Source organism: Triticum aestivum, chromosome 2D (assembly GCF_018294505.1).
Source record: "Triticum aestivum cultivar Chinese Spring chromosome 2D, IWGSC CS RefSeq v2.1, whole genome shotgun sequence".
In the NCBI taxonomy this organism is placed as follows: Eukaryota; Viridiplantae; Streptophyta; class Magnoliopsida; order Poales; family Poaceae; genus Triticum; species Triticum aestivum.
In genome coordinates, this window is record NC_057799.1 from 548963804 (window position 1) to 549035892 (window position 72089).

Sequence of the window (72089 nt, forward strand, 5' to 3'; positions counted from 1 at the left end):
AGGGTATGCTGTATATTGTTTGTTCTATACTCGTGGACTCTGCAGTTTGCTCCATTAGTGATAGTTACCAATACCTTTTTACGTCTTGCAGATATCAAAAACTTGGAAGCAGAGGTCCAGGGGTTGGAAGAGCTTTCCAAACAGCTATTCCTTGAGATATATGAACTACGTCAAGCTAAGGTATTTTTGTTGCTCATTTGACCAGTGTGTTAAGATCAATAAGATCAACAACCAAATAGTGGGACGTATCCTGTTGATTTACGAAATCTTGTGGTGTTCAATCCTACAAATACCTGGGAGTTATGATTATTACTTTTTTGTTGTGTTGGCTATTCATCAATAATATGGTGACACATGTGTGAGAACTGGTACTCTTCTCACATTACTAAGATACCAGACAGCATCGTAAATGTTATAAATTGTGTTGTATATAACTTACTCAAGTCCATTGCTTTTTTGGCTTGTAGATGAGTTTCCTTTGTGTTTTCTCTTCTAAATTTAGTGTCTTCCTTTATGCTGTGTATATTGGCCTCTGATAACTGGCTTTGCACCTTATCTTTGTTTGGAAGTATTAGCATAGATTTATTCAAATTGATTCTAGCGAGACATTTTTTAATCTCTTATCTCATTTCGCAGCAGTGGTTATTATTATTAGAATAAAGTATCTAAATTTCTGCACACAATTCTTCAATTACTTTGCAGATAGCTGCTGCTTATTCCCGAACCTGGAGAGGACATTTTCAGAATCTGCTAGGCTATGCCTTGTCAGTATATTGTGTTTATAAGATGCTCAAGGTATTTCTTCAAAATGCATTATGTTGTTTTGCTCTATGCGTCTCCCTGGTTCATGTATCAACATGTAAATATGAAATTTTGCAGAGCTAGAGTAACAAAAGTATGTAAAAAATCCGTTTCACAAAATGTATAAAGATTTCACCATTTGGCTGCTCTCAAACTGATGCAACATTATTTTGTGAGGATGTTTTTTTCCCACACTCATTGGTAAACGATCTTAATTTTATTTTCATGATTCTTTTTGCAGGCCTTGCAGAGTGTAGTCTTTAAAGCGGTACAGACCTCTCCATGAATTCATGACCTAGAATTGGTTACTCTCCATTTCTGATTCTCACCGCTTACCTACATTCTGTATTTCCTATCAGGCTGGCTCTGTTGATCCGGTAACCATGACGATTACCATTTTCTTGAGGCATTTTGATATTGGTATCGATGTCACGCTATTATCACAGGTAGGTATTCTGTAGCTAAAATAATCTTAGAATGAATTCTGCACTTCATCAGAATAACAGTTAATGTGGATTTGACCTAAATGAATTGTTTGGCATCATTTGACCCTTGCTGGAAACTCTTATATCTATTGTACTATATCTTGATACTCTCTCTGGGTCACAATGTCGAATATAGGTTATGTGTTGCTATATATTCTCCCTGCCTATTTGTTCATTCTGACTTACATATGTCCCGCATTTGCGTTGTGCTTGCAGTACATATCTTTGTTGTTCATCGGGATGTTGGTTGGCATATCTATTCGAGGTTTCTTGGCAAATGTTATGAAGGTGAACATTCTGTTTGGTTGCTACTTTTCATTTTGTACATAATTTGGACTTGTCGTCTCTGATCCATAATGTCATGACTGGTCGAAAAGTGCTACTCTGTAAACATCTTATACATTTGTTTACATGTAAGACGTTTTAGCAGTTTAATTTAAATCGCCAAAACGCCTTACATTTGTTTACAGAGGGAGTACTAAACTGAAATAAATGCATTTCAACAGCTTGTAAAGTACTCCATTTATAAGTAGACTTCCAGCTGCTATTGTAGTTTTCCTTGTTATTGAGCATTCAAACGTGACTGTATCTCATTTTCTATGCAGTTCTTCTTTGCTTTTTCTAGAGTTGGGACCGGCTCAACAACAAATGTCGTCCTTTTCTTATCTGAGATCATGGGCATGTATTTCATATCTTCTATTCTTCTGATAAGGAAAAGCCTGGCAAATGAGTACAGGTATTCTTCTAGTGCTTGAGAGTACCCTTCCTGTATACTGTCCTCAACGGTGGATCCAGGCCCCAGGCTGCCCGGGCCATGGCCTGGGGTGTGAGGCTCAACCCCTTCGTGGACCGTAGCAATCACTGTATGTATGGTGCTACAGTGCACGGAGGCGGCCCGGGGCCTGGCCCAGTCGCCTGGGGCTCGGCCCGTTCCTGGCATCGCCACTGACTGTCCTGGCCTTATTTGTTTTATTATTATTTGACTCAACTTGCTACTTTGAATTTAAGTATGCAACTCGTTTTGTTCTCTATTCGTATTAATAACTTCAGTTGCCGAGCCATAGACAATGTTATGGGCTCAATTGACCCTTCCACTCTTTTTGCACAAATGTTATCAACTATATCATTTAAAAAACAAAACATGGTAGTATATACGAAGATGCTGAAGATATTTGTTCAACTGAATATATTAATGGGATGACTATGGATTAAGTTACAACACTTTCAGTTCAAGACAAGTTACCTTTTTATTTCAGTCTTTCCACTCCCACCGGTACTGCGTGTAGCATGACGAGTGTATAGTGAGTAAAGTGTACCAATACAACAAACACATGTGACCTAGCCATTCCAATATGAACGTCTCAGTTGACCTCACAGCTGATCTGACTATTTAATGAATAATACAGATTCAACATGGAGTATGATCCTTTGAACTTCACTTTATGCTAATATGCTTTAGCAAAACCGTTAAAATTTATGTCGTGATCCCATTCCATTTGAGAAAATTGATGTTTGTTCATGCGCGTTTGCTCAGGGTGATCATCACAGATGTTTTGGGCGGTGACATTCAGTTTGACTTCTACCACCGCTGGTTTGATGCAATATTCGTGGCGAGCGCGTTCTTGTCCTTGCTTTTGATTTCAGCCCAGTACACCTCCCGGCAAGCAGACAAGCATCCAATTGATTGACGCGTCTTGTCCCACTTGTGCATAGTGTTCTTTTTAACCACCATCTGTCCAAGGTATGTGGTTACACTTCTCACTGTATCAATTGAATGTGCCTGACTTTTGTTGATGTTTTTCCGCCGTTTTGGTCAGGTTGACACATTCTTTAAAATCAGTTCACAAAAGGGGGTTGTTTCTTAGGAGACCTCTACACACATTGTTACGGAAATTATAGTGGTACATCAGTTAACTCGAAGGCGACTGTTCGCTTGAAAGTTTGTTCGCAAGTTGGCGTTGAATCATCATTAACAGCTCCTCCATAGTTTTCAAGCCATCAGTGCTGGCCCTGCAGTAGTCAGAAAAGTGTTGCGTGGTGATGCTGCAACAGGGCAGGTTGCAATGCTTTTGTCAAGACAAGCGAGGAAGCCGCCCTCTTAGGAATGGCGAAGGATGGTGTAATATGGCTTTGGAATAGCGTGTTAGCATCGTCTGCAGTTGATGTACCTTCCACAATTCTTTGAGCTGTCGTGCTGTATTTGCCACAACTTTAAAAAGAAAAGATTACCAGTATTCATGTGATCATTAATCTCTTCCGAAGTACTCCCATATAGGAGCGTTTAGATCACTAAAAAAGTGATCTAAACGCGCTTATATTTCTTTAGGGGGGAGTACTACCTCTGTAAACTAATATAAGACCTTTTTAAGATGGGAGTATAAGTCATTAGCCATCTGCGTGCTGCATCTGCATGTACTTATAATCTTTTTGCAAGAAGAAAAATATTCTTTGATGTCTTGCATCTCAACCCACACGGTTCTGTGGTCTCGTTTAAAGATTGAAATGCTGAAGAAATAGTCCACCCGTTCTTCGTGGCGCCTTATTAAAAACATCTGGGCGCAACAGTAACTTTTTTGTACTATCGCTGCATCCAGTTTCAACTTACAGTAGCACGTCAAACTGAATACAGACGACCGAGTACCGTATGCGCATGGCCATCGTATGTACAGTTGTACACCGCCCTTTTAGCGCGCCACCCGCCCAGACACAGAGAGGTAGCACTATAGCGCAGCAGGGCAAAAGATGGCTGGACGCTGCCACGCACTAGTGCGCCCGTGGATGCGTACACATCTCCACGCTGCATTGCTGCCCGTGCCCTGCCGCGGGAGCTGCGACCGATGGATGTGTCCGGCGGGCCTTGTCACAACTCGCACACACGCACAGCGGCACAAGCCAAGGCCAAGCACGCGCGTCCAACACGAACGTACTGCGAGTGAGAAAAGACAAATCTGTCACGCACTGCACGGCGCTGCGCTGCGCTGAGGATCGTGGTGTGTTAATTTGTGTGGATCATCAGGTCCATCGGGGTGGGCGTGTCTGTCTGTCTCGTGTGCTGCAGCCGGTTCCACTTTCACGCATGCATGCATGCATGCATGCATGCATGCATGCATGAAGCCGTGAACTCACGACCGATCGGTCCTGTAGCCCGTGTCTGCGCAAGTGCGTCTCACCGCAGCGATAGCAGAAGCACGCCTAGTATTGTATACGTGCCTGGCTACGGTACCTTTGCTTTGGCAGCAGGAGCACTGCAGCGGCGCCTGTGCCAAAGCGAGAGATCGAGCCAGTCAGCAAAGCGAGCCAGCGACACAGGTGCTGAGGTGCCTGCGCTTGCATTGCATTGCATTGCATGCAACGACTTTCGTTGCAGGGGCCGGGGCCGTGTCCGTGTGCTCCAGCTGGCACGAGGGAGGGACGGTCAATGCAATGCAAGTGCAACGCATGCCGCCCGTACGTGGTCGTGCAGGAGAGGAGCAGGAGCAGGAGGCAGCCAGCCCCCTCGGAATGGCGAGACCGGCCTGACGCCCGTCCGGCCGGGTCGACGCCATTGCCATGCACGCGGCGAGAGAACCGACCCTGGGTCTGAGCCTGAGTCGAGCGAGCTAGGCATCGATCAGGTGTCTCTCGTTTCAGAGGCCGGGCTGTTCATTAACAGGGGCCTAAAGGCTGCATGCACCTGTATGCACGTACGTACGCCGGTACGCGCCGTGCATGTGCATGTGCGGCCAACAGGACGGCGCCGGCGCGCACGCGTCGAGCCGTCGCGATCGGCCGCTCGATCTCCAGTGGTGCAGCTAGCTAGCTAGCGTGGATCAGTGTGTATCACCAGCCGACCTGAGCATTGCAAAAAAAAAAAGGGTCAATCCGTCGACACAGACATGCAGTGTACCTGTGTACGTGCACACACAAGCGGGGCATGCATTAATGCATATATGGTGGACACAAGGTCAATCCGTCGATGCAGTGTACCGTGTACGTGCGTACGTACTCACACGAGCGAGGCATGCATATATGCATGGAAACCCGTACCGTACCTGGACGGTTCGAGCGTGAGGAGACGTCGGCGTCGCTCCCTGTCTCCCGTGCGCGCGCGCGCGTCACCCGGCGTGCTCGGGGACTAATCCCGGGAGCGCCGCGTGCACGCTTGGGAACACGATCGCCGGACTGGACCGGACAAGGGCGCGGCGCTGCTTTTGTTTTGCGTTGGCACCGCTGCACGCCCTTTCACTTCGTGGACGTCCGTCTCGAATCAGTCACTAGTTCGGCGGCGACTGAGCTTGGGGCCTGATGGCTGATCGAGGTGGCCATGGAGAGACGGGCACGGACACGGACTCGACTGCGCTCGACTGGACCGGACTCGAGTGGCCTTTTCCCAAAGGCTGCTCACATACTAGTCACATGGCCCATCCTTCCTCACCGGGCTCGGTGCATCGTGCCAATGCTAGCTAGCTGCCGCGCGCCTTTCCTCAAAGATTTGCTCGCTTTGGCGTCGGGAAAACCTCGATTTGTCCGCTCCCAGTCCACCAACACGCCTCGCCTCTGGCCTCTGGCCTCACTCTACCCCGTCTGGTCGTTTTCCCCGTTCTCTCCCTTTGGCCGCGCGCGGGAACCGATCGAGAGAGTAACTGCATGCACATCGCCGTGGATGAATCAGCTGGCGAATGGCGGTATGCCATACTAGCTTGCAGCTGCACTGAACGTGTCCTACTGTATTGGGAGAGACCCAAAGAGAGAGAGAGAGAGAGAGAGACCGGATGGGCACAGAGCTCGGCACAGTGGGCTAATGGCCTAGCAAGCACCTAGGGCGCGCTCCGCTCCCGGTAGCCCCTGCTCCATCAAAAGTTGCGACGGCACGCATGCAGCAGGCACCGCAGTGCAAAGGTGGTGGATCGATGGAGCGTACGTACCCTTCGGCTTTGCATCATCCATCTACCTATATCTCCCGTCCGCACTGGCTTGGTAGGGGACGTGAACTCGACGTGGAGGCCGGCCCGACACGATCCGAAAACTCGATCGGGGGAGGGAAAAGGAGAGCCCGAGGCCGGGCTTAAGGCTGCGCGGGCCGTACGTGCCGCCACTGACTGACCGTCCGACGTGCCAGCTGATTTGCCACTTTGACCGCGACCGCACCACCCGCCCAATGCAGCGCAGCAACGGGCATCAAAATGAGGGACGATCCAATGCTGGTGCTTCGTTCCACCCTGCTGATCCGTGGCTGGCCGGGCCGGGAAAGAGATCGAGGCCGCCACTTGTGCGGAATGAACTCGTCAAAGGCCCGGCTCGGCCTCGGCGCTGGCAGGGGAGGGAATCTGCTTTCGCATGCGCGATGTGATGCCCGGCCATTGGGATCCAAAAACATTTCCGTTCGATCGGGACTTGTGTGAAAATTGTGATCCATGGTCGCTTGCATTCTCCTCTTTAGCCAATCATACCAGTACTACCACAAAGGAATTGAAATGCACTCGTATGTATATAGCGAAACGTATTCGTCGCCGTCACGAGGAGCCTTGTGCCTGCGTGGAACCGTGGCGAAACGTGCCGGAAGACAGGCGATCGATCGAGTCCCTTAGCTTGTCCCCATGGCGATGTACTACGAGAGCTCCTTTTTTTTCCACCACCCCAAGGAACTACTATTCAATCACTTTGCTCTTTATCTTTTGCACTGTCCCAGCTAGCGTTACCGAGTAGTATGCTAGCTTTCCCGGCCGGCCTACGCTTTCTCAAGAAACTATGCAGATCGATATCGCTGGAGCCCTCCCTCCCCCCTATCGTTTATTTTCAACTTTCAGCTTTGAATCGAAGAGAGAAGAAACGCCATTTTTAGCATATTTTATGTTTTTTATTTCCTCTTTCCCGTTGGTCATTGGTCAAGCACCGGCCACTGTGCTGTTATATCTACAGCAGTACTGCACCTATCCTCGGCTACAGTGTACGTAAGACTGCACCGGGCTGCATGCGCCGAACGAACAAGAATCCAAACAATATCACGCGTACGGCCAAACCGTCATAAAGAAGTGGTAGAGAAAGGGTAAAAAAAGAGAGAGAGAGAGATGAGAACCGCCAAATGTGGTTAAGAAATGTTGGCAAACAAAGTTGCATGCGCGGGCATGGAACGGCCATGAATCAAAGGCAGAAAAGGGGTAAAACAAAATATGAAATCAGCCAACTGTGGTTAGGCTAAACTTTGGAAAACAAAAACCGCACACCTAGCATGATACCGTCAAAATAAAAGAGAGAAAAGGTAAAAGGAGAGACGGCAAATATGGAATTTTGGGAGACAGAGACACAAAACCATCATGAATACTACATCTGTATCAAAATATAAGACGTTTTTACAGTTCGGTTTGAACTACAAAAACACCTTATATTTTGATACAAACGAGCAATAAATAGAAGGCAAAAAAGTGAGGAAATTTGGTTTCTTTTGTGATGAAACCCACTGTGGTTAAGATTTCTTGTGAAAACTCATCACATACATACGCAAGGTACAACCATAAAGTAAACGCAGAGAAAAGGTCAAATAAAAATGATGAAAACAGACACATACATGCATATGGAATGTTGAATGGATTATTGAGTAAATCGCGACTAACATATTTGTTGAGGGGACATATCATGTATGATTATTTAGTAAAACAAATAAATAGGTGAGCATGCACTGTTGGGGGGGCCATCGAGGAGACGACTCTTATAAATGAGAAATTTATATCGATCCAGTTCCCTACATAGTAGTACCACCTAAACTACAATTTTCCATTGTACAAACTAGAGTCAACGGATTTTGTCGAATTGTACGGACGTTGTGTGTTGATGGACGTCGTTAGGTGGACCATGCCAGAGCATTTTAATAAAATCGAAAGCAAAATATGGGCTATCGAGACATTCACTTGTAACTTATTAATCCCGATATATCCAATATCCGCATGTGCACGTGCGTTTGCCCATACATAGTACTTCCTCCGTTCCTAAATATAAGTTTTTGTAGAGATCCCACTAGATGAACTACATACGGTGCAAAATGAATGAATCTACACTTAAAATGCATCTATATACATCCGTATGTGGTTTATAGTGAAAACTCTACAAAGACTTATATTTAGAAACGGAGGGAGTAGTTTCTAAACGACAAACAAGAACAATTCCAAAGCGAGCAAATATATTTGTTGAGGTGGACTAACGTGGTTGGGTGGAGTATGCCGGGTTATTTTAATAAAACAAAAATGTTGACGTACATTCTCAGGTGGACTATCGATACTACTCCCTCCGTTTCAGTTTACAAGTCCTGCGCGTATACCTAGGTTGCCAATTTTATCATCCTAATATAAACTATATAATAAAAAAAATATAGTTTGAAAATAGAACATCTGAAGTTTATATTGGTATATTTTTTGTAATATATGACTTGTATTAGGTGAAGGAAATATGCCCTAGAGGCAATAATAAAGTTATTATTTATTTCCTTATATCATGACAAATGTTTATTATTCATGCTAGAATTGTATTAACTGGAAACTTGATACATGTGTGAATACATAGACAAACAGAGTGTCACTAGTATGCCTCTACTTGACTAGCTCGTTGATCAAAGATGGTTATGTTTCCTAGCCATAGACATGAGTTGTCATTTGATTAACGGGATCACATCATTAGGAGAATGATGTGATTGACTTGACCCATTCCGTTATCTTAGCACTTGATCGTTTAGTATGTTGCTGTTGCTTTCTTCATGACTTATACATGTTCCTATGACTATGAGATTATGCAACTCCCGTTTACCGGAGGAACACTTTGTGTGCTACAAAACGTCACAATGTAACTGGGTGATTATAAAGGTGCTCTACAGGTTTCTCCAAAGGTACTTGTTGGGTTGGCGTATTTCGAGATTAGGATTTGTCACTCCGATTGTCGGAGAGGTATCTCTGGGCCCACTCGGTAATGCACATCACTATAAAGCCTTGCAAGCATTGTAACTAATGAGTTAGTTGCGGGATGATGTATTACGGAACGAGTAAAGAGACTTGCCGGTAACGAGATTGAACTAGGTATCGAGATACCGACGATCGAATCTCGGGCAAGTAACATACCGATGACAAAGGGAACAACGTATGTTGTTATGCGGTCTGACCGATAAAGATCTTCGTAGAATATGTGGGAGCCAATATGAGCATCCAGGTTCCGCTATTGGTTATTGACCGGAGAGGTGTCTCGGTCATGTCTACATAGTTCTCGAACCCGTAGGGTCCGCACGCTTAACGTTACGATGACGGTTATATTATGAGTTTATGTGTTTTGATGTACCGAAGGAATTCGGAGTCCCGGATGAGATCGGGGACATGACGAGGAGTCTCGAAATGGCCGAGAGGTAAAGATCGATATATTGGACGACTATATTCGGACTTCGGAAAGGTTCCGAGTGATTCGGGTATTTTTGGAGTACCGGAGAGTTACGGGAATTCGTATTGGGCCTTAATGGGCCATACGGGAAAGGAGAGAAAGGCCCCAAAGGGTGGCCGCACCCCTCCCCATGGACTAGTCCGAATTGGACTAGGGAAGGGGGGCGCCCCCTTCCTTCTTTCTCCTTCTCCCTTCCCTTTTCCTACTCCAACAAGGAAAGGAGGAGTCCTACTCCCCCCTTGGCGCGCCCTCCTCCTAGGCCGGCTGCCTTCCCCCTTGCTTCTTTATATACGGGGGCAGGGGGGCACCCCAGAGACACAACAATTGATCATTGATCTCTTAGCCGTGTGCGGTGCCCCCCTCCACCATATTACATCTCGATAATATCGTAGTGGTGCTTAGGCGAAGCCCTGCGTCGGTAGAACATCATCATTGTCACCACGCCGTCGTGCTGACGAAACTCTCCCTCAACACTCGGCTGGATCGGAGTTCGAGGGACGTCATCGAGCTGAACGTGTGCTGAACTCGGAGGTGTCGTGCGTTCGGTACTTGATCGGTCGGATCGTGAAGACGTACGACTACATCAACCGCGTTGTATTAACGCTTCCGCTATCGGTCTACGAGGATACGTAGACAACACTCTCCCCTCTCGTTGCTATGCATCACCATGATCTTGCGTGTGCATAGGAATTTTTTTGAAATTATTACGTTCCCCAACAGTGGCATCCGAGCCTGGTTTTATGCGTTGATGTTATATGCACGAGTAGAACACAAGTGAGTTGTGGGCGATATAAGTCATACTGCTTACTAGCATGTCATACTTTGGTTCGGCGGTATTGTGAGATGAAGCGGCCCGGACCGACATTACGCGTACGCTTACGCGAGACTGGTTTCACCGTTGCGAGCACTCGATGCTTAAAGGTGACTGGCGGGTGTCTGTCTCTCTCACTTTAGTTGAACCGAGTGTGGCTACGCCCGGTCCTGGCGAAGGTTAAAACAGCACCAACTTGACAAACTATCGTTGTGGTTTTGATGCGTAGGTAAGAACGGTTCTTGCTAAGCCCGTAGCAGCCACGTAAAACTTGCAACAACAAAGTAGAGGACGTCTAACTTGTTTTTGCAGGGCATGTTGTGATGTGATATGGTCAAGACATGATGCTATATTTTATTGTATGAGATGATCATGTTTTGTAACCGAGTTATCGGCAACTGGCAGGAGCCATATGGTTGTCGCTTTATTGTATGAAATGCAATCGCCATGTAATTGTTTTACTTTATCACTAAGCGATAGCGATAGTCGTAAAAGCAATAGTTGGCGAGACGACAACGATGCTACGATGGAGATCAAGGTGTCGCGCCGGTGACGATGGTGATCATGACGGTGCTTCGGAGATGGAGATCACAAGCACAAGATGATGATGGCCATATCATATCACTTATATTGATTGCATGTGATGTTTATCTTTTATGCATCTTATCTTACTTTGATTGACGGTAAAACTATAAGATGATCTCTCACTAAAATTTCAAGATAAAAGTGTTCTCCCTGAGTATGCACCGTTGCGAAAGTTCTTCGTGCTGAGACACCACGTGATGATCGGGTGTGATAGGCTCTACGTTCAAATACAACGGGTGCAAAACAGTTGCACACGCAGAATACTCAGGTTAAACTTGACGAGCCTAGCATATGCAGATATGGCCTCGGAACACTGAGACCGAAAGGTCGAGCGTGAATCATATAGTAGATATGATCAGCATAGTGATGTTCACCATTGAAAGCTACTCCATTTCACGTGATGATCGGTTATGGTTTAGTTGATATGGATCACGTGATCACTTAGAGGATTAGAGGGATGTCTATCTAAGTGGGAGTTCTTAAGTAATATGATTAATTGAACTTAAAATTATCATGAACTTAGTCCTGATAGTATTTTGCAAATTATGTTGTAGATCAATAGCTCGCGTTGTTGCTTCCCTGTGTTTATTTTTGATATGTTCCTAGAGAAAAATTATGTTGAAAGATGTTAGTAGCAAAGATGCGGATTGCATCCGTGATCTGAGGATTATCCTCATTGCTGCACAGAAGAATTATGTCCTTGATGCACCGCTAGGTGACAGACCTATTGCAGGAGCAGATGCAGACGTTATGAACGTTTGGCTAGCTCAATATGATGACTACTTGATAGTTTAGTGCACCATGCTTAACGACCTAGAATCGGGACTTCAAAGACGTTTTGAACGTCATGGACCATATGAGATGTTCCAGGAGTTGAATTTAATATTTCAAGCAAATACCCGAGTTGAGAGATATGAAGTCTCCAACAAGTTCTATAGCTAAAAGATGGAGGAGAATAGCTCAAGCAGTGAGCATGTGCCCAGATTGTCTGGGTACTACAATCGCTTGAATCAAGTGGGAGTTAATCTTCCAGATAAAATAGTGATTGACAGAATTCTCTAGTCACCATCACCAAGTTAGTAGAACTTCGTGATGAACTATAGTATGCAAGGGATGACGAAAGTAATTCCCGAGCTCTTCGTGATGCTGAAATCGACGAAGGTAGAAATCAACAAAAAACATCAAATGTTGATGGTTGACGAGACCACTAGTTTTAAGAAAAGGGCAAAGGGAAGAAGGGAAACTTCAAGAAGAACGGCAAGCAAGTTGCTGCTCAAGTGAAGAAGCCTAAGTCTGGTCCTAAGCCTGAGACTAAGTGCTTCTACTGCAAAGGGACTGGTCACTGGAAGCGGAACTACCCCAACTATTTGGTGGATCAGAAGGATGGCAAAGTGAACAAAGGTATATTGGATATACATGTTATTGATGTGTACTTTACTAGTGTTTATAGCAACCCCTCGGTATTTGATACTGGTTCAGTTGCTAAGAGTAGTAACTCGAAACGGGAGTTGCAGAATAAACAGAGACTAGTAAAAGGCGAGGTGACGATGTGTGTTGGAAGTAGTTCCAAGATTGATATGATCATCATCGCACACTCCCTATACTTTCGGGATTAGTGATGAAACTAAATAAGTGTTATTTGGTGTTTGCGTTGAGCATGAATATGATTTGATCATGTTTGTTGCAATACGGTTATTCATTTAAATTAGAGAATAATTGTTGTTCTGTTTACATGAATAAAACCTTCTATGGTCATACACCCAATAAAATGGTTTGTTGGATCTCGATCGTAGCGATACACATATTCATAATAATGAAGCCAAAAGATGCAAAGTTAATAATGATAGTGCAACTTATTTGTGGCACTGCCGTTTAGGTCATATTGGTGTAAAGCGCATGAAGAAACTCCATACTGATGAGATTTTGGAATCACTTGATTATGAATCACTTGATGCTTGCGAACCGTGCCTCATGGGCAAGATGACTAAAACGCCGTTCTCCGGAACTATGAAGAGAGCAACAGATTTGTTGGAAATCATACATACAGATGTATGTGGTCTGATGAATATTAAGGCTCGTAGCAGGTATCATTATTTTCTGACCTTCACAGATGATTTGAGCAGATATGAGTATATCTACTTAATGAAACAGAAGTCTGAAACATTTGAAAAGTTCATATAATTTCAGAGTGAAGCGGAAAATCATCGTAACAAGAAAATAAAGTTTCTACGATCTGATCGTGGAGAAGAGTATTTGAGTTACGAGTTTGGCCTTCAGTTAAAACAATGTGAAATAGTTTTCACTACTCACGCCACCTGGAATACCACGGTGTAATGGTATGTCCGAACATCGTAACCGTACTTTATTAGATATGGTGCGATATATGATGTCTCTTACCGATCTACCACTATCGTTTTGGGGTTATGCATTAGAGACAGCTGCATTCACGTTAAATAGGGTACCATCTAAATCCGTTGAGACGACATCTTATGAACTGTGGTTTGGCAAGAAACCAAAGTTGTCGTTTCTTAAAGTTTGGGGTTACGATGCTTATGTGAAAAAGTTTCATCCTGATAAGCTCAAACCCAAATCGGAGAAATGTGTCTTCATAGGATACCCAAAGGAGACAGTTGGGTACACCTTCTATCACAGATCCGAAGGCAAGACATTCGTTGCTAAGTATGGATCCTTTCTAGAGAAGGAGTTTCTCTTGAAAGAAGTGAGTGGGAGGAAAGTAGAACTTGATGAGGTAACTGTACCTGCTCCCTTATTGGAAAGTAGTTCATCACAGAAATCTGTTCCTGTGACTCCTACACCAATTAGTGAGGAAGTTAATGATGATGATCATGTAACTTCAGATCAAGTTACTACCAAACTTCGTAGGTAAACCAGAGTGAGATCCACACCAGAGTGGTACGGTAATCCTGTTCTGGAGGTTATGTTACTAGACCATGACGAACCTACGAACTATGAAGAAGCGATGGTGAGCCCAGATTCCGTAAAATGGCTTGAGGCCATGAAATTTGAGATGGGATCCATGTATGAGAACAAAGTATGGACTTTGGTTGACTTGCCCGATGATCGGCAAGCCATAGAAAATAAATGGATATTCAAGAGGAAGACGGACGCTGATAGTAGTGTTACTATCTACAAAGCTAGAATTGTCGCAAAAAAAGGTTTTCGACAAGTTCAAGGTGTTGACTACGATGAGAGTTTCTCACTCGTATCTATGCTTAAGTCTGTCTGAATCATGTTAGCAATTACCACATTTTATGAAATATGGCAAATGGATAAACAAAACTGCATTCCTTAATGGATTTATTAAAGAAGAGTTGTATGTGATGCAACCAGAAGGTTTTGTCAATCCTAAAAGTGCTAACAAAATATGCAAGCTCCAGCGATCCATCTATGGACTGGTGCAAGCATCTCGGAGTTGGAATATACGCTTTGATAAGTTGATCAAAGGATATAGTTTTATACAGACTTGCGGTGAAGCCTGTATTTACAAGAGAGTGAGTGGGAGCACTACAGCATTTCTGATAAGTATATGTGAATGACATATTGTTGATCGAAAATAATGTAGAATTATTCTGCAAAGCATAAAGGAGTGTTTGAAAGGAGTTTTTCAAAGAAAGACCTCGGTGAAGCTGCTTACATATTGAGCATGAAGATCTATAGAGATAGATCAAGACGCTTGATAAGTTTTTTCAATGAGTACATACCTTAACAATATTTTGAAGTAGTTCAAAATAGAACAGTCAAAGAAAGAGTTCTTGCCTGTGTTACAAGGTGTGAAATTGAGTAAGACTCAAAGCCCGACCACGGTAGAAGATAGAATGAGAATGAAAGTCATTCCCTATGCCTTGGCCATAGGTTCTATAAAGTATGCCATGCTGTGTACCAGATCTATTGTATACCCTACACTGATTTTGGCAAGGGAGTACAATAGTGATCTAGGAGTAGATCACTGGACAGCGGTCAAAATTATCCTTAGTGGAATAAGGATATGTTTCTCGATTATGGAAGTGACAAAAGGTTCGTCGTAAAGGGTTACGTCGATGCAAGTTTTGACACTAATCTAGATGACTCTAAGTCTCGGTCTAGATACATATTGAAAAAGACTTATATTTAGAAACAGAGGAAGTACTTCATATCCTGATCTTTCCAGAGAGAAAAAAATGTAAAAAAGAAGAAGCTTGATTACTAATCTTGCATCAACAACAGCATACACACTGTCGATAGACAAAAAATGTAAAAAAGAAGAAGCTTGATTACTAATCTTGCATCAACAACAACATACACAGTGTCAATAGTGTTGGGAGTCCTGAGCAATTAGCTAGAGTAGCTCCGTGCAGAGCATTTTAGACATAGAAATTTACAAAATACTTACGGATCTGAATGTGACAGAACCGTTGACTAAAATTATCTCACAAGCAAAACATGATCACACCTTAGTACTCTTTGGGTGTTAATCACATAAGCGATGTGAACTAGATTACTGACTCTAGTCAACCCTTTGGGTGTTGGTCACATGACGATGTGAACTATGGGTGTTAATCACATGGTGATGTGAACTATTGATGTTAAATCACATGGCGATGTGAACTAGATTATTGACTCTAGTGCAAGTGGGAGACTGAAGGAAATATGCCCTAGAGGCAATAATAAAGTTATTATTTATTTCCTTATATCATGATAAATGTTTATTATTCATGCTAGAATTGTATTAACCGGAAACTTGATACATGTGTGAATACATAGACAAACAGAGTGTCACTAGTATGCCTCTACTTGACTAGCTCGTTGATCAAAGATGGTTATGTTTCCTAGCCATAGACATGAGTTGTCATTTGATTAACGGGATCACATCATTAGGAGAATGATGTGATTGACTTGACCCATTCCGTTAGCTTAGCACTCGATCGTTTAGTATGTTGCTATTGCTTTCTTCATGACTTATACATGTTCCTATGACTATGAGATTATGCAACTCCCGTTTACCGGAGGAACACTTTGTGTGCTACCAAACGTCACAACATAACTGGGTGATTATAAAGGTGCTCTACAGGTGTCTCCAAAGGTACTTGTTGGGTTGGCGTATTTCGAGATTAGGATTTGTCACTCCGATTGTCGGAGAGGTATCTCTGGGCCCACTCGGTAATGCACATCACTATAAAGCCTTGCAAGCATTGTAACTAATGAGTTAGTTGCGGGATGATGTATTACGGAACGAGTAAAGAGACTTGCCGGTAACGAGATTGAACTAGGTATCGAGATACCGACGATCGAATCTCGGGCAAGTAACATACCGATGACAAAGGGAACAACGTATGTTGTTATGCGGTCTGACCGATAAAGATCTTCGTAGAATATGTGGGAGCCAATATGAGCATCCAGGTTCCGCTATTGGTTATTGACCGGAGAGGTGTCTCGGTCATGTCTACATAGTTCTCGAACCCGTAGGGTCCGCACGCTTAACGTTACGATGACGGTTATATTATGAGTTTATGTGTTTTGATGTATCGAAGGAGTTCGGAGTCCCGGATAAGATCGGGGACATGACGAGGAGTCTCGAAATGGCCGAGACGTAAAGATCGATATATTGGACGACTATATTCGGACTTCGGAAAGGTTCCGAGTGATTCGGGTATTTTTCGGAGTACCGGAGAGTTACGGGAATTCGTATTGGGCCTTAATGGGCCATACGGGAAAGGAGAGAAAGGCCCCAAAGGGTGGCCGCACCCCTCCCCATGGACTAGTCCGAATTGGACTAGGGAAGGGGGGCGCCCCCTTCCTTCTTTCTCCTTCTCCCTTCCCTTTTCCTACTCCAACAAGGAAAGGAGGAGTCTTACTCCCGGTGGGAGTAGGACTCCCCCCTTGGCGCACCCTCCTCCTAGGCCGGCCGCCTCCCCCTTGCTCCTTTATATACGGGGGCGGGGGGCACCCTAGAGACACAACAATTGATCATTGATCTCTTAGCCGTGTGCGGTGCCCCCCTCCACCATATTACACCTCGATAATATCGTAGTGGTGCTTAGGCGAAGCCCTGCGTCGGTAGAACATCATCATTGTCACCACGCCGTCGTGCTGACGAAACTCTCCCTCAACACTCGGCTGGATCGGAGTTCGAGGGACGTCATCGAGCTGAACGTGTGCTGAACTCGGAGGTGCCGTGCGTTCGGTACTTGATCGGTCGGATCGTGAAGACGTACGACTACATCAACCGCGTTGTATTAACGCTTCCGCTATCGGTCTACGAGGGTACGTGGACAACACTCTCCCCTCTCGTTGCTATGCATCACCATGATCTTGCGTGTGCGTAGGATTTTTTTTGAAATTACTACGTTCCCCAACATTAGGTTGGTCAAATTGACGACCTAGGAATACGCGCACGCCCTGTAAACTGAGAGAGAGGGAGTATCACAGTCTCATGAGCTTAGATAAATCCAATGCCCGTTTATGTGCATCCATATGTATATAGTAGCCAGGGACGAAGCTAGAAAAAATGGGCACTGGTGTCAACCGCTGCCCACGCTAAGGCTCTAGTAGAAATTATAGTGATGCAACAACATAGATAATGGCCGAGAGCGATATAAAGAGCAACAATATGCAACGAGCTGGTGATATTATTATTACATAAAAAATCATACTGAGTAGCGAGTATTGGCTGAACGAAGTCATAAAGTAACACTTCTTTACATATTCCAAAAATAATAGGCAAAAAGATGACTTTGGAACGTTTCACTTGTAACTTTCTGGAAAGGATGAACAAAAAACATATTATATTCACAACAATAGTAAGAAACAATTAATGCAGAAAATAAGTATCATTAAGGAAAAAATAAAGTGATATGAGACTCACATTTTATAACTTCCCTTCTCTATCTTTCATCTTCTTAAATAGATCAATCACATCATCATTCGTTATTGTAGAAAATATGTCTTTCTCCACATAGCAAATCAGGCAATCACTCATGAACTCATCACCCATTTTGTTCCGCAAAACACTCTTGACGATATTCATTGCTGAAAAGCATCTCTCCACTGACGCTATGGCAACTGGCAAAATTAGCACCACAACTTTTAACAGCTACATTGTGAAAGCTATTAACTTCACCCTCATGAGTATCTAGTCTTTGTTTCTTATTCCAACAAGAGAAGCCTTTAACAACAAATGCATCATTACCACCTTGGTCGTCGATGCAATCTCTAAATAGATAGCAACACACGCAAAATGCCTTATGCACCTTATCACTATACTCTAGCCAATGGTAGTCTTTAAACCATTTTGGATTATATCTCTGTTCAGCTCCTGCGATGGTTTTCTGAGGATATTTAAAGCCTTCTTGTGGTCTGTAAGGTCCTCTATTTAAATATATTCTTCTAATCTCATCTTGCTTCTTAGGATTCTTTGTTTACTGCCCTATTCTTTTTCGATCAGCTGGATCATGAGGAAGTGCATCTAAGTTAATTTCTGCCGGAGGCGGAGGAGTAGTACCAATATTTGAAGCAAGATCTTGTCTTGGTCTAACAGGCCTTGAAGTCCCTGCCACATTACTATCTAGTGCTTGTCGTTTCCCTTTCAACAAAAATTTATCCATATCCTCCTGGTTCTCGGCAAATCAAAGAAAAGAAATTTCTTAGCCAATAGCCATCATGAAATCAAAGCACGTGTAGAATTGTAGACAATCTAGAGACCGAGAGAGAGGGGGCATATTAATTACCTGGGATGGGAAGAGCCAACACTTGCAAATTAAAGATTATGCACCGGTGGACGGTCGGCCGATGTCAACATTCACCCGATGAAACGGCGTCGAGTTCGCCGTCGTTCGTCGCCGATTCCCTGCGGCGGCTGCGGAATTAGGGATCGAGATGAGGAGGCGAAGAGACGAGGACGTGTGTCTGTTCGCGTATAGGTACAGGCGTACAGCAGATCGATTAATTGATACATAGAGACGTGCGTACGCATTGGGCCTGGCCTTGTGTCATTGTTTGCTGCCACAGGATGTTGCTTTTTTAGAACTTAATGGATCTTATGGGCTAAGGCTTTAGGGATTAGCTGCTCTGCTGCTGGGCTGGGGTCAATGGAATTTTTGGGCTGGGGTCAACCGCATTTTTGTTAATACATATTAGCTGAAAGGCCAGAAGGCACTAGTGTCAATTGACACCAGTGGCTACATGGGAGCTCCGTCCCTGATAGTAGCACCAAAATTACCATATCTGACATTTTTTATTAAAAGAGATAAAAGGTTTTCGGGTAAGGGAATTTCAATTTACTTAGTATTGACGTATGCATGTCCATTCCTACATGGTTGTATTAAGACCGAACCTGTAGCAGAAGACGGGGCGGTTGAATTGGGGCGACACTATCAGCCGCCCCAAATTTTGTCGATTTTTTCTAACACCGCCGTTCCGTAGACTATGTGACCATTTTTTGTAAAACAAAACAATAAAACAAGGGTTGAGAATTCGATTTTTTTAGCGTGAAGAAAACGATGTTGTGTGGACCGTGTAGATAGTCAGCAAAAACACTGAATTTGGATATGGGTGTGGCTAGATCTCAGTCGAATAAGACTTAACCAATTCTTAATCAAGTGACACAACATGTAAAAAGGAAGAAAGAAAAATTAAAAAAAAAATTGTACGTATCTTTACATAAGATCTCACGAATATAGTATTGACTGGAACTTGGTTAAGTCTCAGCTAACTGAGATTTACCAAGCCCGTTTGGATATATCCAAATAGGCCGGTGCTAGGCGTAAACCGGTTGATGGCAGGGACTTTTACACCACCTTGCCAGCCGTCCGATCTGCCTACTAGTGGCCGTTGGATTACACCTCGCGCAGGGAAGCTTTCAACGCAGCGCTATCACACCTCGCGCAGTGCTCCAAGCCTCCAATGTAGCATCGACGCGGCCGGCCAGCTCCATTGCAGCCCCGGTGCAGCTCCAACGCGGCACCGACGCTCCGGCGAAGCTCCATTCCAACTCCGGTCGAGCTCCACTGCAGCCCCGGCCAAGCTCCAAAGCAGCACTGACGCTCCGGCGAGCTCCATTGCAGCCCGGGCGCAGCTCCAAAGCAGCACCGACGGCCCACGCAGCACTGGCGCGTCCGGCGAACCTCCATTTCAACTCCGGCGGGGCTTCAATGTAGCCCTGGCGCGTCCGGCGAAGCTCCATTGCAACTTCGGCGAGGCTTCATTGCAGCGACGACGATGCTCCCGGCTGCCTGGCGTTGCTCCATTGCAACACCGGCAGAGTTCCAATGCAATGCAGCGGCGGTGGCGCCGGTGGTGACGGTCTCCGGCGATGTTTCATTGCAGCCCCGACGGTGACGGTCTCCGGTGAGGTTTCGTTACAGCCCCGACGGTCTCCAGCGATCCTCCATTGGAGCAGCTCGCAGCCCGGGAAGGCACATCGGTACCCCTCGCAGCAAGGGTGTTGTTGAAAAAACCGGCGAGCCACCACGTCGCTCGCTTGAAGCACGGACGGAGCACCAACGCACCAAGGCGTATACGGCCGTCGGGATGCCGACACAGCAACTTTCTCCAAGACTGTCGCGCTGCGTTGCAACCTTGTGCTCCCGCGGTGGAGCTGCAATGGAGGGCTCGGCACCGGCTGCCCTGTGCTCCCATGCAGCACTCGCGCGGCGGCCGGTGGCTGGCCTTGTCATGGTGGTGAACGAGAGCGGCCGGTGGCTGCCTTGTTATTGTGGAGAACGAGAGGGACTGAGGAAGGAGAGTCGAGTGGATAAGCTGGGAATGGATGGCTCGCGTTGTTTTCAGAAGAGGATAGAGACGCGCTGAGCCACTGGGGCACGTGGCAGCCGAGGGAGGAGGTCGACGCGAGCGAAGAAATCAGCCGGATGAAACGAATCGTTTTCCATCCAAATATCACGATCGCATTGCACGGAACAAAAATGGAACCTTTGAGGACGAGGATAGCTACTGCGGGCAGAGGGTCTGTCGCGCGGGACCCACAGGCAGTGGGCGACCGCACGGCCAGTCCCGGATCGGACGGCCGAAGCCTGACGGGCCCCGCCGCCCATGCCTCAGGCCTAGATTTCGGCGGAGAATGGCGGATCGACCGGGGCGCGTGCAACGATCGGACGGTCGAGACGAGAGCGACACGAGCTGCATTCCTTCCTCCATCCTCTGTCTTGTTGGAGCCGCAGCCACTCTGGTCTTCCCCATCGCTTCTTCTGTGAAAGGAATCTCCCCGCCCCATACTCCATAGCCCCCTCGCCGTTTTCCTCTTCCAGCCTCGTTTCGGCGCCTATACTATACCTTCCAGAAGGGAAGGCTACGCCGCTGCATGCCTGCCTGCATCCTCGCAAATAAAAACTCTCAAAGCTAGCCGAACCCTACTCCTCTGTCCCGTACTGCCTTTCATCTCCCTTCCTTCCCCTTTGAGACTTCACTCCACCCTGAGCACCTTCCAGCACGGCCGCCTCACTCCTGCCCGATCTTCCAGCGCGGGTCTTCGGCAAGGGCTCTGCCGCCGTTCCTTGCCGTACAGTTACCGACGACGGTGGTGCACTGTTTACACGGCGGGAAAACTCGCCACGGAGGCGCGGCCGGGAACGGCGGCGGTATCAGCCGGGCGGGGAAGCCGTCAGTTGCATGTAAGTACCCCATCCCACCGGTCAGTGTGGTTGGCCACCGTCCTTCTGTACTTCCTCGTCCTCTAACCACTCTGGCATAGGACCAGCATCACCATTAATTAGTGGCAGTACCCTCCTCGTCACGCCGGCCGGCAAGAGGCGGAGAAGGTGCGCACTCAATCGAAACGCCCGGCACTGACGCCCCGCGTTCGTGTCGCTTGCCATTCCCCGTCCATTTATTCTTCCTCCTCTCTGCTTTCGTGTCGTGTCGATCGTTAAGCTTTGTCTAACCGTGCCCAGCTTGCATCGCGTGTTTTGCTCCCCGTCCCGTTCTTCACAAGTCAAACCCCCAACAGCTGTTTTCAGTTTTGATTAACACCAAAACCGTACGTATACGCTCTTGATTACGCAGTCCTCCATTGTCAGCTCATGTCACGTCATCCGCCTGTATATTTCCCCCCTAGAAAAATAGATACTTTCCCAGATTTTCCGGATCTTTTTCTTTACATGACATTGATTTTCAGATCATTTTTCGACGCCAAGATACACCGCACACTGTTTACCCGACGGGTAGGTCAGCCAAGGGGCCGGCCAGGAGCAGCGGCGATATCTACCGGGCAGGAAGCCGTCAGTTGCCTTCTGTAACTGTAAGTATCATCATCTCACCGGCGGGTCAATGTGGTTGGTCACCGTCCTCCTCCTTTCTTTGTGTTCCTCTCGCTACTCTAGCTATCACCATTAATCAGTGAGCTCACCCGTAAACATCAACCCATTAATGGCTTGTTTAAGGTTGGTTGGGAAGGCCGAGCGGCTAGCCACACACGCCACCTGGCCTAGATTTGTGAAGTGTTCCTAGCAAAGCGAAAGATTTTGTTCAAAATTAAAGAGGATCAGCGGGGTGGCTCCCGCGGCGCAGACACTCGATGGCTGCTCGCTTTTGGTGCCGGCCCCGGCGCCTGAAGGGGTAGTAAAAAAGATAAAGAATGTCCAGGCAATACGTTGATCTCGGGGGCCATACTACACGCACATGCAGAGGTAGACTGTAGCTCTGCTCAGCGCCTCGTGCGTCGAGCTAAGCTGATGCTGCCGCTGCTGTCTTGTGTCGAGTCTTTCTTCCCCATGCTCCTCTGTCCTGGCCGGCGTCGGACAGCGCGCTCATCTGAATTTAAACATCGAGTAGTAGACTACGAGCGTAGTACTACTCTACGTAGAGTGGCAGCGGGCAGGCAGGAGGACGTAGACATGAGAAGCTTCGCCGCGCGTCGTTTACGCTAGCTGCATGTGCATGCGTATTTGCATTTGTTTCCTTATGCATGTGACGTACCCCATGTCATGGGTGCGGTGCTCTCCGGGTCTGACCTGACCAGGCAGATCAGAGGTCGAACGTTGAAGATTTGTTGCATCTGGGTGCGTGACTCTGCACCCTGCATGCGCGGTTGGAGCTCCGGCTCCGTCCATGTCTTGTTACGTACCTTGTCTTTATAGTGTTTTCTGCAGCCTGGTCTGCTGCTGGTGCGTGCATGCATGGACGCTGCAAGCAAATCGACATGGGTTAATTGTATTCCATTCCTTATAGTATTAGCAGAGCACTGTAGCGGCTTCACCGGAGTACTGTTCTTCTTGCTGGTCTGCCCCGGTTAGGCGCCGGTGCGAGCTCTATTGCGGCCATAGTTAATTTGCACAGTTGAGTTGCATGTGTCGCCGCCTAATTCATCTAGATCGCTGTGCGGGGGCGTTGACACGGGTACGTAGCTAATATAACCACGGTCGTCGGCGTCGCACGCACGTGCGGGCCGGGACGTGTCGTCGTCGAACAGTGATGTCCGTGTCCGCGTAGTGACTAGTGACTGAGCAGTAGTATGACGTTGAAATGACGCCTGCGGGGATTGTTACAGACTTACAGTACGCTACTGTGCGGTACAAATACGTTCTTCTAGATGGACTGGTAGAGTATACGATACTGTGGCATTAAAGTTGTAGCACCCTGCAACGTCGTCTACAGTACTATACAGTACAATTAATGTTGACCTGCCTGCAGATCGCAATGTTTGACCCTCTCACATCTTGTGGATATATACATTTGGTCGTATGCACGCGTACAATCTTTTGTACTAGTACGTACTACTAGTTTTAATTTGCACCGTCCCGGTCAACGTAGTACTATGCCAGTACCGCTCTTGAGATAGATACGATCGACGTTATTAATGATGAATGCACCACTATATATACACTGCTCTATTCTGTTCTACAGGCGGTGCAGCGAGAAGTGATTATCCCGTGTTGTTGAGCGTTGGAGGAGGGCAGCGGAGGAGGAGGAGGAAGCGAAGATGCTGGCCTGCATCGCGTGCTCCGCGAAGGAAGGCGGGGAGGACGGCTCCCGTGCTGCGGCCACGCCGGCGGTCAGGTCTCTCACCTCACAGGTACACGTACCATCTGTCTCTCCCCAATGACTACTGTACCACGGTGCGTGCCACTCTACTGGACCGAGTGTACCACTGTTTTTTTTAAGGACACACCTGCCAGTACCAGCTCTTCTTTATCTGTCTCTCTCCCTGTGCACACTGCACAGTGTATATGCAATGCTTGTGTTGTCTCATTTTCTGTCAGCGTGAGTAGGAGAGAGAGAGAGGGATCGACCGAAGGATGCAGTTGATAGACAGTGAGGGGAAGAACCGGGAATGCCAGAGTCTATACTTATTACAGCACAGTGGGGCACAGTCAGCCTAGGAATTGCCCAAGCAAGGCATGCCGAATTAAAACCTCCTCTGCGCTGCACAGTTGGTTATAGGGCTAGGCGCGCGCATGCAGGGATAGCCGCTGCGTTTTGGCAAAAGATGCCAAGCCCCGGGGTTGTTGATCGATGTAGTAGTAGATGCGGACAAAGTAGATCAGCTAGCTTATCTGTCTATACGTAGGCGGTTGAGCCCTGGCCCTGCTGGCTGCATGCTCCCGCTGGCAATTTTTTGGCACTTGCTCAGTTATAGGAGTGGAGTAGTTCCGCCACCCCACGCAAAGGCGATCAATTGGCGTGACCGATCGTCCTCTTCCTAGCCTCTGCATCGTTGTTTCGGTCCCTGGTTCATTGCATCTCCTTGTTGCTTTCTGTTCTGCAGCACATATGCCATATTTGTGTCATGCACATAGAGCAGTAGAGGATAATGGATGAGCGAAACGAGTAATAGTAGTTAGACCCATAATAAGGATCGATGGGCCAGCTAGCCAGAGGCTTCTTTTATCTGAAAAATGTAGTTCTTCAGACTTTGGCACGGTGACATGCCTGTTAATTAGCTGCTAGGTAGGAGTAGGCCGCGTCTAATTATGATGGAACCATGGATGGATGCATGACTGGTCGACGCAAAAGCAGTGCATCCCGCGTGAATGACAGTGGTTCCATCGACCGCTTTCTTTAGCACCACGTACGTACGTACCGAGAGTACGTTGCTGGCTAGCTAGCTCCATTCCGTTCCATTCCTCGGGAAAAAGCTAGGTCGGTCAAGGGAGGACACGATGCGCACTGATGAGTAGACGTGGTGGGAGAGAAGGCCGCCGGCCACCTTTCCTTTGCTTGGATCCCCATCCCCATCCCCCTACCACCTTTGGAACGCTTTGCTTGCCGGTTCCCCATGGCCATGGGTCCGTCGTCGACGACATTCTTTCACTTTCTCTCAAACTCACCACCGCCCATTCGCCCGTCCGTCCCCTTTGCCGTGGAAATAAAGGTCTAGCAGTAGTAGTAGAAGCCCATGGGTAGCGTGGACACGCTCCGCACCACGACGACAGTGCCTGCGTTCATGTGCTGCCGTGTGTGATGGACCCGGCAACCTGCATCACGTTTTGCCGGTACGTGGAAAGCCATGCCTCGGCTTTGTTTCCCCTCGTCTTCGAATAAAGCCGGCCCGCTGGTCCCGCCCTTTAGGGCCCCAGGGGCTACGGCGGCGGCTCGGCCCGCCCTTTAGGGCCCAGGCTGGGCCTCCCCTCCCGTTGGGGCTGGGCTGGCCTAGGCCACGCCAAGACGGGGCCTGCTTTTGAAGTACGCACGCAACGCATAATGCATGCATGCGGCGGGATCATACGCCGCCTTTGGAGACGGCATGCATGCATCACTGCGTGGTTCCTTGCTTCAGACAAAAGGATAATAATGATTTCACTGTTGTCAATCCAGCGTGATCACTAGCTCGCTGTATGTATGTACTTTGATGTGAACGTAGCGTGGTCCTTTGTACTAGCAGTAGTAATCTGTGCTCCACATATAGCCTTGCCATACATATATACCCACTTTTCTTTGATGTGAACTTGTTCGTTAGTCAGTCAGTCACTCAAAGTCACTTCAGCACTCATCAAGCATATCCTTTCTTTGGCCATCCATGATCCTTATAAAATTCGTGCATATGCACTTCTGTTGGTACTGACTAACCATGCATTGTGTGGTAGCTACTTATGCTAATTCGAGTCATGGCTGATGTTACATTGCACTCATGACTCATGAGCGGTTAATGACTAAGTGAAGTGAGTGGTGTGTGGCTAACTCGTTTCGTTCCTGCGTACGTGCGTACGGTGCAATGTGTTGTCTTCAGCTCAAGGACATGGTGCTCAAGTTCTCCGGCTCCAGCAAGCACTACAAGGGGGCGGCCGCCGGGAGCCCCTCTTTCAGAAGCTACCGACGCCCCTACCCGGGCTTCGTCGACGACACTACCTTCACGCCGACGGGCAGGCCTGCGAGCGACGCCTGCGCGTACACAAGGACTAGTGCGGCAGCCGCGAACGGGAGCGCGCGGGCTGCCTCGTCGGCAACGTGGGACATGACCGGGCGCGGATGGCCGGGCGTGGACGAGCAGGACGGCGGCGAGATCGTCGCGGCTGGGGGGGACGCCGCCGTGCCCAGGGAGTGGACGGCGCAGGTGGAGCCCGGCGTGCAGATCACCTTCGTCACGCTCCCCGGCGGCGGCAACGACCTCAAGCGCATCCGCTTCAGGTATTCATCGCATATCAATTGCACATTTGCATTGTTCAGCTAGCTTTTGATCAACTGACGTGTCCAGCACATGCATGTTGAAGTGTTGAACTGATTAACTCGTGTGACCTGTGCTGCGTACGTAGCCGTGAGATGTTTAACAAGTGGGAGGCGCAGCGGTGGTGGGGAGAGAACTACGACCGCATCGTGGAGCTGTACAACGTGCAGACGTTCAGCGGCCGGCAGCAGGGGGCCTCCACTCCGACGTCCTCCGTCGACGACTCGCTTCTGGTCGGTGCACGCATTGTTGCACGTAAAACATTTCGTTCACGTGAACCCATTCATCCATGACATACTGATCGAACTGGTTGGGTGCAATGCTTTGCTTGCAGAGAGATTCGTCCTATTCCCGGGGCGGCTCCACGAGGGACAGCCCGGTAGTCATGATGCCGCCGCCGCCGCCGTCATCCTCGTCGAGCAAAGACCCGATGTCCCGGAGCGTGTCGTGCAAGGCGATGATGCCGCCGCCGTCGGGGCCTTACGGGGCGGGGCCATCCACCAGGGCGGCGTACTACCCGTCCGCGGCGGCCGTGCCGGACCCGTCCGACCACGTGTGGGCGCACCACTTCAACATGCTCAACTCCGCGGCGGCCGGCGGGCATTCCTCCTACGACCCGTCGCGCGCCACCACCTCCTCCCGCGACGAGGCCTCCGTGTCCATCAGCAACGTCAGCGACATGGAGGCGACGGAGTGGATCGAGCAGGACGAGCCCGGCGTGTGCCTCACCATCCGCGAGCTCGGCGACGGCACCCGCGAGCTCCGCCGCGTCCGGTTCAGGTATATATGCCTACCACCGATGATCCACGAACTTGCTAACCTTTCCCCGTTGATCGGTGCACATTCATACACGCTTGATCAGCCCGATCTCATGCATATTCTTGTAACTATTTTTTCAGCCGGGAGAGGTTTGGCGAGGACCGGGCGAAGGTGTGGTGGGAGCAGAACAGAGACAGAATACAGGCGCAGTATCTGTAGTTGATCTGGTTAAGCTAGCGGTGTTGGAGATAGATTAAGGGAGATAATGGTGAAAAGAGTGTGAAGAAGGGATAACCGGATAGGTGGAAGCAAACTAGTGGTGACCGTGGTGCTCGGCTTGGTGAAATATGGAGGTTGCGTTTGAATTTCAATGTGCTCCTCTGCTTTCTGTAGACTTTAGACATGTATAAACCTGATATGCTCGCCTGTCTTTGGCTTAGTTTACCTTTTCTAAGGCACCAATGTGGTTCATTCGTTGGTTTGATTTAATGTTATGTTTTTGCGTTTCTTGGTGGGATTTGGTCAGGAAGTACTGAATCTGTGAATTTATGCGTGTGGATGTTGGCATGTTTGGGGAAAGTTCATAGAAATGCATGGCCAAGGAGAGGCTGATCGATGTGGGATGCTTATTGGCAGGGAAAGTACAAATAGTATCGCTCACATATATGATGAATATAAATTTGAACACATTCATGGAATTCAGAGTTTCATATACACTCGAACAATATGATGAATATAAAACTAGAAATGTCACGGGACAGGATTTTTGGAATATGGACACACCGGAACCCACTTCATAAAACTTAGCAAACGATGTATTTCTATGTTTTGTAAGTTCCCCCAAAAAATATCATCCATATAAACCTGATATGCTTGCATGTCTTTGGCTTAGCTTACCTTTTCTCAGGGATCAATGTGGTTCATTCGTTAGTTTGGTTTAATTTTGTTTTTTGCGTTTCTTGGTGGGATTTGGTCAGGACTCACGAAGCACTGAATTTGTGAACGGATTTGCTACTTTACAGTCGACTGTTTTACAATCTGTTGTCATTCAAATCTATGTTCGTCCGTTATCGTGCGGAGATTCACGCTTGGAGGTGTGATTTTCAGGCTGGTTTTCTGTTTGTCGGGTGCAGTTTTTGTTTCTGCCCCAGCCTGTTAGCGTTACGGCCGCCCCGGTCCTTGACCGCCTGTTTTTTCCCCTTTTGAATTTTCTCTGTGTCTTTTCCCCATTTCATTCGGCGGCGCTGTTTCAATAAGACAGAGAGGAGAGAGAGCGAGAGAGAGCAAGAGGCGCTCGAGCGGCGGAGGAGCCGAGTCGATTCCCGTGGTTCATGTCGATTCCGAGATCCCCTGCCACTCGAGCTTGATTTCACCTCCTTTTCTCTTTGTTCCTCGGCTGCCCCGGTTGGTTGTCCCCCCCCCCCCCCCCCCCCCCCGCGGTGTGACCTAGGTTTCTCCTCCGTTTTCTGCTTGTGTAGCTTCGAGATCCATGTATGTTCTGGTGTTGGATTGATGGATGGTGTATGTTGTTGCCCGTGCTTGGTGTAGATTTATGTGCTCTTGTAGATTTCCCCATGGCTCCCGATGTGTTTGCGTAAGATCTATGAAATCGATGTTGTTAAGGAATAGAGAGGGAGATTGGTGTAATGCGATGGGTGTTGTATTGAGCCTCTCAGACTGTTTATATAGAGTACAAGGCTTGGAGGGAGAGAAGCCTCTCCTAGAGATAAGACAGGAGATGACAAATCATAGTCTACATTATACAGAGATATGCATATATACTCTAACCCCTCATGCAGTCGTAGTGGTAGTGTCGTAGACAAGAGCATCGCGGACGGTTAGACTGGAGAGAATAGTCACTACTGCAAGATGGTCCAAACGCGACAGTCAAATCAGAGACCCTTCGACGAAACTGTGTGCGATGCATCAATCACAAACGGCGATGTAATAAAACCGTCAAGAAAGATGTAAAACGTTTCCGATGGCGTCGACATCAAACACGGTTCATATTCGATGTGCGTGTGCGATGAGTGGCAAACGTTTAATCCAGAAGAACCGTTTGCGATGATGAAGAACAACAGAAACGGGCAGATAGACGAGGGTGTGTGCGATATACGACATACTAGGATGAACTGTGTGTGATTAGGCAACACAATGGAAATGGTTCAACTGAACAAGATGTGTGTGATACGCGGGAAACAGGTCCGTAATCAGAAATATGTGCGAAGACCAATAATAACACAGACGATTGCTGCTAATAAGCCGTGTGATTTACTCTGTCTTCAGAAGAATAACATGTGTATATATATAACTAAAATAAACATCCAATTACATGAGTGACTATACAGATCTTTCGCACACACCTCAATAAACAATTGCATGCATTCTGTAGTAGGAGAAACGATCGTCTAGTCATCTACTTCTTGTGACGCTCCCGCCACTGCTCCGTGGCTCAATCCCTCGTTTGGGGCATGAAGAAGACACTTCCTCATGTCAACGATCCGCCTGTACATCTCGTAGCTTGTGTACGCGTCCTTGGCCGCGTACTTGACGTGTTGTTCATCCAGTCTCATGCCAAACACTGTGCCAGGCGTTCTTGTCCTTCTTACTCCCATCCTTCATCTTCATGTAGTAGGGGTCGATGATGACCGAGGCGAGGTCAACCAGGGAATTCAGTTTGTTGTTGTCGCTGCCCTAGACCTTGTAGTGGTCCTGGATGTTGACAAGATTCCGGCATTTCAAGCCTGAAACCTTGAGCGCTTTTAGATCGTTGGTGGTGTCCACCGTAGCGAAATTGTAGTCGGAGTTGTTGATAAACCTGGAGAAACGCTCGCAAGGCCTTTGGCCAGGTGGTAGTGGTAGAAGAGGACGTCATGTCGCACGCACAACTGGACGAAGACAACCATCTGATCGTGCCCGGCACGGCCAATGGTGTACTCGAGGTCGAAGCCGAACACTTGGTACTTGTCCTCGGCAAGGAAGTGCTCCATAGTTTGGATGGAGCTCTCCACCGACACCGGATCATTCGTGTACACCACCGAGAGGGCCGTCCCCCTCACGAGGGTGTCCACTACGTGATGCGTGGTGAACTGCCAGCCATTGTCGTCGTCGGCCGCTGGGAGCGCCATTGGTGCCACGGAGATCGCCATTGGAACCGCTGGATGTCTTCTCTGTATGTGTCGTCATGGGTGTGCTTATTGTGTCGTGTGACGCGAGAGATGAAGGTAAATGGCCACAGGAATAAATGGGGGCCAGGCGGCCTGGATTCTCGGCGCGTCCGCATGGCAGTTTGCAGCAGCGGGTAACTGCATTGTCGCGCCGCGCCCGGCGCAACCGCATGCACATGAACGTGCGTGATCGTGCACCGGCCCCAAACACGGCCAGCGTGCGTGGAGTGACGAGGGCAGAGCACCCGGAGGGACGCGAGAGCAGAGCACGCGCGGCGGGACGCGAGCAGAGCGCGCCGTGGCCGCATCAACCGCAAGCGACCACACGCATAGAGCAGTTGAACACGCAGGAAATGGTCGCCTAAAAGCCGCCCGACACTTGCGTCGCTGCGTAGAGAGCGGCCGTGTGCTACTACCTCTGTCTTGGTCTATAGTCCCCTTTATATTCTGTGCCATACTTTGCCCTCAAATTTAACCAAAAAAATATTAATGCATGTTATAAAAATTATATAATTGGAAACTATGTTCAAATACGAATCCAACTATATAATGTTTGGGAACATGCATTCGTATTTTATTAGTTAAATCCTACTTATAAACCAGGACGGGGGTATAGCAGGTAATTAAATTGCAAATGTTTTTTATTAACCGTATGTGTATGTGGCCTTTCGTCCTCCTCTCGCACGTCTTGTCAGCCAGTTGCCGCAGTAGGCTTACAACGCAAGCTTGCGCAGCGCGCGGGGGCATTCTTTTGGCCAAACGGTGGCGCCAATGAATCGCCGGTGAGCCCGTTCCCACGCAACCTCGCAGGTTCCTGCGCAAGCTTCCCGCTCGACTCGGTGAAATCCCCCAGAATCCCAATACTTACCGGCCTGCTATATAAGCCTCACGGCCGGCGAGTCCTGCGTCGCATTTTCCCCTCCCTCCCTGTATCTTATCTCGCCTGCTTCTCCCACAATCGCCAATGGCACCGGTCCATCGTCGTCGCTCAGCCACTCCGCCGTCATCAGAGGACAACTCCAGCTGGGAGGCTACTGTTGGGGAACGCAGTAATTTCAAAAAAATTCCTACGATCATGCAAGATCTATCTAGGAGATGCATAGCAACGAGAGGGGAGAGTGTGTCCACGTACCCTCGTAGACCGAAAGCGGAAGCGTTTAATAACACGGTTGATGTAGTCGAATGTCTTCGCGATCCAACCGATCCAAGCACCGAACGTAAGGCACCTCCGCGTTCAGCACACGTTCAGCTCGATGACGTCCCTCGTACTCTTAATCCAGTTGAGGCCGAGGGAGAGTTCCGTCAGCACGACGGCGTGGCGACGGTGATGATGATGTTACCGGCGTAGGGCTTCGCCTAAGCACTACGGCGGTATGATCGAGGTGTGTAACTGTGGGGGGGGGGGCACCGCACACGGCTAAAAGATCAACTTGTGTGTTGTAGGGTACCCCCTGCCCCTGTATATAAAGGAGGGAGGGGGAGGCTGACCCTCCTAGGGTGCGCCAGGAGAAGAGAGTCCTACTAGGACTCCAAGTCCTAGTAGGATTCCACTTGGTGGAAAGGGGGAAGAAGGAAGGAGAGGGAGAAGGGAAGGAAAGGGGGGCGCCGCCCCCTCTCCCCTAGTCCAATTCGGACCCAAGGGGGGAGGGCAGCCCCTTGTGGCCCTTCTCTCTCCCCACTAAGGCCCATGGTGGCCCATTAGTTCCCCCAGGGGGTTCCGATAACCCTCCGGCACTCCGATAATGAAGGAAATATGCCCTAGAGGCAATAATAAAGTTATTATTTATTTCCTTATATCATGATAAATGTTTATTATTCATGCTAGAATTGTATTAACCGGAAACTTAGTACATGTGTGAATACATAGACAAAAATAGAGTGGCCCTAGTATGCCTCTACTTGACTAGTTCGTTTATCAAAGATGGTCATGTTTCCTAACCATAGACATGTGTTGTCATTTGATGAACGGGATCACATCATTAGGAGAATGGGTTGATGGACAAGACCCATCCGTTAGCTTAGCACTATGATCATTTAGTTTATTGCTATTGCTTTCTTCATGACTTATACATGTTCCTATGACTATGAGATTATGCAACTCCACAATACCGGAGGAACACTTAGTGTGCTATCAAACGTCACAACGTAACTGGGTAATTATAAAGATGCTCTATAGGTGTCTCCGATGGTGTTTGTTGGGTTGGCATAGATCGATATTAGGATTTGTCACTCCATGTTTCGGAGAGGTATCTCTGGGCCCTCTCGGTAATGCACATCACTATAAGCCTTGCAAGCAATATGACTAATGAGTTAGTCACGGGATGATGCATTACGGAACGAGTAAAGAGACTTGACGGCAACGATATTGAACTAGGTATGATGATACCGACGATCGAATCTCGGGCAAGTAACATACCGGTGACAAAGGGAACAACGTATGTTGTTATGCGGTTTGACCGATAAAGATCTCCGTAGAATATGTAGGATCCAATATGAGCATCTAGGTTCCGCTATTAGTTATTTACCGGAGATGAGTCTCGGTCATGTCTACATAGTTCTCGAACCCGTAGGGTCCACACGCTTAACGTTCGATGACGATCGGTATTATGAGTTTATGTGTTTTGATGTACCGAAAGTTGTTCGGAGTCTCGGATGAGATCACGGACATGACGAGGAGTCTCGAAATGGCTGAGACATAAAGAATGACATATTGGACGATGTTATTCGGACACCGGATGAGTTCCGGGGGTCACTGGCTAAATATCGGAGTGCCGGAAGGGTTATCGGAACCACCGGAGAAGTAATGGGCCTTATCGGGCCTAGGGGGGGAGAGAGCGAGGAGCAGCCAAGGGCTGGCCGCGCGCCCCCCATGGGCCTAGTCCGAATTGGACTAGGGGGAGGGGCGGCGCCCCCTCCTTCCTTCTTCTCCTAGTTGGACTAGGAAAGGGGGGAACCTACTCCTAGTAGGAGTAGGATTCCCCCCCTAGGCGCGCCCTATGAGGGTCGGCCAGCCTCCCCCTTGCTCCTTTATATACGGGGGCAGGGGGGCACCCCATAGATACACAAGTTGATCTTTTAGCCTTGTGCGGTGCCCTCCTCCATAGTTACACACCTCGGTCATATTGTCGTAGTGCTTAGGCGAAGCCCTGCGCCGGTAACTTCATCATCACCGTCACCACGCTGTCGTGCTGACGAAACTCTCCCTCGGCCTCAGCTGGATCTAGAGTTCGAGGGGCGTCACCGAGCTGAACGTGTGCAGATCGCGGAGGTGCCGTGCGTTCGGTACTTGATCTGTTGGATCGCGAAGACGTTTGACTACATCAACCGCGTTACTTAACGCTTCCGCTTTCGGTCTATGAGGGTACGTGGACACACTCTCCCCGCTCGTTGCTATGCATCACCTAGATAGATCTTGCATGATCATAGGAATTTTTTTGAAATACTGCGTTCCCCAACAGTGGCATCCGAGCCAGGTCTATGCGTAGATGTTATATGCACGAGTAGAACACAAAGAGTTGTGGGCGATAATAGTCATACTGCTTACCAGCATGTCATACTTTGATTCGGCGGTATTGTTGGATGAAGCGGCCCAAACCGACATTACATGACCGCGTTCATGAGACTGGTTCTACCGATGTGCTTCGCACACAGGTGGCTAGTGGGTTTCTGTTTCTCCAGCTTTAGTTGAAGGTTAAAATAGCACACTTGACGAAAAATCGTTGTGGTTTTGATGTGTAGGTAAGAACGGTTCTTGCTAGGCTCGCAGCAGCCATGTAAAACTTGCAACAACAAAGTAGAGGACATCTAACTTGTTTTTGCAGGGCATGTTGTGATGTGATATGGTCAAGAGTGATGATATATAAATTGGTGTATGAGATGATCATGTTTTGTAACAGAGTTATCGGCAACTGGCAGGAGCCATATGGTTGTCGCTTTATTGTATGTAATGCAATCGCCATGTAATTGTTTTTACTTTATCACTAAGCGGTAGCGATAGTCGTACAAACAATAGTTGGCGAGACGACAACGATGCTACGATGGAGACCAAGGTGTCGCGTCGGTGACGATGGAGATCATGTTGATGCTTCGGTGATGGATATCATGAGCACAAGATGATGATGGCCATATCATGTCACATATTTTTGTTGCATGTGATGTTTATCCTTTATGCATCTTATTTTGCTTAGTTCGGCGGTAGCATTATAAGATGATCTCTCACTAAATTTCAAGGTATAAGTGTTCTCCCTGAGTATGCACCGTTGCTACAGTTCGTCGTGCCGAGACACCATGTGATGATCGGGTGTGATAAGCTCTACGTTCACATACAACGGGTGCAAGCCAGTTTTGCACACGCAGAATACTCGGGTTAAACTTGACGAGCCTAGCATATGCAGATATGGCCTCGGAACACTGAGACCGAAAGGTCGAGCGTGAATCATATAGTAGATATGATCAACATAGTGATGTTCACCATTGAAAACTACTCCATCTCACGTGATGATCGGACATGGTTTAGTTGATTTGGTTCACATGATCACTTAGATGATTAGTGGGATGTCTATCTAAGTGGGAGTTCTTAAGTAATATGGTTAATTGAACTTTAATTTATCATGAACTTAGTCCTGGTAGTATTAGCATATCTATGTTGTAGATCAATAGCTCGCGATGTAGCTCCCCGTTTATTTTTTTATATGTTCCTAGAGAAATATAAGTTGAAATATGATAGTAGCAATGATGCGGATTTGGTCCGTGATCTGAGGATTTTTCTCATTGCTGCACAGAAGAATTATGTCCATGATGCACCGCTAGGTGACAGACCTATTGCAGGAGTATATGCAGACGTTATGAACGTTTGGCAAGCTCAATATGATGACTCTTGATAGTTTAGTGCACCATGCTTTACGACTTGAAATCGGGACTTCAAAAATGTTTTGAACGCCATGGAGCATATAAGATGTTCCAAGAGTTGAAATTAGTATTTCAGACTCATGCCAGTGTCGAGAGGTATGAGACCTAAGACAGTACTTTGCCTACAAGATGGAGGAGAATAGCTCAACCAGTGAGCATGTGCTCAGATTGTCTGGGTACTACAATCGCTTGAATCAAGTGGGAGTTAATCTTCCAGATAATATAGTGATTGATAGTGTTCTCTAGTCACTATCACCAAGCTGCCAGAACTTCGTGATGAACTATAATATGCAAGGGATGACGAAAACGATTCCCGAGCTCTTCGCGATGCTGAAATCGGCGAAGGTAGAAATCAAGAAAAAGCATCAAGTGTTGATGGTTGACAAGACCACTAGTTTCAAGTAAAAGGGCAAAGGAAAATAAAGGGAACTTCAAGAAGAATGGCAAGCAAGTTGCCACTCCCATGAAGAAACCCAAAGCTAGACCCAAGCCTGAAACTGAGTGCTTCTACTTCAAAGGATATGGTCACTGGAAGTGGAACTGCCCTAGATACTTGGTGGATAAGAAGGATGGCAAAGTGAACAAAGCTATATTTGATATACATGTTATTGATGTGTACTTTACTAGTGTTTATAGCAACCCCTCGGTATTTGATACTGGTTCAGTTGCTAAGGAGTAGTAACACAAAAACATGAGTTGCAAGATAAAACAGAGACTAGTTAAGGACGAGGTGACGATGTGTATTGGAAATGATTCCAAGGTTGATAAGATCACCATCGCACACTCCTTTTACCTTCGGGATTAGTGTTGAACCTAAAATAAATGTTATTTGGTGTTTGCGTTGAGCATGAATATGATTAGATCATGTTTATTGCAATACGGTTATTCATTTAAGTCAAAGAATAATTGTTGTTCTGTTTACATGAATAAAACCTTCTATGGTCATTGATGACCCACAAGTGTAGGGGATCTGTCATAGTCCTTTCGATAAGCAAGAGTGTCGAACCCAACAAGGAGCAGAAGGAAATGACAAGCGGTTTTCAGTAAGGTATTCTCTGCAAGCACTGAAATTATCGGTAACAGATAGTTTTGTGACAAGGTAATTTGTAACGAGTAACAAGTAACAAGTGTAAACAAAGTGCAACAAGGTGGCCCAATCCTTTTTGTAGCAAAGGACAAGCCTGGACAAATTCTTATATGAAGGAAAACGCTCCCGAGGACACATGGGAATTATCGTCAAGCTAGTTTTCATCACGCTCATATGATTCGCGTTCGGTACTTTGATAATTTGATATGTGGGTGGACCGGTGCTTGGGTGCTGTCCTTACTTGGACAAGCATCCCGCTTATGATTAACTCCTATTGCAAGCATCCGCAACTACAAAAGAAGTATTAAGGTAAACCTAACCATAGGATGAAACATATGGATCCAAATCAGCCCCTTACGAAGCAACGCATAAACTAGGGTGTAAGCTTCTGTCACTCTAGCAACCCATCATCTACTTATTCCTTCCCAATGCCTTCCTCTAGGCCCAAACAATGGTGAAGTGTCATGTAGTCGACGTTCACATAACACCACTAGAGGAGAGACAACATACATCTCATCAGAATATCGAACGAATAGCAAACTCACATGACTACTTATAGCAAGACTTCTCCCATGTCCTCAGGAACAAACGTAACTACTCACAAATCATATTCATGTTCATAATCAGAGGGGTATTAATATGCATAATGGATCTGAACATATGATCTTCCACCAAATAAACCAACTAGCATCAACTACAAGGAGTAATCAACACTACTAGCAACCCACACGTACCAATCTGAGGCTTTGGGACAAAGATTGGATACAAGAGATGAACTAGGGTTTGAGAGGAGATGGTGCTGGTGAAGATGTTGATGGAGATTGACCCCCCTCCCGATGAGAGGATCGTTGGTGACGACAATGGCGATGATTTCCCCCTCCCAGAAGGAAGTTTCACCGGCAGAACAGCTCTGCCGGAGCCCTAGATTGGTTCCGCCTCGTGGCGGCGGAGTTTCTTCCCGAAAGCTTGCTTATGATTTTTTCTCGGACGAAAGACTTCATATAGCAGAAGATGGGCACCGGAGGCCCGCCAGGGGGCCCACGAGGCAGGGGCGCGCCCAGCGGGGTAGGGCGCGCCCCCCACCCTCGTGGCCAGGGTGTGGGCCCCCTCTGGTATTTTCTTCGCTCAGTATTTTTTATAAATTCCAAAAATGACTTCCGTGAAGTTTCAGGACTTTTGGAGTTGTGTAGAATAGGTCTCTAATATTTGCTCCTTTTCCAGCCCAGAATTCCAGCTGCCGGCATTCTCCCTCTTCATGTAAACCTTGCAAAATAAGAGAGAATAGGCATAATTATTATGAGATAATGTGTAATAACAGCCCACAATGCAATAAATATCGACATAAAAGCATGATGCAAAATGGACGTATCAACTCCCCCAAGCTTAGACCTCGCTTGTCCTCAAGCGGAAGCCGATAACGATAAATATGTCCACATGTTCAGAGATAGAGGTGTCGATAAAATAAAATACGGACATGAGGGCATCATGATCATTCTTATAACAGCAACATATATGGATATTGTCATATTATTTCTTATGCTCTAGTAATAATCTATTCACAACGTCAAGTATTAATCAGAAACTTCATTGAGAACCAACAAACTGTAATCTCAGTCATTGAAGCAATTGCAATTTATTATAACATCGAAAAGAGTATATGTAAGAGCTTTTCTGCAAGTCCACATACTCAACTATCATTTAGTCTTTCACAATTGCTAACACTCACGCCAATACTTATGGGTATGGAGTTTTAATCGGACACAGAGAAAGATAGGGGCTTATAGTTTCGCGTCCCAACCTTTTACCTCGAGGGTAATGTCAACAATAGTAATTCATGCTAACTTACATCCAATTGGATATATATATCAAGATCTTTCCAACACAATGTGCTTGCCAAAGGATAAAATGTAAAAAGGAAAGGTGAAAATCACCATGACTTTTGCATAAGGGTAGAAGGTAAAAGTAAAAGATAGGCCCTTCGCAGAGGGAAGCAGAGGTTGTCATGCGCTTTCATGGTTGGATGCACGAAATCTTAATGCAAAAGAACGTCACTTTATATTGCCACTTGTGATATGGACCTTTATTATGCAGTCCGTCGCTTTTATTTCTTCCACATCACAAGATCGTATAAAGCTTATTTTCTCCACACTAATAAATCATCCATATTTAGAGAGCAATTTTTATTGCTTGCAACGATGACAACTTACTTGAAGGATCTTACTCGATCCATAAGTAGATATGGTGGACACTCATGGAAAAACTGGTTTTGAGGGTATTCGAAAGCACAAGTAGTATCTCTACTTGGTGCAAAGAATTTGGCTAGCATGAGAGGGAAAGGCAAGCTCAACATGTTGGATGATCCATGACAATATACTTTATTTCGGATATAAGAAAACATAACCCATTACGTTGTCTTCCTTGTCCAACGTCAACTCTTTAACATGTCATATTTTAATGAGTGCTCACAATCATAAAAGATGTCCAAGATAGTGTATTTATATGTGAAAACCTCTCTTTCTTTATTACTTCCTATTAACTGCAACGTTGACCGAAACTGGGTTTGTCAACTCTCAACAACTTTTATTCATCATACTCTCTATATGTGAAGTCATTACTCTCCATAAGATCAATATGATCTCTTTTATTTCTTTTTATTCTTTCTTTTTCTTTTATTCCCTCAAGATCATAGCAAGATAATCAAGCCCTTGACTCAACACTAATCTTTATTATATATAGCTCACGGACTCGATTACATAGGGGGATCATAAAGCAAAACTCAAAACTAGATCATACTAAAACTTTATTCTACTAGATCAAGATATTACTAAAAGGATCGAACTAAGAAAAACGGTAAAGATAGAGATGTGATGGTGATACGATACCAGGGCACCTCCCCCAAGCTTGGCAGTTGCCAAGGGGAGTGCCCATACCCATGTGATTATATCTCTTTCTTCAGAGGTGATGAAGGTGGTGATGATGATGGGTAGTCACACATCGAGCGTAGGAGATCCTCCAATTTGCGGATTATGCCTTTGAGTGCGATGATATGATCCTTCAACAAAATATTTTCACGTGTGAGATACTTATTTTGTATACGAGCTAACTCAATCATCTTGAAAGCTTCAATCTCGGTTGGGGTAAAGAGAGGTGGAAGTATGTCTTCTTCTTCTGCTGCCGGTGCTTGATCCTCCTTGGCCTTCTTGATTCCTTCATCCTTGCTGATCTCCACGGGTTCTTCTCTTTTCAGCTCTATCTTCATTAGCCAAGCATCGTTGCCCTCATTGTTGGAGGAGGGGGACGACATGATGCCTGGCCTTGAGAACTCTGGCAGAAAACAGCCTGAAACAAAAACAGAGGATATTTGCGTGATACATTGGTCAAAACCTTCGGGAGACTATATAATGAATTTTTACCGACCAAAAGAAGTATCGTGCAAGAAAATGGAGTCCGGAGAGCGCACGAGGTGCCCACGAGGAAGGGGGGCGCGCCCTCCACCCTTGTGGACGCCTCGTGTCCTTCCCGGACTACTTCTTATTTTCCTATTTTCTTAAATACTCCAAAACGGAGAAAAATTGCCATTAGAACTGTTTTGGAGTCGGTTTACTTACCGTACCACATACCTATTCCTTTTCGGAGTCTGAAACATTCTGGAAAGTGTCTCTTATGTATTCCTCCGGGGTTACGTTTTCAATAACATTAGTTTCAACATTTATAGGATTACCTGAGATATAATGTTTGATTCTTTGACCGTTCACCACCTTCGGATTTGTGCCTTCGAAGTTGTTGATTTTTATGGCACTGGAACGATAGACCTCCTGGATAACGCAAGGACCTTCCCATTTAGAGAGAAGTTTTCCTGCAAAAAATCTTAAACGAGAGTTGTATAGCAACACATAATCACCTACATTAAACTCACACTTTTGTATCCTTTTGTCATGCCATCTTTTAACTTTTTCTTTAAATAGTTTGGCATTCTCATAGGCCTAGGTTCTCCATTCATCAAGTGAGCTAATGTCAAATAGCCTCTTTTCACTGGCAAGTTTGAAATCATAGTTGAGCTCTTTAATAGCCCAATATGCCTTATGTTCTAATTCGAGAGGTAAGTGACATGCTTTTCCATAAACCATTTTATACGGAGACATACCCATAGGATTTTTATATGCAGTTCTATAGGCCCCTAATGCATCATCAAGTTTCTTGGACCAATTCTTTCTAGATCTATTAACATTCTTTTGAAAAATTAATTTGAGCTCTCTATTGCTCAATTCTACTTGACCACTAGACTACGGATGATAAGGGGATGCAATTCTATGATTAACATCATATTTAGCAAGCATTTTACGAAAAACACCATGAATAAAATGTGAACCACCATCAGTCATTAGATATCTAGGGACTCCAAACCTCAGAAAAATAACTTCTTTAAGCATCTTAATAGAGGTATTATGATCAGCACTACTAGTTGGAATAGCTTCTACCCACTTAGTAACGTAATCAACATCAACTAAAATATGTGTATACCCATTAGAGGAAGGAAAAGGTCCCATATAATCAAAGCCCCAAACATCAAATGGTTCAATTACGAGTGAATAATTCATAGGCATTTCTTGACGTCTACTAATATTACCAATTCTTTGACATTCATCACAAGATAAGACAAACTTGCGGGCATCCTTGAAGAGAGTAGGCCAATAAAAACCGGATTGCAATACCTTATGTGCAGTTCTATCTCCAGCGTGGTGTCCTCCATAAGCTTCGGAGTGACACTTGCATAGGATATGTTCCTGTTCATGTTCAGGTATACAACGTCTAATAACACCATCTACTCCTTCTTTATAAAGGTGTGGGCCATCCCAAAAGTAATGTCTCAAATCATAGAAAAACCTTTTCTTTTGCTGGTATGTGAAACTAGGTGGTATAAATTTAGCAGCAATGTAATTAGCATAATCAGCATACCATGGAGCAGTACGAGAAGCATTTATGATAGCTAATTGTTCATAAGGAAAGCTATCATCAATAGGTAGTGGGTTATCAAGAACATTCTCTAACCTAGACAAGTTGTCTGCAACGGGGTTCTCAGCTCCCTTTCTATCAATAATATGTAAATCAAATTCTTGTAGCAAGAGAACCCATCTAATAAGTCTAGGTTTAGCATCCTTCTTTTCCATAAGGTATTTAATAGCAACATGATCAGTGTGAATAGTTACTTTAGAATCAACAATATAAGGTCTGAACTTATCACAAGCAAAAACAACTGCTAAAATTTCTTTTGCAGTAGTAGCATAATTTCTCTGGGCATTGTCTAGAGTTTTACTTGCATATTGAATAACATTTAATTTCTTATCAACTCTTCGCCCTAGGACAGCACCTGTCGGATGTGGGGTTCCGGCAAACCCTTAAGGTTCGAACTCTGGGGTGCGCACGAAGTCTTTCCCTCCTACCAATCTACGCCCTAGCTTGCTAAGATCTCGCGGACGAACTCGACGAACTCGCAACACAGAAAGACACGAGGTTTATACTGGTTCGGGCCACCGTTGTGGTGTAATACCCTACTCTAGTGTGGTGGTGGTGGACTGCCTCTTGGGCTGATGATGAATAGTACAAGGGAAGAACAGCCTCCTGAGGTTGAGGTGTTCTTGTGTGTACGAGCTTGTGCGCATCTCTGGATCCGATCGGATCAAGCTAAGATCATGTGCCCTACTATGGTGGCTAGCCCTGCTTATATAGGCCCTGGTCCTCTTCCCAAATATCGAGCGGGAAGGGAGCCAACAACGGCGGGCAAATTTGAAGGGGGACAACTAGTACAAGCTATCCTAACAAAAGCGGTCTTCGCCTGCGAAAAGCTCTGGTGGTGACGCTGCCTTGGGCTCCACGATGACCTCCGTCTCGCCGTCTTTCTGGTCTTGGTCTCGTTACACCAATATAGCAACCTTTGCCTGATGCCTCGGTACTATTCGCCTGCGCTGTCCTCCTTAGCACCAAAGAGGAAACAAGGACGCTGCGCGCGCTGGCGCCCGCCTGGTGCCGTTCGTCATGGCTCACGTCACGAGAGCCTCGTGAGGTTTGCCCCGCCTTGATATCTCCGCTCCTCGCGAGCCTGCCTAGCTCGGTCACTCCAGAGGAGGTCTTGCGTCGTCCGCCTCGCGAGGCTTGGACCCTCGCGAGGGTCTTGGATGCCTTGTCGATGAAGATGGGCCGTACGGCCTGCTAGCTTAGCCATGCTGTGGGCCGCAGGCAGGCAAGTCTGGGGACCCCCGTTCCCAGAACGCCGACAGTAGCCCTCGGGCCCAAGGTGAGCTCGGGCTTGGCTTCGCGGCGAAGACCAGGGTCAAGTTCGGAGCACCGCGGGCCCCAAAAGCCCGCGGCCTCGGTTGACGCATGGCGGTTGATTGGACGTGGGCGTCTCCGCTTCCCCACGCTTCCTCGGCAACTGCTTGACCTGACAAAAGGCTGGCGTAGGCAGCACTTGCCTTCATTGCTTCTTCCTTGCCTCGCTCCAGATCCCCTTTCTTGCTCCTAGCCACCACTACCTCCAGATCCGCTCCAATCTCATCCTGCACCCGCAATCCATGGCGCCGCGCAAAGTGAAGACTTCCTCAGCACCGGCTTGGTATGAGCCAGCCCTTGAGGCGCCCACCGTCACGGAGAAAAGCCTCGCCTCCGTGCGCCTGCTGACGGCGGGCGAGAGCAATGAGTGGGGGGGTGACCGAGCTCCGGCTTGCCTCCGACGTGCCGGAGCCCGAGGGAAGCACCTTCTTCCCCTTCTTCTCGAGCGGTGTCACCGTCGGGTTGGTTCCTCCCTTCTCTGATTTCTTTTATGAAGTCCTCGACCACTACGGTCTGCAGGCGTTGCATCTCCATCCCAACTCTGTCCTCCTCCTGTCCATCTTCGCCTACTACTGTGAGGCGTACCTGGGCGTGATGCCGTCCATGGCGCTCCTGCGCCATTTCTTCTTCCTTCGTGTCAGCGAGGGTCACATCTCCGGATGCGCTAACTTCGTCGCATGCGGCAAGGCCAACTCGATCTCGAGCACCGGGAAGAGGGCCGACAACATCCGATCCAAATGGGTCGTGATGGATGCCCAGCGTGCCGATCCGCGCCTGGCGTTGCCGACGGAGGCTCCCCGGCAGGGAAAGGGGTGGCCCAAGGCGGAGCTTGTCGACGAGCGGGCATCGTCAGTGTTGGGGCAGATGATGACCGACCTGAAGCCGGGCAACGCGAGGGCGACCAAGATAACGGGGGCGATGCTCCTGAGGGAGTTCTTGATGCTGCGGGTTGCCCCACTCCAGGCGCCCGCCCGCCCCCTCTAGGAGCTTGAAGAAGAGGAGAACAAGACCCGCTTGAGGCCAGGGGACCTGCCTGGTGATGAATTGGACGCCGTCCTGCGCCTCATAGTCGGGGACAACCAGGAGTACCCGCCTAGCGCCTTCGTTCCCCTGTTCCAACGCAGGGACCGGGAGGAATTCGTCGCCTCCAGGCCGACTTTTGATGCGCGCGGGCTGGTGCTGCCGGCGCTTCCGGGAGCTCCTTCGGCGCAGAAACCGGTGGAGGTGTCTTCTGATGAGTCCCGCGGAGAGGGGGAAGAGGAGGTGGACTCGGAGAAGACCCTGGAAGAGGTGGGGGAGACTTCCCCTCTGAGCAAGGCCGAGATTCTCCGCGCCCTTCCTGATGATGCCGAGGCCGACGCCTACCAAGGGGAGAGGGAGCAACCCCTCATCCCGACGAAGGGTAGGTCGTCGCTGGTGGCCCGTGGTGCCGCCTCCACCCTAACACCTCCTGGGGTTGGATCCGGTTCTGCCTCTGCACCGCCCGGCGCCGCCGGAGCCTGAACGCCTGCCCCTCAGGTCCCGATGCTATCAGGCTTCAAGCTTCCCAAGCGAAAGGTGGAGTACTTCGCGGTGGACCGGTAGGTGCCTCGAGCTTCGCTTTATCCCTGCTGGTACTTGTTATTTCCTGACGCTCGCCCTTGGTTGATCAGGCCGACATCTTCGGCGAAGAAGAGGATACGGCGGCCGTGCCCCCCTCCGCAGAGAAAGGAGGCAGCAGCGCCCGCATCTCCCCAGCCCGGTCATCCTCGCGAGGCCAAGGGGAACATCGTTGCGTGGAATCAGCCCCCATGGCCCCGCCGGCTCCGGAGGTGCCGGCGCTTGGCGCGGCTGACGAGGTCCCAGCTGCTCCGGGGCCCGCGGTCTCCCAAGCCCTGGTGGCGATGTCACTTCCTCCTACCGCTGCACCTCCACTTCCTGGTTCTTCTGCTCCTACTGCTGTCTTGGAGCGTGCCCTTTCGGAGATGACCCAGCTGCAGGCGGATCTCCCGAGCGCGGACCCATGCCTGGTGGCCGGGCGTCTGGAGTTGGCCTCTGGCTGGCTTCACTCCGACCTGGCGGTTCGCGCGGCGCTGGGCCAGGCTGCTGCGGCTTCTGGGAAGGAGAAGCAAGGAGCCGCCAGCGCTGCAGCCGATCATGAGACGGCGCTGAAAGACGCCAAGGCCGCCCGTGACTGCTGCCAAGTGCTGGAGGGCGAGTTGCAGAGCCTGCGCGACAAGCACGCCGAAGTGGTACACTGCCGCCAAGCAAAGGAGGTGGAGATGAAGGCCCGGGAGGAAGCCGTCAAGAACCGTGATGCTGAGCTGGCGGAGCTGGGGAAGAAGCAGGCCGCTGAGCGCAACCGGTTGGAAGAGTTGGAGCGGAAGATGGGGACGAGGGAGGCCGATCTTGACGCGAAGGCGTGAGTCCTGGCCGAAGACCGCGTGGCCTTTGCCGATCTCGAGAAGAGATCTCACAAGGCGCTGAAGACGCTTTATGAGCACGGCCTGGAGAAGCCTCTGGACACCGACGAGGACGGCCCCGCCCAGCTGCTTCTTCTCGTGGTGAAGGCGCTTGAGGAGGTCGTTGATGGCCTTGGTCCCATGGCGGAGGCAGAAGCTCGCGTCTTGTCTTTAGCCGCACTGACTCACATCTTCAGCCATCTGCACCTCCGCGACCCCAACGCTCGCCTTGACGAGCTGCTGGAACCTGTGGCTGAAGATCACTGCGAAGCCGCCGCCGCAGCTGTACAAGGTCAAGTGGAGGCCTTGCTGGGGAAGTTCTGCGGCTTCGTCTCCGATCCTCTGTCTGGCGATGCCGTGGATCCTGTGGCTGGTGGTGAAGGTGAGAACATCGTTGCCCACGGGGGAGCACCTTCCGCAGGCGATGGCGATATCCAGGGTGACTTGCGGCAATTCTTCCCGTTTCGTTCCTGCAACATATATCAGGCCTCGTGGAGGCGTTTAAACTTTTCATTTGGTATTATGAGAACAATATGCTTGTAATATTTGCTTCGAGATTTTGTGTTTTCCTTCCTATTTGCTTTGTTCTGCGTCGACAGAGCCCGGCCCCGCGCATACCTCAACCGCCATTGGGCCGACCGGAGACCAAGACGGTCCAAGGAGTGAGGGGCTACGTGACCAGTTAGGCTCCTGAGTCGCGATGCTCAGGAGTCCCCCTTGACGCTCAAACAACATATAGGGAGAGTTCGTGAGGATTGATTAATGTTCTACGTCGGCAGAGCCCGGCCCCGCGCATACCTCAACCTCCATTGGGCCGACAGGAGACCAGGACAGACCAAGGAGTGAGGGGCTACGTGACCAGTTAGGCTCCTGAGTCGCGATGCTCAGGAGTCCCCCTTGACGTGCAAACAATTTCCATACCTGCCCTCGCCGAGGCCTCGGGAGGGGCGCGCGACGCCCAGGTCTGGGGGACCTGGTTGGGTGGCGTGCGCTTGGGCGTGACCCGAGCGCAGGCCCCGTGCCCAACCCCCTCATGCGACTCTCCCAAGGGAAGGCGTCGTGGTGAGGCTGGGCGCTGAGCTCTGGGCTCCCTGAGGTTGGTACGACCGTGGGGCCACCCTCAGTTGTTTATCACCAGCGCAGAGCATAGTGCTTCCGCTTGTGCACGGGCATAGCCGCTCCTCGGCAGTGTCGACAGCTAGCGCGGATCATGGTGCTTCCACTTGGGCATGGGATGGAGGCCCCCCTCCGGGAGGAGCCCCCGGGGGGTGTACAGCCCCGCCCTGACACGTGGCTTGCACGACATGGCTGCGAGGTGTATCTGGGCACTCGTGAGCCAGTGCGGGACTCACGAGGCCCTACCTCAAGGCGGGGTGCGCCTGGTCTTGAGTCTTGGTGATCGTATGTCCCTGCAAGGCGGTTAGATGCAAGCACTCTACGTCCTCAGGTCCCGGCCCTCGAGCGAGCTCAGCCGCCGTTGGTATGCCAGGTCGCGATGCCGTGGTCAAGGCCAGGGGGTGAGGGCTGGAGAGCCAGTAAGAGCTCCTGAGTCGCGATGCTCAGGAGCCCCCCTTTTAACGTGCAAGCGAATTGCATAGGATGAACAGATCCATGGCGGGCGACAATCGAGCTGGCCTCCTTAGCACCAAAGAGGAAATAAGGATGCTGCACGCGCTGGCACCCGCCTGGTGCCGTTCGTCATGGCTCACGTCACGAGAGCCTTGTGAGGTTTACCCCGCCTTGATATCTCCGCTCCTCGTGAGCCTGCCTGGCTAGGCCACTCCAGAGGAGGTCTTTCGTCGTCCGCTTCGCGAGGCTTGGACCCTCGCGAGGGTCTTGGATGCCTTGTTGATGAAGATGGGCAGTACGACCTGCTAGCTTAGCCACGCTGTGGGCTGCAGGCAGGCAAGTCTGGGGACCCCCGTTCCCAGAACACCGACAGTAGCCCCCAGGCCCAAGGTGCGCTCGGGCTTGGCTTTGCGGCGAAGCCAAGGGTCAAGTTCGGAGCACCGCGGGCCCCAAAAGCCTGTGGCCTCGGTTGACGCGTGGCGGTTGATTGGACGTGGGCGTCTCCGCTTCCCCATGTCGCCTCGGCAACTGCATGACTTGACAAGTCCCTGTGACATGCAAGGAAAACCATCATTACCTGCGATCATGGGAGACGCCAGTTGGCCTTCTCTTGCTATAAATGGGGAGGGGGTGGAGCCCCCGTCGCCCATCTCTTCCTCGCTTGCTTGCTTCTTCCTCCCCGCTCCACTGCTGACAACAATGGCGCCTATCAGAAGGTTTTCTGCCGAAGAGAAAGGAAAGGCTCCCGGTGATGATCCGGGGCCACTTCCGCCGAAGAAGAGGTCGATCATCGCCGTGATGAAGCGGCGATGTAGGTGGTGTCGAGGCCCTGGTGCGAGCGGCCTCCTCCGGGGTACCCGCTACCCTTGTACGCCCGAGCCGAGGGCTCGGGAGGACTGAGTGACGAGCAGCGCCGCCCATGCCGTGCCCGGGGTCGCCGCGCCACGGCGACGCGTGCTGTCGCCCCTGGGATCCATGCCGCGGACACCTGGCGCGAGTTGGTGCTGTGGGCGCCAATGCCTCCAAGCTCCTGGATCCGCTTCCCGCGGTTCTTCTCCGACGTGATGCCACCGAGGGGGCCTCTCGAGCTCTGGTTGTAGCACGCCGACTGCAGCGCTCCGGCGACCGGAGCGGAGATCGAAGCGGTTCCCGTCGGCAAGATCTTCATGACCCGCGGCTGGGGGGAGATCGCATGGGTCTGCCACGCGAGGGGCGCCCTCGCGATCCACTTCGAGTACGACAGCGCTTCCACGCTCTTCTTCAAGGTCTTCGACGCCGAGGGCCGCCGCCTGGAGTGCTGCTCCGGAGAGGAGTGCCAAACTGGCGCGTGCTCCGCTCGCGGCTACTCCAGCAGCAGCAGCCCTTGGGAGTCCAGCAGCTCTCCTGAGCTTTATGGGACTCCGGAGACGAGCGACGACAGCTACGTGCCCCCGAGCTCTCGCCGCACCTGGAGCAGAGCTGCGGCGTCTGGCCGTTGCCGCCGCTGATCTGGATGGGGTTGGCGCCGGCCTCCCGTGGCCCACTGTTGATGATGGCGTCCGCCACGGAAGGATGTAGATAGGATTCCCCTTAGTATCAGCTTTTGTTTCCTGCGAAGAACCATGAATCACCCTGTGGGGGCATGTAAGGATCTGCAATGTCTTTTGTGCTTATCTTCCTTGTTATGAAAACTTGGTGAGTGCATGTCCCGTTAAGGCTCGGTCCCCCTTTCTTTCCTGGCGATAGCTTGTTGCTCTGTGCTGACAGGTCCTGGTCCCCAGGCAGGCTACAGCCGTCGCTGGTATGCCAGGTCGTGTGCCGTGGTCAAGGCCAGGAGGTGTGCGGCCCGAGGTCCAGTAAGATCCCCTGAGGTGTGATGCTCAGGAGGTCCCCCTTAGCGCTCAAGCAGCCATGGTAAGGCGAGAAAGGGAGTCGACGTGGCCGCAACGGGGTTGCAGCAAGGTGTGAGCGACCATTAGGCCCAAACATTTAGCCGATCCGAGTGCGGGACTTATCTTGTTGATTTCGTGGTGAGTCCTGACGTTGCGCCAGAGCTGCGCGCCTACTTGTGCGGCATAGCTAGACCGGCCCATACGAGTTTCCCTTCCCTCATGCTCTCCTTAGTGCTCTACGTCCTCAGGTCCCGGCCCTCGAGCGAGCTCAGCCGCCGCTATGCCAGGTCACGATGCCGTGGTCAAGGCCAGTGTCACGACCGGTTTTCCAATAATAATATTTATTGAGAAACCGATCCCTTTTACGGACCAGTAGAGAAGAATCCTTCTCACTGGTAGACAATTTCTTGATCACAGAAAAAAACCAGGAGTACTAAAAATAATACAAGGTTGAGCAGAGACTGCTCAACAATTTATTACAAGCACGCCGATATTACACATAAAGGCGGATAGGGTGGCATAACTACTGACTCACAATAAAAGCGGTGGTGGGTATATCACAGTGAAGTGGGTGACATGACTCCTGAATCTAACAACTCTTCGAACATCGGAGTGAGGCTCAAGGATTCTTATTGTGGGTGGCGGAAGCGTATATGAAACAAGTGACCAATATCCAGGATCGCACGGGACTGACTGGGACTCCTCTAGGCGTCGAACTCACTATCAAACTCTTCATCCATGAGATCGCCTTCGTCAACATCTGGCCAAATCAACAAGCCAGGTGAGTACTATGAAAGTACTCGCAAGACAGTTCGGACATAAGATATAACAAATGTAAACATGATGCATATGAACAGATTAATAGAGCGCACTCAAACAATGAGATAGCAATGCATGGGAAATAAAAGGGAAGTCGGGCGGTAGTCCTCCCGAAATTCCAAAGTAGTGCTGAAGGCCAATCGAGTGTCTGAATGACTCCTCGAAAGGATACAAATGAAATAACAATGCCGCAGTCGGGCGTCAAGGCGACACCTCATAAAGGGCTTATAATGGAAAATAAATGACAGTGCGTGCCACAGTCGGACGTCTGAGCGACATCATGTAAAGGGCTTATATCAAAAGTAAATAACGAGCGTGCCACAGTCGGACGTCTGAGCGACATCACATAAAGGGCTTATATCAAAAGTAAATGACAAGAGTGCCACAGTCGGACGTCTGAGCGACATCACATAAAGGGCTTATATTGAAAGTAAATGACAAGAGTGCCACAGTCGGACGTCTGAGCGACATCACATAAAGGGCTTATATTGAAAGTAAATGTCAAGAGTGCCACAGTCGGACGTCTGAGCGACATCACATAAAGGGCTTATATTGAAAGTAAATGACAAGAGTGCCACAGTCGGACGTCTGAGCGACATCACATAAAGGGCTTATATTTCATAACTTAATATTTCAGTAGCTCATGGATTTAAATCATTTCAGGTACGAGATAAATAAAAGGTTAGTCCATCCACAGGAATAACAATTTAACCGGGTTTACCACTCGAGCTTGTTCACCGGGGTTATACCACGGAGACTGACATAGGGACTGACATGGATAAGGATATACTGGCCATGGTCCTTGACCATGGACACGATGACTCGGAAGGATTTGACTCTGCAGAGTTTGTACTATTTAACCACAGCCAACAGATTTTGGTAGTCACAAGGGACTAGTTCCGTTTACGGTGTTTTAGGAGAAACACATCTAACCAGTACACACCCATTCAACATTCCGATGCCAGGAATCACCCTCGGCCACGTTCAAGAAAAACTTTGAGACGGGGAGGCTACAACCTCGCGTAGCATGGGATCAAATTTATACCGCGCGCTCTAAGGGGTGCCCCCCTCTCGGTCCCAACCGGAAACACCCATGCCCCCTGACCGGATGACTGGCTTTAATCCAGGGCCATGGAACCCTCATCCCGGCCCCTCTATTTGGTGTGTACAAGGAAAGAGGTTAGCAACTTACTAAACCGTATTCTTTGCAGAAAACATGTGGTAGCATGAAAGGGGAAGAACGATAACGTGGCTCAGTCCATGTTAACGTCGGAGTTTATCGGATGACGTAAGACTGGCATGCTACAACAATACCATCTTACTACCTTTCATGTCACCACATGATCAGGTCATCTCTCATCAAAGATCACAGTAACTTCGAAACACACGGATAGTTGCCTTGCATGCAACGTAATACTCACCGATGCTCATATGCCATGCACAACTATTCAAGCAAACATGCAAAACACCTATGATATCAAAGGTTCAAACATGCTTGCCTGGTTCGGAGAAGTCGGAGTCTAGCTCGGCGAAGTTCGCGGCTCCGTCACCTCCTCCGGAACCTACGGTATAACGAAACCGTACACTAACGTGAAAATCGTTGCGTGCATAAAAATTGTTCCAAATAAATACTATAAAAAACTAGACAAAAATATAAGACTGAAAGAAAAAGAACCAATCAAAAAGCATCTTTTATTAAAAAGATATAAGGGTTTTAGTCCAAGGACTGATCTGTGATGAAACAGAAAAGAACCAGGGACTTGTTTGAAAAACCAGGAAACGGTTCGGTATGAAATGCGCCAGCCCAAAGAGAAAGCACATTTTGCCTGAAGGCGCTTCCAGAAAACGGTTCGAGGGGGGGGGAAGAAGAGAGGCTGACGGGGGGTCCCACCCGTCAGGTTTAAAACTCCCAACGAAGCTCGCCGGCGCCCGAAGGCTGCGGTGGTCGCCGGCGTTGAACCACGGCGAGGCAGAGAGATCGGAGGGTACCAACAGGTTTAGGGTGTTCTTCCGCGTCGGTGGGTGGTGGACTTGGCCGTCGGAGAGCACCACGTCGACGGCGACACTATCTCCGGCGGACGGTGGTTCGGGCGATGTTGGAATGCTCCGGTGGGTGCTGCAAGCTTCAAATTGATGCGCGGGTCAGAAGAGTGGAAGCATTAGGAGGCTACTGGCAAGAGTTGAGGGGTGGGGGTGCACGCACGGGAGTGAATCGTGCTGGATCCCGAAGTGGGTCGAGGCGGCCGGAGTTGGGGGGAAGAAGACTCCCTCGGGGCTCTCCCAGTGGCTTGGCGTGGTATTGGTGGTGTGCAGAGGTGGTGCGGGTTCGAGTTCGAGCTCGGGGCCTCCTTTTATAGGCGATCCGAGGGGGTGGCCGTGAACGGGATAGCTCCGGCGAGCAATTACGGCGAGGCAGAGGTTGGGCAGGGGTTTAAGCGGCTAGGCACCATCAGGGAGGATCACTGGTGCCATTCCCCCGCTAAACCTCGGCCGGGCTAGGTGTAATGCGCCGGTCCTCGACGGGACGGCCGTACGGGCACGGCGGCGGCAGGGAGCGCGCTCCGCGCCTACCAGTTCACGACGACGGACTGCAGCGTGCACGGGTGAGTGCATGGCCACGCGGTGGCCTCTGGTGGCTTGGGCGGCGCTGGACGGCGCCGTCCAACGCCGCGCCTCTCTGGCAGCCGCAAAGGGCGCTGCTGCCGTCGCTCACGGGGTGGCGCACCTCCTCCTGCTCGTCGCCGACGCCCGCAAACCTCCAGGCGATCGTGCGGCGCAGGGATAAGAAGGAAGCACAGGGCGCACGGCGCCACCGCGGCCACTGGTGAGATCGAGAAAGGGTTCTGAAGAAAACGACAGTGGCTCACTGAAACTGTATCACTGAATTTCTGAACATTGACAGTAACAGTGCCCTTCAGGTGTTCGACGAAATGATTTGGCATGAAGAAATTTTTTCTGGAGCTGGGGCTTGGTGAGGTGACCTCTCAATGCATCCACAGGCTGCCTGAATTTTCTCAGATTTTTAGGAGGAGAAAACAATTGAATTTCATCAAATTTGGCAAATATGGTCCAAACTTGCAGCAAGCACAATTTGAAATTTTTGAACTGGGGACCAGTGGATCTTCATGGATCTTGGTTGAGGGCTCTAAGGACTAGCCAGGGAAATTTGTTTGGAGGCCAAACTCAAAGTAGAAATGGTAGTCCCTTTGTAAATCTCCAAGAGCCAAAGTAGAGGGCAGAAAATATTTTTGATAAGAAATAAGTGGAAGAAAAATCATGGGGAGGTTCAACTTGCTGGATTTGAAGTATATCTTGACACAAAGATGGGAGATGGCTTTTGGGAGGGGATTTCCACTCAGGTCATGGCAAGAGGTGATTTTTGAGAGGGGAAAAGATCACTCCAAATGCCATAGGGCTATTTAAAAAGATTTTCAAAAACTTTTTCCAAATGAAAAACATTTGTGATTAGTCAACATAAGATGGAAAAACCTCCAAGTCCAAAAATCAAGTCTTGGGTGAATTTAAACAAAACACTTGTCATAAAAGAAATTTTTTGAGAGGGAGAGTTCTTTAGAAGAAAAAATTTAAATCACCTCCCTCAAATCAAATAAAAGTTTGAAAAAGCCAAATAAATTTTTTTGGGTGTCACAGCCAGGGGGTGAGGGCTGGAGAGCCAGTAAGAGCTCCTGAGTCGCGATGCTCATGGAGCCCCCTTTTAACGTGCAAGCGAATTGCACGAGAGAAAAGGAGACTCGTGGTGCTGCCTGCTATCCTTCTCACAGGATCCCTGTGAACTGGCACAAGAAGAAACACGATTTGCCGTTACAGCTGTCAGCATGCCGCTGGTTGCTCTAGATGAGGCGAAGGCACTGAGGGCCTGGTGAGGTGACGTGCGCGGGGCGTGCCGCGAGCCAGAGCTCGACCGCTCAGGTTTGTCGATGTGATAGGGACGGACCCATGCACCAGCGCTGTGCCTGTGTGGAGGCCCCGGGGGAGGCGATGATCGGGCAGGTGGCAGGTTAAGCATGGAGAGCAGATCAACTTGGATAAATGCAGGAAGATACATGCCACTGGGTCCGGCCCAAGCGGCTTGGGGATGATGCAGCCCGAGGGGCGCCCCCAACAAGGTAAGGTAAAGACGTAAGCAAAAGGGATACATGGCATAGGGACGGACCCATGTGGCCTGGGAATAATGCAGCCCAAGGGGCGCTCCCAGCTAAACGAGCTTGGAAGATGTCACCTGGTTCTGTAGACGAAGTAGAGTTGGTGCAGCTGAAGGCGTGCGTTGAAGAAACGACTCCTCATGAGCCACCGGGACCCTGAGCCTCGGGAGGCTCTGGGGGCTCGGGAGGTTCCCTAAAGACCATCTCCATCTCCTCCAGGACGGCGTGGTACCTGGCCTCCTGAGCCGCCAGGACACACCGCAGGTCGCGTTGATAGGCTGACGCCACGCTCGGCAACCCGAAGGGCATGCGAACGTAGCTGTGTGGTGGGCCCTCGCAGCGGCCCACACGCGATGGCCAGAAGCGCTCCTGAGATGCGGCCTTGTTGAGCTCGGGGACGTCGATGCAGACACGCAGCCCAGGATCCTCGCCAGGATGCGGAGCTGCGCCTCGTGAGCGGCTGTTGCCGCGCATGGCCCTTGCGTCTTGCAGTTCCTGAGTGGTCTTGGTGATGAACTCCTGAGTGGTGGGCACTCCTTGCCCTGTGCTCTCCTGAAGGTCACGTGCCGCGAAGCACGCCTCCAAGTGGTGCCCAAGCGCCTCCCTCGTGAGGTTGGCAAGGTCTGAGGCCCTCCAGAAGAGAGCCCCCGAGCCCTGCCCGAGGAGGGCGCCGGGCGCGCCTTCCTATGCGATGGAGGGAGGCACCCCTAGAGTGGGCGCTGATCCTGACGGGGCTCCTGCCGCGATGCCATCCTCCTGAGGTCCTGCACGGCGCGGCTGCTTCTTCTTGGGGATGGCCTCCGGAGGGCCTTCATTTGTGCTGTCGGGGTCGTCGATTGCTGCGGCTTGAAAGGCGCGCTCGAGGGAGCACACCGCATCCCTCTCTTCACACGGGACCGTGATGATTCCTCCGCTTCCTGGCATCTTGAGAACGTTGTAGCCGTGATGAGTGACTGCCATGAACTTGGCCAGGGCTGGATACCCGAGGATGGCATTGTACGGCAGGCGGATGTGCGCGACGTCGAAGTCGATGAGCTCGGTGCGGTAGTTCTTGCGCTCCCCGAAGGTGACAGGCAGGCGGACCTGTCCTATCGGTGTGGTGGAGCCGTCGGTCACTCCTGAGAAAGGCTTGGTGGGCTGGAGCCGTTCATATGGCACTTGGAGGTTGTCGACGTGTCGACGGACAGGACGTTGAGCCCTGCGCCGCCGTCGATGAGGGTCTTGGTGACCTGCACATTGCTGATGACTGGGGAGCACAACATAGGGAGGGCGCCAGCGGTGGCTGCGCACTTGAGCTGATCTGCCGAGTTGAAAGTGATGGCGCATTGGGACCACTTGAGCGGGTGCGTGGCCTCGAGCTTGGGGAGCACCGCGTTCACCTCGCGAGCGAACTGTTTGAAGATGCGCTGAGAGGCTGGGGCCTGGGCGCCGCCCAAGATGCAGGCGATCGCACGCGGCTCCTGGAAGCCCCCAGCCCCCTCGTCCTGGTGGCGATCGTCGTTCCTTCTTGGTGGCGGCAGCGGGGGAAGACCGGTGTTGCCTTGGGGGCGATCCTCACGTGGCGGGTCGCTCGAGGCACCCTCGCGAGGTTGGTCCTGCCATCGGTCCTCACGAGGCCGGTCGCGCCACTCCTGGCGCGGGCCACGGTCGTCCCAGCGTCCGCCTCCACGTCCTCCTCCGCGGCCGTAGCCCCAGTCGTTGCGCTCGGGGCGTCGACCTAGCGTCCTTCCCGTATGGCCTTGAGCTCTTGACAGTCGCTGGTGTTGTGGGTGTTCAGGTTGTGGAAGGCGCAGAACGGTCGGCCATTCTTGGATGACTCGGGCTGGTCTCTGCCCCGCTTGGTGTCGGGCTCCACTGCGAGCACAGTTGCCTCCTTGCGCTTCACGTCCTTGGCCTTGGCCTTCTTCTCCTCCGTGCCCACGGCTGGCAGCTCAAGGAGGGAGAGGCGCCCCTCCTCAGCTCTTGCGCACTTGGTCGCCAGGTTGAACAACTCCTGAGATGTGCAGAGCTCCTCGTGGATGGCGAGCTCTTCCTTCATCTTGACGTCACGGACGCCGTCGGAAAACGCGGAGATGATGGCCTCGTCCGTGACCTTGGGGATCTTGAGGCGGGTGTTGTTGAAGCGCTGGATGTACTTCTGGAGGGTCTCTCCTGGTTGTTGCTTGATGCGGCATAGATCACCCACGGCCGGTGGGCGGTCGCGAGTGCCCTGGAAGTTGGCGACGAAGCGGTCGCGCATCTCGTCCCAGGAGGAGATTGAGCCATGCTACAGGTTCAGGAGCCAGGAGCGAGCTCCATCCTTGAGACCCATGGGAAACCAGTTCGCCATGACTTTTTCGTCACCGTTGGCCGCTTCGATGCTCAGCTCATAGAGCTGCAGGAACTCCGCAGGGTCGGCGGTGCCGTCATAGCGAGGAGGCAGATCCGGCTTGAACTTGCCTGGCCAGGCGACGCTAGGTAGCTCGGGGGTGAAGGCACGGCAGCCGGCCATGGTTGCCGGGGCCCGCTTCGGAGGTGGAGCTTGGTCTTGATGAGGTCTGCGGTGCGCCGCTGCAGGCGGTGCGCGGTCTTGACGAGGTGGCACGGGGAGCGCAGGTGCAGCTTCTCGCGGCCGCGGGATTTCTTGGCAGCTTCTCTCTTCGCGCGCGGCGGTTCACGCCGCGGAGCCGCGCGCCTTGGTGCCAAGGCGCCATCTTGGGGCTGAGGTGGCGGAGGCACGCCGTGAGCCCCGTCGCCCGCGGCTGGTTGAGGGGGAGGCAGAGAGTGGGACGGCACCGGAGAGCCCCCTCCGTTGCGGACGAGCTTGGCGATGCGGTCGAGCCACTCCTCATAGAGGTTGTCGACGGGACGGTAGCGCAGGAGCTCGTTCGCCGCGAGGAGCGCGGCCCGTGCCTCCATGGGAGCGCGGTGCGCGTGAGACGAAGAACCGGCAGGGGTCAGTGATGGAGTAGCGGTGCGGCCGTCCTGCCGCACCGAAGGATGCAGCGAGGATGCCTGCTGCTCGTTCCCCGCCGGTCCAGTGGCAGCGTTGGCGACGGGAGACGGAGAACGACGAGGTGGCCTGCCAACGGGAGCCGTCTGAGCGACGCGGGCGGTGAGGGTAGCCCGACGCTCAACTCGAGCATGGCGAGCGTCCGCCATGGAGACGACGGAGCGACGGAGCGACGAACTGATGGAAGGGAAGCTACGGCGCACCCCTACCTGGCGCGCCAAATGTTGGATGTGGGGTTCCGGCAAACCCTTAAGGTTCAAACTCTGGGGTGCGCACGAAGTCTTTCCCTCCTACCGATCTACGCCCTAGCTCGCTAAGATCTCGCGGACGAACTCGCAACACAGAAAGACACGAGGTTTATACTGGTTCGGGCCACCGTTGTGGTGTAATACCCTACTCAAGTGTGGTGGTGGTGGATTGCCTCTTGGGCTGATGATGAACAGTACAAGGGAAGAACAGCCTCCTGAGGTTGAGGTGTTTTTGTGCGTAGGAGCTTGTGCGCGTCTCTGGATCCGATCGGATCAAGCTAAGATCAGGTGCCCTACTATGGTGGCTAGCCCTACTTATATAGGCCCTGGTCCTCTTCCCAAATATCGAGCGGGAAGGGAGCCAACAACGGCGGGCAAATTTGAAGGAGGATAGCTAGTACAAGCTATCCTGACAAAAGTGGTCTTCACCTGCGAAAAGCTCTGGTGGTGACGCTGCCTTGGGCTCCACGATGACCTCCGTCTCGCCGTCCTTCTGGTCTTGGTCTGTTGCACCAATATAGCAACCTTTGCCTGATGCCTCGGTACTCTTTGCCTGCGCTGGCCTCCTTAGCACCAAAGAGGAAACAAGGACGCTGCGCGCGTTGGCGCCCGCCTGGTGTCGTTCGTCATGGCTCACGTCACGAGAGCCTCGTGAGGTTTGCCCGCCTTGATATCTCCGCTCCTCGCGAGCCTGCCTGGCTCGGCCACTCCAGAGGAGGTCTTGCGTCATCCGCCTCGCGAGGCTTGGACCCTCGCGAGGGTCTTGGATGCCTTGTCGATGAAGATGGGTCGTACGACCTGTTAGCTTAGCCACGCTGTGGGCCGCAGGCAGGCAAGTCTGGGGACCCCATTCCCAGAACGCTGACAGCACCTACAGCATAATCACTAGCATCACACATAATTTCAAAGGGTAAATTCCAATCAGGTGGCTGGACAATAGGTGCAGAAATCCAAGCTTTCTTAAGTATTGCAAATGCTTCTACACAATCATCATCAAAGAGAAAAGGAATATCTTTTTTGTAATAGATTAGTCAGAGGCCGAGAAATTTTTGAGAAGTCCTTAATGAACCTCCTATAAAAACCGACATGACCCAGAAAATTTCTTATACCTTTGATGTCTTTAGGAGACGTCATCTTTTCAATAGCATCAACTTTAGCTTTATCAACTTCAATACCTCTTTCAGAAATTTTATGCCCCAAGACAATACCTTCATTAACCATAAAGTGGCATTTCTCCCAATTCAAAACAAGATTAGTTTCTTCACATCTCTGCAAAACTCGATCAAGGTTGCTCAAGCAATCATCAAAAGAGGATCCATAAACAGAGAAATCATCCATGAAAACCTCACAAATCTTTTCGCAAAATTCAAAGAATATAGCCATCATGCATCTTTGAAAGGTAGCAGGTGCATTACATAAACCAAAAGGCATACGTCTATAAGCAAAGGTACCGAAAGGGCAAGTAAAAGTGGTCTTTTCTTGATCATCAATTGACACAGGTATTTGAGAGAAACCAGAGTAACCCTCTAGAAAGCAAAAATGTGTATGTTTGGATAATCTTTCTAGCATTTGATCAATGAAAGGCAAGGGGTAATGATCTTTTTAGTAGCTTTATTTAATTTGCGGAAATCAATTACCATCCTATAACCTGTAATAATTCTTTGCGGGATCAATTCATCTTTATAATTAGGAACAACAGTAATACCTCCCTTCTTAGGGACACAATGGACATGACTTACCCACTGACTATCAACAACGGGATAGATTATACCTGCCTCAAGGAGCTTTAGTATTTCCTTTCTTACCACTTCTTTCATCTTAGGATTTAGCCATCGTTGGTGATCAATAACTGGTTTGGCGTCTTTCTCCAAATTTATTTTGTGTTGACATAGAGTGGGACTAATGCCCTTAAGATCATCCAGAGTATATCCAATAGCAGCACGGTGCTTCTTCAGAGTTTTCAATAATATCTCTTCCTCCTTCTCTGAAAGGTTAGCACTAATAATAACATGTTATATCTTCTTTTCATCAAGATAAGCATGTTTAAGAGTATCAGGTAATGGTTTAAGCTCAAACACAGGATCACCCTTGGGTGGAGGAGGATCCCCTAGGATTTCAACAGGCAAGTTGTGTTTCAGAATAGGTCCCTGTTTAAAGAATACTTCATTTTTTCCCTTCTTTCATTCATAAACATATCATTTTCATGGTCTAGCAAATATTGTTCTAAAGGGTCACTAGGAGGCACGGCAATAGAAGAAAGACCAATAATTTCATCTTTACTAGGCAATGCTTCATCACGGGGTTGTCTACGAAGTTTAGCAAAATTAAACTCATGAGACATATCACCCAAACCAATAGTAACAACATCCTTTTCGCAGTCTATCCTAGAATTAACAGTGTTCAAGAAGGGCCTACCAAATATAATGGGACAAAAGCTATCTTGTGGGGAACCAAGAACAAGAAAATCAACAGGATATTTAACCTTCCCACACAAGACTTCAACATCTCTAACAATCCCAATCGGTGAAATAGTATCTCTATTGGCAAGCTTAATGGTAACATCAATTTCTTCTATCTCAGCAGGTGCAATATCATGCATAATTTCTTTGTATAAGGAATGAGGTATTGCACTTGCACTAGCACCCATATCACATAAGCCATGATAACAATGATCTCCTATCTTAACAGAAATAACAGGCATGCCTACTACAGGTCTATGTTTATTTTTAGCATCAGGTCTAGCAATTCTAGCAGCTTCATTGCAGAAGTAAATAACATGCCCATCAATATTATCAGCCAAGAGATCTTTAACCATAGCAACACTAGGTTCAACTTTAATTTGCTCAGGGGGTTTGGGTGTCTTAATGTTACTTTTATTGACCACAGTTGAAGCTTTAGCATGATCCTTTATTCTAACAGGGGAATGTGGTTGCTCAATATAAGCAGTAGGAACGACATGATCATTATAAGTGATAGTCTTTTCTTCAACTTTAATAGGTGCAACTACTTTTACTTAAATGGGAGGATTATATTTAAACCACTTCTCCTTAGGGAGATCAACATGAGTAGAAAAGGATTCACAGAAAGAAGCTGCTATCTCAGAGTCAAGTCCATATTTAGTGCTAAATTCACGGAAAGCATCGGTATCCATAAAAGATTTAACACAATCAAACTTAGGTGTTATACCGGACTCTTTACCTTCGTCGAGGTCCCAATCTTCAGAGTTGCGTTTAATTCTTTCCAATAAATCCCATTTGAATTCAATAGTCTTCATCATAAAAGAGCCAGTACAAGAAGTATCGAGCATGGAGCGTTTATTGAGAGAAAGCCGAGCATAATTTTTTTGAATAATCATTTCTCTTGAGAGCTCATGATTGGGGCATGAATATAACATTGACTTATGCCTCCCCCAAGCTTGAGCGATGCTTTCTCCTTCGCGAGGCCAAAAATTATATATATAATTATGATCACGTTGAACAAGATGCATAGGATAAAACTTCTGAGGAAATTCCAATTTCAATCGTTTGTAGTTCCATGATCCCATATCATCACATAGCCTATACCATGTCAATGCCTCTCCTTTCAAAGATAAAGGGAAGACCTTCTTCTTGATAACATCATCGGGCATACCTGCAAGCTTAAATAATCCACAAACTTCATCCACATAGATTAGTTGTAAATCGGGATGCAATGTTCCATCTCCTGTAAAAGGATTAGCCAGCAGTTTCTCTATCATACCCGAAGGAATTTCAAAGTAGACATTGTCAGTAGGTTCAGTAGGTTGAGAAGCAACTATTTGCTCTACTGGTCGGGGTGAAGATACCCCGAACAAGCCCCTCAAAGGATTCCTTTCCATAGTAACAAGTGACAGTAAATTTCAGCACACTATATAAATTTTTCCTTACCAAATTCCACTTACCAAAGGTGCTTCACTCCCCGGCAACGGTGCCAGAAAAGAGTCTTGATGACCCACAAGTGTAGGGGATCTATCGTAGTCCTTTCGATAAGTAAGTGTGTCGAACCCAACGAGGAGCAGAAGGAAATGACAAGCGGTTTTCAGTAAGGTATTCTCTGCAAGCACTGAAATTATCGGTAACAGATAGTTTTGTGATAAGGTAATTTGTAACGAGTAACAAGTGTAAACAAAGTGCAGCAAGGTGGCACAATCCTTTTTGTAGAAAAGGACAAGCCTGGACAAATTCTTATATGAAGGAAAACGCTCCCGAGGACACATGGGAATTATCGTCAAGCTAGTTTTCATCACGCTCATATGATTTGCGTTCGGTACTTTGATAATTTGATATGTGGGTGGACCGGTGCTTGGGTGCTGTCCTTACTTGGACAAGCATCGCACTTATGATTAACTCCTATTGCAAGCATCCGCAACTACAAAATAAGTATTAAGGTAAACCTAACCATAGCATGAAACATATGGATCCAAATCAGCCCCTTACGAAGCAACACATAAACTAGGGTTTAAGCTTCTGTCACTTTAGCAACCCATCATCTACTTATTACTTCCCAATGCCTTCCTCTAGGCCCAAACAAAAATGGTGAAGTGTCATGTAGTCGACACTCACATAACACCACTAGAGGAGAGACAACATACATCTCATCAAAATATCAAACGAATACCAAATTCACATGACTACTTATAGCAAAACTTCTCCCATGTCCTCAGGAACAAACGTAACTACTCAAAAATCATATTCATGTTCATAATCAGAGGGGTATTAATATGCATAATGGATCTAAACATATGATCTTCCACCAAATAAACCAACTAGCATCAACTACAAGGAGTAATCAACACTACTAGCAACCCACAGGTACCAATCTGAGGCTTTGGGACAAAGATTGGATACAAGAGATGAACTAGGGTTTGAGAGGAGATGGTGCTGGTGAAGATGTTGATGGAGATTGACCCCCTCCCGATGAGAGGATCATTGGTGACGACGATGGCGATGATTTCCACCTCCCGGAGGGAAGTTCCCCCGACAGAACAGCTCTGCCGGAGCCCTAGATTGGTTCCGCCAAGGTTCCGCCTCATGGCGGCGGAGTTTCTTCCTGAAAGCTTGCTTATGATTTTTTCTCGGACGAAAGACTTCATATAGCAGAAGATGGGCACCGGAGGCCTGCCAGGGGGCCCACGAGGCAGGGGGCGCGCCCCCACCCTCGTGGCCAGGGTGTGGGCCCCCTCTGGTATTTTCTTCGCTCAGTATTTTTTATAAATTCCTAAAATGACTTCCGTGAAGTTTCAGGACTTTTGGAGTTGTGCAGAATAGGTCTGTAATATTTGCTCCTTTTCCAGCCCAGAATTCCAGCTGTCGGCATTCTCCCTCTTCATGTAAGAGAGAATAGGCATAAGTATTGTGACATAATGTGTAATAACAGCCCACAATGCAATAAATATCGATATAAAAGCATGATGCAAAATGGACGTATCAACTCCCCCAAGCTTAGACCTCGCTTGTCCTCAAGCAGAAGTCGATAACGATAAATATGTCCACATGTTCAGAGATAGAGGTGTCGATAAAATAAAATACGGACATGAGGGCATCATGATCATTCTTATAACAGCAACATATATGGATATTGTCATATTATTTCTTATGCTCAAGTAATAATCTATTCACAACGTCAAGTATGAATCAGAAACTTCATTGAGAACCAACAAAATGTAATCTCAGTCATTGAAGCAATTGCAATTTATCATCACATCGGAAAGAGTCTATGTAAGAGATTTTCAGCAAGTCCACATACTCAACTATCATTTAGTCTTTCACAATTGCTAACACTCACGCAATACTTATGGGTATGGAGTTTTAATCGGACACAGAGAAAGATACAGGCTTATAGTTTCGCCTCCCAACCTTTTACCTCGAGGGTAATGTCAACAATGTGAACTGTGGTTTAGCAAGAAACCTAAGCTGTCGTTTCTTAAAGTTTGGGGCTGCGATGCTTATGTGAAAAAGCTTCAACCTGATAAGCTCGAACCCAAATCGGAGAAATGCGTCTTCATAGTATACCCAAAGGAGACTGTTGGGTACACCTGAAGTAAATATGCCCTAGAGGCAATAATAAAGTTATTATTTATTTCCTTATATCATGATAAATGTTTATTATTCATGCTAGAATGGTATTAACCGGAAACATAATACTTGTGTGAATACATAGACAAACAGAGTGTCACTAGTATGCCTCTACTTGACTAGCTCGTTGATCAAAGATGGTTATGTTTCCTAGCCATAGACATGAGTTGTCATTTGATTAACAGGATCACATCATTAGGAGAATGATGTGATTGACTTGACCCATTCCTTTAGCTTAGCACTCGATCGTTTAGTATGTTGCTATTGCTTTCTTCATGACTTATACATGTTCCTATGACTATGAGATTATGCAACTCCCGTTTACCGGAGGAACATTTTGTGTGCTACCAAACGTCACAACGTAACTGGGTGATTATAAAGGTGCTCTACAGGTGTCTCCGAAGGTACTTGTTGGGTTGGCGTATTTCGAGATTAGGATTTGTCACTCCGATTGTCGGAGAGGTATCTCTGGGCCCTCTCGGTAATACACATCACTTAAGCCTTGCAAGCATTGCAACTAACAAGTTAGTTGTGGGATGATGTATTACGGAACGAGTAAAGAGACTTGCCGGTAACGAGATTGAACTAGGTATTGAGATACCGACGATCGAATCTCGGGCAAGTAACATACCAATGACAAAGGGAACAACATATGTTGTTATGCGGTCTGACCGATAAAGATCTTCGTAGAATATGTGGGAGCCAATATGAGCATCCAGGTTCCGCTATTGGTTATGGACCGGAGACGTGTCTCGGTCATGTCTACATAGTTCTCGAACCCGTAGGGTCCGCACGCTTAACGTTTTGATGACAGTTATATTATGAGTTTATATGTTTTGATGTACGGAAGGTTGTTCGGAGTCCCGGATGTGATCACGGACATGACGAGGAGTCTCGAAATGGTCGAGACATGAAGATTGATATATTGGATGACTATATTCGGACACCGGAATGGTTCCGGGGGTTATCGGATATATACCGGAGTACCAGGGGGTTACCGGAACCCCCCGGAGGCTATTGGGCCTCATGGGCCCAATTGGTGGAAGAGGAGAGGTGGCCAAGGGGCAGCCACGCGCCCCTCCCCCAAGTCCGAATTGGACAAGGAGGGGGGGGGGCGACGCCCCCCCTTTCCTTTCCCCCTCTCTCCTTCCCTCTCCTCTCCTAGTCCAACAAGGAAGGGAGGGAGTCCTACTCCCGGTGGGAGTAGGACTCCTCCTGGCGCGCCTCCTCCCTGGCCGGCCGCACCTTCCCCCTTGCTCCTTTATATACGGGGGCAGGGGGGCACCCCAAAGACACAACAATTGATCGCTTGATCTTTTAGCCGTGTGCGGTGCCCCCCTCCACCATAGTCCACCTCGATAATACTGTAGCGGTGCTTAGGCGAAGCCCTGCGTTGGTAGAACATCATCATCGTCACCATGCCGTCGTGCTTACAGAACTCTCCCTCAACACTCGGCTGGATCGGAGTTCGAGGGACATCATCGGGCTGAACGTGTGCTGAATTCGGAGGTGCCGTGCGTTCGGTACTTGATCGGTCGGATCGTGAAGACGTACGACTACATCAACTGCGTTGTGCTAACGCTTCCGCTTTCGGTCTACGAGGGTACGTGGAAAACACTCTCCCCTCTCGTTGCTATGCATCACCATGATCTTGTGTGTGCGTAGGAATTTTTTTGAAATTACTACGTTCCCCAACAACACCTTCTATCACAGATCTGAAGGCAAGATATTCTTTGCTAAGAATGGATCCTTTCTAGAGAAGGAGTTTCTCTCGAAAGAAGTGAGTGGGAGGAAAGTAGAATTTGATGAGGTAATTGTACCTTCTCCCCAATTGGAAAGTAGTTCATCACAGAAATCAGTTCCAGTGATGCCTACACCAATTAGTGAGGAAGTTAATGATGATGATCATGAAACTTCAGATCAAGTTACAGCCGAACCTCGCAGGTCATCCAGAGTACGGTCCGCACCAGAGTGGTACGGTAATCCTGTTCTGGAAGTCATGTTACTAGACCATGACGAACCTACGAACTATGTGGAAGCAATGATGAGCCCAGATTCCGCGAAATGGTTTGAGGCCATGTAATCTGAGATGGGATCTATGTATGAAAATAAAGTATGGACTTTGATTGACTTGCCCGATGATCGGCGAGCCATTGAGAACAAATGGATCTTCAAGAGGAAGACGAACGCTGATAGTAGTGTTACTATCTACAAAAGCTCAAATTGTCGCAAAAGGTTTTCGGCAAGTTCAAGGTGTTGACTACGATGAGATTTTCTCACTCATATCGATGCTTAAGTCTGTCCGAATCATTTTAGCAATTGCCACATTTTATGAAATCTGGCAAATGGAAGTCAAAAACTGCATTCCTTAATGGATTTCTTAAAGAAGAGTTGTATATGATGCAACCAGAAGGTTTTGTCAATCCTAAAGGTGCTAAGAAAATGTGCAAGCGCCAGCGATCCATCTATGGACTGGTGCAAGCATCTCAGAGTTGGAATATACGCTTTGATAAGTTGATCAAAGCATATAGTTTTATACAGACTTGCGGTGAAGCCTGTATTTACAAGAAAGTGAGTGGGAGCACTACAGCCTTTCTAATAAGTATATGTGAATGACATATTGTTGATCAGAAATGATGTAGAATTTTTTGGAAAGCATAAATGAGTATTTGAAAGGAGTTTTTCAAAAAAAAGACCTCGGTGAAGCTGCTTACACATTGAGCATCAAGAACTATAGAGATAGATCAAGATGCTTGATAAGTTTTTTTAAATGAGTACATACCTTGACAAGATTTTGAAGTAGTTCAAAATGGAACAGTCAAAGAAGGAGTTCTTGCCTGTATTGCAAGGTGTGAAGTTGAGTAAGACTCAAAACCCAACCACGGCAGAAAATAGAAAGAGAATGAAAGTCATTCCCTATGCCTCAGTCATAGGTTCTATAAAGTATGCTATGCTGTGTACGAGACCTATTGTGTACCTCACCATGATTTTTGCAAGAGGGTACAATAGTGATCTAGGAGTAGATCATTGGACATTGGTCAAAATTATCCTTAGAGGACTAAGGAAATATTTCTCGCTTATGGAGGTGATAAAGAGTTCGTCGTAAAGAGTTACATCGATGCAAGCTTTGACACTGATCTGGATGACTCTGAGTCTCGATCTCGATACATATTGAAAGTGGGAGTATTTAGCTAGAGTAGCTCCGTGCAGAGCATTGTACACATAGAAATTTGCAAAATACATACGGATCTGAATGTGGCAGACCCATTGACTAAACCCTCTCACAAGCAAAACATAATCACACCTTAGTACTCTTTGGGTGTTAATCACATAGCGATGTGAACTAGATTATTGACTCTAGTAAACCCTTTGGGTATTGGTCACATGGTGATGTGAACTATAGAATGTTAAAACACATGACGATGTGACCTATTGGTGTTAAAACACATGGCGATGTGAACTAGATTATTGACTCTAGTGCAAGTGGGAGACTGAAGGAAATATGCCCTAGAGGCAATAATAAAGTTATTATTTATTTCCTTATATAATGATAAATGTTTATTATTCATGCTATAATTGTATTAACCAGAAACTTAGTACATGTGTGAATACATAGACAAAAACAGAGTGTCCCTAGTATCCCTCTACTTGACTAGTTCATTTATCAAAGATGGTTATGTTTCCTAACCATAGCCATGTGTTGTCATTTGATGAACGGGATCACATCATTACGAGAATGATGAGATGGACAAGACCCATCCCTTAGCTTAGCACTATGATCGTTTAGTTTATTGCTATTACTTTCTTCATGACTTATACATGTTCCTATGACTATGAGATTATGCAACTCCCGAATACGGAGGAACACTTAGTGTGCTATCAAACGTCACAACATAACTGGGTGATTATAAAGATGCTCCACAGGTGTCTCCGATGGTGTTTGTTGGGTTGGCATAGATCGAGATCAGGATTTGTCACTCCGTGTTTCGGAGAGGTATCTCTGGGCCCTCTCGGTAATGCACATCACTATAAGCCTTGCATGAAATATGACTAATGAGTTAGTGATGGGATGATGCATTACGGAACGAGTAAAGAGACTTGCCGGTAACGGGATTGAACTAGGTATGATGATACCGACGATCGAATCTCGGGCAAGTAACATACCGATGACAAAGGGAACAACGTATGTTGTTATGCGGTTTGACCGATAAAGATCTTCGTAGAATATGTAGGAGCGAATATGAGCATCCAGGTTCCGCTATTGGTTATTGACGGAGATGTGTCTCGGTCATGTCTACAGAGTTCTCGAACCCGTAGGGTCCGCACGCTTAACGTTTGATGACGATCGGTATTATGAGTTTGTGTGTTTTGATGTACCGAAGGTTGTTCGGAGTCTCGGATGAGATCACGGACATGATAAGGAGTCTCGAAATGGCCGAGACATTAAGAATGATATATTGGACGATGTTATTCAGACACCGGATGAGTTCCGGGGGTCACCGGATAAATATCGGAGTGCCGGAAGGGTTATCGGAACCACCGGAGAAGTAATGGGCCTTATTGGGCCTAGGGGGAGAGAGAGAGAGGAGCAGCCAAGGGCTGGCCGCGTGCCCCCCCATGGGCCTAGTCCAAATTGGACTAGGGGGAGGGGCGGTGCCCCCTCCTTCCTTCTTCTCCTAGTTGGACTAGGAAAGGGGGAACCTACGCCTAGTAGGAGTAGGATTCCCCCCCTTGGGCACGCCCTATGAGGGTCGGCCGGCCTCCCCCTTGGTCCTTTATATACGGGGCCAGGGGGCACCCCATAGATACACAAGTTGATCTTTTAGCCGTGTGCGGTGCCCCCGTCCACAGTTACACACCTCGGTCATATTGTCGTAGTGCTTAGGCGAAGCCCTGCGCCGGTAACTTCATCATCACCGTCACCACGTCGTCGTGTTGACGAAACTCTCCCTCGGCTCAGCTGGATCTAGAGTTCGAGGGACGTCACCGAGCGGAACGTGTGCAGATCACGGAGGTGCCGTGCGTTCGTTACTTGATCGGTTGGATCGCGAAGACGTTCGACTACATCAACCGCGTTACTTAACGCTTTCGCTTTCGGTCTACGAGGGTACGTGGACACACTCTCCCCACTCGTTGCTATGCATCACGTAGATAGATCTTGCGTGATCGTAGGAATTTTTTTGAAATACTGCGTTCCCCAATAGATAATTATCCGGTACTATCTAGAACACTTGCGGTGTCCGAATAATATAGACCAATATATCAATCTTTATGTCTCGACCATTTCGAGACTGCTCGTCACATCCGTGATCTCATCCGGGACTCCGAACAAACTTTGGTCATCAAAACACATAACTCATAATACAAATCGTCATCGAACATTAAGCGTGCGCACCCTACGGGTTCGATAACTATGTAGACATGACCGAGACACATCTCCGGTCAATAACCAATAGCGGAACCTGGATGCTCATATTGGCTCCTACATATTGTACTAAGATTTTTATCGGTCAAACTGCATAACAACATACATTGTTCCCTTTGTCATCCATATGTTACTTGCCCGAGATTCGATCGTCGGTATCATCATACCTAGTTCAATCTCGTTACCGGCAAGTCTCTTTACTCGTTCCGTAATACTTCATCCTGCAACTAACTCATTAGTCACATTGCTTGCAAGACTTATAGTGATGAGCATTACCGAGAGGGCCCAGAGATACCTCTCCGAAACACGGAGTGACAAATCCTAATCTCGATATATGCCAACCCAACAAATACCTTCGGAGATACCTGTAGAGCATCTTTATAATCACCCATTTACGTTGTGACGTTTGATAGCACACAAAGTGTTCCTTCGGTATTCGAGATTTGCATAATCTCATAGTCTGAGGAACATGTATAAGTCATGAAGAAAGCAGTAGCAATGAAACTGTAACGATCAAAATGCTAAGCTAACGAATGGGTCTTGTCCATCACATCATTCTCCTAATGATGTGATCCCGTTCATCAAATGACAACACATACCTATGGTTTAGGAAACATAACCATCTTTGATAAACGAGCTAGTCAAGTAGAGGCATACTAGAGACACTTATGTTTTGTCTATGTATTCACACATGTACTAAGTTTCCGGTTAATACAATTCTAGCATGAACAATAAATATTTATCATGAAATAAGGACATAAATAATAACTTTATTATTGCCTCTAGGGCATATTTCCTTCAGTCTCCCACTTGCACTAGAGTCAATAATCTAGATTACAAAGTAATGATTCTAACAACCATGGAGTTTTGGCGCTGATCATGTTTTGCTCGTGGAAGAGGCTTAGTCAACGGGTCTGCAACATTCAGATCCGTAGGTATCTTGCAAATATATATGTCCCCTTCCGACACTTAATGACGGATGGAATTGAAGCGTCTCTTGATGTGCTTGGTCCTCTTGTGAAATATGGATTCCTTTGCCAAGGCAATTGCACCAGTATTGTCACAAAAGATTTTCATTGGACCCGATGCACTAGGTATGACACCTAGATCGGATATGAACTCCTTCATACAGACTCCTTCATTTGGTGCTTCCGAAGCAGCTATGTACTCCGCTTCACACGTAGATCCCGCCATGACGCTTTGCTTGGAACTGCACCAACTGATAGCTCCACCATTCAATAAAAATACGTATCCGGATTGTGACTTAGAGTCATCCATATCAGTGTCAAAGCTTGCATTGACATAACCGTTTACGACGAGCTCTTTGTCACCTCCATAAACGAGAAACATATCCTTCGTCCTTTTCAGGTATTTCAGGATGTTCTTGACCGTTGTCCAGTGCTTCACTCCGGGATTACTTTGGTACCTCCCTGCTTACTTATAGCAAGGCACACATCAGGTCTGGTACACAGCATTGCATACATGATAGAACCTATGGCTGAAGCATAGGAATGACTTTCATTTTCTCTCTATCTTCTGCAGTGGTCGGGCATTGAGTCTGACTCAATCTCACACCTTGTAACACAGGCAAGAACCCTTTCTTTGATCGATCCATTTTGAACTTCTTCAAAACTTTATCAAGGTATGTGCTTTGTAAAAGTCCAATTAAGCATCTTGATCTATCTCTATAGATCTTGATGCCCAATATGTAAGCAGCTTCACCAAGGTCTTTCATAGAAAAACTTTTATTCAAGTATCCCTTTATGCTATCGAGAAATTCTATATCATTTCCAATCAACAATATGTCATCCACATATAATATTAGAAATGCTACAGAGCTCCCACTCACTTTCTTGTAAATACAGGCTTCTCCAAAATTCTGTATAAAACCATATGCTTTGATCACACTATCAAAACGTTTATTCCAACTCCAAGAGGCTTGCACTAGTCCATAAATGGATCGATGGAGTTTGCACACTTTGTTAGCACCCTTTGGATCGACAAAACCTTCTGGTTGCATGATATACAACTCTTCTTCCAGAAGTCCATTCAGGAACGCATTTTTGACATCCATTTGCCAAATTTCATAATCATAAAATGCGGCAATTGCTAACATGATTCGGACAGACTTAAGCATCGCTATGGGTGAGAAAGTCTCATCATAGTCAACTCCTTGAACTTGTCGAAAACCTTTTACAACAAGTCGAGCTTTGTAGACAGTAACATTACCGTCAGCGTCGGTCTTCTTCTTGAAGATCCATTTATTTTCTATGGCTTGCCGATCATCGGGCAAATCCACCAAAGTCCACACTTTGTTCTCATACATGGATCCCATCTCAGATTTCATGGCCTCAAGCCATTTCGCGGAATCTGGGCTCATCATCGTTTCCTCATAGTTCGCAGGTTCACCATGATCTAGTAACATGACTTCCAGAACAGGATTACCGTACCACTCTGGTGCAGACCGTACTCTGGAAGACCTACGAGGTTCTGTAGTAACTTGATCTGAAGTTTCATGATCATCATCATTAGCTTCCTCAATAATTGGTGTAGGAATCACTGGAACTGATTTCTGTGATAAACTACTTTCCAATTCGGGAGAATGTATGATTACCTCATCAAGTTCTATTTTCCTCCCACTCACTTCTTTCGAGAGAAACTCCTTCTCTAGAAACGATCCATTCTTAGCAACGATATATTGCCTTCGGATCTGTGATAGAAGGTGTACCCAACAGTTTCCTTTGGGTATCTTATGAAGATGCACTTTTCCGATTTGGGTTCGAGCTTATCAGGTTGAAGCTTTTACACATAAGCATCGCAGCCCCAAACTTTGAGAAATGACAACTTTGGTTTCTTGCCAAACCATAGTTCATAAGGCGTCGTCTCAACGTATTTTGATGGTGCCCTATTTAAAGTGAATGCAGCCATCTCTAAAGCATAACCCCAAAACGATAGTGTAAATCGGTAAGAGACACCATAGATCGCACCATATCCAATAAAGTACGGTTACGACGTTCGGACACACCATTTCGCTGTGGTGTTCGAGGTGGCGTAAGTTGTGAAACTATTCCACATTGTTTCAAATGAAGACCAAACTCTTAACTCAAATATTCACCTCCACGATCAGATCGTAGAAGCTTTATTTTCTTGCTACGATGATTTTCCACTTCACTATGAAATTCTTTGAACTTTTCAAATGTTTGAGACTTATGCTTCATTAAGTAGATATAAGCATATCTGCTCAAATCATCTGTGAAGGTAAGAAAATAACGATACCCGCCACGAGCCTCAACACTCATTGGACCACATACATCGGTATGTATTATTTCCAATAAGTCAGTGGCTCATTCCATTGTTCCGGAGAACGGAGTTTTAGTCATCTTTCTCATGAGGCACAGTTCGCAAGCACCAAGTGATTCATAATCAAGTGATTCCAAAAGCCCATCAGCATGGAGATTCTTCATGCGCTTTATACCGATATGACCTAAACGGCAGTGCCACAAATAAGTTGCACTATCATTATCAACTTTACATCTTT

The 72089-nt window shown here is 48.2% G+C and overlaps 2 protein-coding genes and 1 long non-coding RNA gene across 4 annotated transcripts in view; 2 read left to right on the forward strand and 1 right to left on the reverse strand.

Moving 5' to 3' along the window:
- The window catches only part of LOC123054414 (GPCR-type G protein COLD1), a 5207-nt gene extending 1529 nt beyond the window's left edge, over positions 1-3678 (forward strand). Inside the window, exons 5-13 of the mRNA XM_044478188.1 lie at positions 1-3; positions 92-180; positions 703-795; positions 1043-1069; positions 1161-1247; positions 1503-1574; positions 1892-2022; positions 2821-3027; positions 3104-3678. The exon at positions 1-3 is cut by the window's left edge and continues 76 nt beyond it. Coding sequence (XP_044334123.1) covers positions 1-3; positions 92-180; positions 703-795; positions 1043-1069; positions 1161-1247; positions 1503-1574; positions 1892-2022; positions 2821-2974 — 656 coding nt within the window. The 3' untranslated portion in view covers positions 2975-3027; positions 3104-3678. The remainder of the gene's footprint in view (positions 4-91; positions 181-702; positions 796-1042; positions 1070-1160; positions 1248-1502; positions 1575-1891; positions 2023-2820; positions 3028-3103) is intronic.
- A 14272-nt stretch (positions 3679-17950) lies between these two features.
- On the reverse strand, positions 17951-19000 carry LOC123049908 (uncharacterized). The gene is made up of 3 exons (XR_006423683.1): positions 18798-19000; positions 18572-18680; positions 17951-18132 (listed from the first exon to the last, which is right to left on the reverse strand). It is a non-coding gene; the product is annotated as an uncharacterized lncRNA (long non-coding RNA).
- A 2153-nt stretch (positions 19001-21153) lies between these two features.
- Positions 21154-27817, forward strand: LOC123054415 (protein Brevis radix-like 2). Of its 2 annotated transcripts, XM_044478189.1 has the most exons (7): positions 21155-21695; positions 22199-22321; positions 23926-24094; positions 26249-26646; positions 26772-26916; positions 27018-27463; positions 27583-27817. In XM_044478189.1, the coding sequence occupies exons 3-7, from the start codon at positions 24002-24004 to the stop codon at positions 27659-27661; spliced, it is 1161 nt and encodes a 386-aa protein (XP_044334124.1). In that variant the 5' UTR covers positions 21155-21695; positions 22199-22321; positions 23926-24001; the 3' UTR covers positions 27662-27817. The 2 variants fall into 2 exon arrangements, with proteins under 2 accessions (XP_044334125.1, XP_044334124.1); XM_044478190.1 differs by lacking the exon at positions 22199-22321 and having other exon boundaries at positions 21154-21695.
- Positions 27818-72089: the final 44272 nt, after the last annotated feature.

What these genes read in the sequence shown, in the direction of transcription:
- LOC123054415 (XM_044478190.1), top strand. Translation starts at nt 24,002, where the DNA reads ATGCTGGCCTGCATCGCGTGCTCCGCGAAGGAAGGCGGGGAGGACGGC. An exon ending in CTCAAGCGCATCCGCTTCAG is followed by an intron (nt 26,647 to 26,771) that starts GTATTCATCGCA and finishes CTGCGTACGTAG; the next exon opens with CCGTGAGATGTTTAACAAGT. An exon ending in CCGTCGACGACTCGCTTCTG is followed by an intron (nt 26,917 to 27,017) that starts GTCGGTGCACGC and finishes CTTTGCTTGCAG; the next exon opens with AGAGATTCGTCCTATTCCCG.